Source organism: Strongylocentrotus purpuratus, unplaced genomic scaffold (genome assembly GCF_000002235.5).
Source record: "Strongylocentrotus purpuratus isolate Spur 01 unplaced genomic scaffold, Spur_5.0 spur5_scaffold_20, whole genome shotgun sequence".
NCBI lineage: Eukaryota > Metazoa > Echinodermata > Echinoidea > Camarodonta > Strongylocentrotidae > Strongylocentrotus > Strongylocentrotus purpuratus.
The window spans coordinates 35266909-35325325 of NW_022145606.1; the positions used below are offsets into that span (position 1 = coordinate 35266909).

At 37.5% G+C, this 58417-nt stretch overlaps 1 protein-coding gene and 1 non-coding gene across 3 annotated transcripts; one reads left to right on the forward strand and one right to left on the reverse strand.

Annotated features, from left to right (window-relative positions):
- Positions 1 to 7319: 7319 nt before the first annotated feature.
- LOC105445924 lies at positions 7320 to 30066 on the reverse strand. Of its 2 annotated transcripts, none has more exons than XM_011682076.2 (2): positions 29832 to 30066; positions 7320 to 11479 (listed from the first exon to the last, which is right to left on the reverse strand). In XM_011682076.2, exon 2 carries the CDS (start codon positions 11083 to 11085, stop codon positions 8317 to 8319), a length of 2769 nt encoding a protein of 922 aa, XP_011680378.2. In that variant the 5' UTR covers positions 11086 to 11479; positions 29832 to 30066; the 3' UTR covers positions 7320 to 8316. The 2 variants fall into 2 exon arrangements, with proteins under 2 accessions (XP_011680378.2, XP_011680377.2); XM_011682075.2 differs by lacking the exon at positions 29832 to 30066 and adding an exon at positions 16728 to 17111.
- On the forward strand, positions 28611 to 28729 carry LOC115927790. The gene has a single exon (XR_004065752.1). It is a non-coding gene; the product is annotated as a U5 spliceosomal RNA (small nuclear RNA).
- Positions 30067 to 58417: the final 28351 nt, after the last annotated feature.

Consider the following 58417-nt stretch of genomic DNA (forward strand, 5'->3'; position numbering starts at 1 on the left):
ATAATTCCTTGGTTGTGTGTAATTTTTGTAATTTTTTGTAATTTTTTTGTTGTTCTTCCTCTTAGCTGTTGAAGATACTGTGGGGTGTTGATTATTATTGTTGTTGTGGTGGTACAATACATGTATCAATCTTGTGTGCCATAACCTACATGTATTCTTGTGGTTGGTACATTTTTTAACCATTATTTATATAGCTGTAATATACATGTATAGTGGGTGGTACTTTTTCTAATGCCTTTATCTGATCTCTGCAAAGAGGATAGTACACCATACCTTCTAGAAGATCAATTCAATGAGTTTATGAATGAAGTTGACTCAAAGACTTCATTATCATTTATACATTTTAACTGTCGTAGCCTAAGGAAGAATTATGAAAATATATTTGATTATATAACTTCTCTGTCAGTCACATTTGACGTGATAGGTCTAACTGAAACTTGGATAAATCAGGATGAAAATTTTTCATTATTTGTTCCTCCAAATTATTCTTATGTAAACTGTGGCAGAGTTGAAGGTCGTGGAGGAGGTGTAGGAATTCTGATACACAATAATTTAAAATATTTTCATCGTTCTGATCTTACTGTGGTAAACAAACAATATGAGATGATCTTTATTGAAATTCCAAGAGAGAGTGACAAAAATATTTTAATCGGAGCTATGTATAGACCGCCTAATCAATCGGTTGGAATGTTCATCAATGATATCTATACAGTGTTATCCAACCTCCAAAAAGAAAATAAAGACTGTTATCTTATGGGCGATTACAATATTGATTTAATGAAAATGGATGTGTGCCTTTATGTAAATGACTTTGCCGAACTAATGGCATCTCATTGTTTTTTCCCAATTATTTATAATCCGACTAAGGAAAGTGCAACTCTTATCGATAATATTTTTTCAAATACAGTACATGAATTTTTAAAAATTGGTATTCTATTGACTGATATAACAGACCATTTACCTATATTTGCCACTCTCTCTTGGAATAAACCAGTGAATTCCGAAAGAGTATTTTATAAACGTAATATAACTGACTCTGGTTTTCAATTATTTAATAGAAATTTCAGTACCTTGAATTTTCAAAATATGTATAATACATGTGATGTTGATATGAAGTATAATCTATTCATGAATGCTTTTAAAAACATATATGATTCCTGTTTTCCACTTAAAAAGATTACAATTAAGGAAAGGAAAAGTGTTAAACTATGGATTACTAACGAAATTAAAAAACGGTGTAAAAAGAAGAATAGATTGTATAAAAAATATCTTTCCAAACCATCACTAGAGAGAGAACGTAATTTTAAAACATTTCGGAATAAGCTGAATAAAGATATAAGATATGTGAAAAAAGAATATTATTTAAATAAGTTTCAGTCCGTGAGAGGCAATATGCAAAAGACTTGGAAGTACATTAATGAAATAATAAGGAGGAAACCCCAGGGTGTCCGTCCCGAATTTATTTTAAATGAAGGTGACAAAATTTATGACAATATAAGAATTACAGAGTTGTTCAATGACTATTTTGTTTCTATTGGAGCCTCACTAGGCAATCAATGCTCTTCCATAAATGACTTTAATTGTTTTTTACAAGGTAATTATTCCAATTCTTTTTTCTTAAAACCTATTACTGAGGGAGAAATTGTCGAGATTGTTCGTAGTTTTAAAGCAAATAAAAGTGCCGGACATGATGATATTGAACCAGAGATTGTTAAGAAAACTATACATGTTTATGCCAAACACCTTTGTCATATTTTTAATGAGTCTTTTATTTCAGGACAACTTCCAGATCAATTAAAGTTAGCAAAAGTAATACCCCTTCATAAGAATCTCTGTAAAGAAAAAATAGAAAATTATCGACCTATTTCTATCTTGCCAATCTTTTCAAAAATATTAGAAAAATTGGTCTACAAACGTCTCATTAACTACTTGAATAAGAATGATATTTTATATGCTAAACAATTTGGATTTCGTGAAAAACACTCAACATCCATGGCTCTAATTGAATTTTTAAATCTTGTAACTCAGGCATTGGAAAATAAGCTAATTCCAGTTGGTATATTCCTTGATTTATCTAAAGCGTTCGACTGTATTAACCATTCTATTTTGTTACAAAAGCTATCATTTTATGGCATACGGGGAACTCCTCTCAAATGGTTCAAAAATTACCTTTTGAATAGGAAACAGTTTGTTAAATTTAATAATGTTTGTTCTCAATCACAGATCCTTTCAACAGGAGTACCCCAAGGCAGTGTTCTTGGTCCTTTATTGTTTTTGTTGTTTATAAATGATCTTCACTTTGTGTCTGACAAGCTTAATTTTGTTTTATTTGCTGATGACACCAATATATTATTATCAGGTAAAACTGTGCAAAATTTAAATGAGGTTTTAAACCAAGAACTGAGTAGAGTTTGCAAATGGTTCACTGCTAATAAACTTGTTGTTAATATGAAAAAAACTAATTATATTGTATTCAGGAGAAGAAAGGTTGGAGGTGATTTTAATGAATTGAATGTAAAATTTGATAATGTGTTGCTCACCAGAGTTAATTCAACTAAATTTTTAGGAGTTTACATAGATGAGTACCTTACTTGGAAAAGTCATGTCAGTTACATATCTTCAAAAATTGCCAGTGTACTGGGAGTTATTTATAGTGTAAATAAACTGCTACCCCAAAAAATATTAATGAATTTATACAATACTCTAATCTTGCCACATTTTTCATATGCTGTCTTAGCTTGGGGTGGATGTTTAATTACCTTAACGAACCGTTTGCAGATTTTACAGAAAAAGGCTGTTCGTGCAATAACAAACTCTACTTATCTTGCACATACTGCACCCTTGTATAAACGCCTGAATATTTTGAATGTGAAATCTCTATATTATATGCAACTTGCTCAATTTATGTTTCTTTTCAAGAAAAATCAGCTACCATGTATTTTTAATGAGATGTTCATTGTTAATGCTGAAATTCACTCTTATGAAACAAGAAGTTCAAATAAATTTCATTTGCCCTCTGTTAAAACAACTTTTCTTCAAAGGAACATTTATTTTAGTGGACCATCACTATGGAATTTACTTCCCAATGATATTGTCAGCTGCTCATCACTTTATTCTTTCAAGTCAAAGTTGAAACAATATTTGATCTCGTATCCAACTCTTAGGATATAGTTTGTACGGTGTTTCTTTCTATTGTTCTCAATATTTCTTTCCTGTATATCATTCATTTCCTCTTTATATTGTATTTCTTGGTACCACCAACCCACTACTACTCACCCCACGCATAGATTTGCATGTAATATCTATATATGTTTTCGTACATGTATGTGTTATTGTTTAATTAAAAAAAAAAACTATTGTATTTTTATATTGTGATTTTAAGCAGGGGATGATCCCCGATAAACCTCTGTGGTTTTTGATCACCCCCTCTGCAGGTTCATCTTTTGTTGTAATACTTTTATATTTGATTGTAATTTACATTGTCTTTTATGAATCTGTGGAAATAAATGAAATTGAAATTGAAATTGAATAACACAGTGCTTCACCATGTGTTTTACAATACAATTTGATTTCTTCATCATGCTTCACACAATACAGATTGGACCCACCCTTACCTGTTTGTTCGATGCATCCCTCTTTGGAGGCGCAGTCTTCGCAGAGCTTCTTCTTCTCCTTCACGTAGTACGTCACAGCTGCGATCGCCTCACAGTTCTCACCTTCACAGATGTCTTCTGCAGATCTGAAGTTAGCCGCCATGCTGATCAGTGAATTTTCAAAAAATAACAATAATAAACATATTAATAATAATATTTATGATTATAATAATGATAATAATAATAATGATGATAATAATAGTAATAATAAAGATAAAGGTAATAATAATAATGATAATAAAGATGATTTAAATCATATAATGATGGAATAATGATAACAATAAAACTCCTTTTACTAAATATCATGATAATAATAATAACAATAATAACAATAATAACAATAAATAATAATATTGAAAGTAGTGTGTTCTGCTGCAGAGCTCATTATTTGTTTATACACTGTCGGTCATAAAGTTGGAATATTTTTGTTTTTACCCCAATTTATGGAATTATTTTGACAATGATTTATTCCTAATAGATCTAGATAATAGTATACATTCTCAGATTGTATTGAATGATAATTTGCCAGTGTTTGTTTTGCGTGACGTCTAAAGCATGTGTATGCTACTTATCAACTATCAACAATTAAAAAAACCCATAGAAAATGCAATAAATTATCAATAATTCATTGAATTACCCCCGGCCCCCAACATAAAAACTCTTTGTACGGCCAAGGCAAAAGTTTGAGGGGAAGGTAGAGACGGAGAGAGAGAGAGAAAAAAAAAAGGAGAAAAGAGAGAGAGAGAAAAAAAAAAGAAAAGAGAGAAAGAGAGAGAGAGAGAGAGAAAGAGAGAGAGAGAGAGAGAGAGAAAGAGGAGGGGGGAGGGGTAAGCAAAAAAAGAGAAAGAATGGATATCGATATTTTGTTCCTTTGATTGAGATGTCCATATCCGTCACAGGAGAGAGAGAGAGAGAGAGAAAAAAAACATCTTTCATCATTAGCAAAATGAATTTGATTTTTAATTTTTCTCTCTCTCTCTCTCTCTCTCTCTCTCTCATGATGATAGCCATATATCACGTTTCCACGTTTTTATCTCGATCAATACTAATACTCACTCTCTCTTAATTCATTCTTTTTTCCTCCTCGTCTCATATTCGTTTTAATATGCACGTTTCATAACCGTGTTATCAATGTCCATGTTCAAGGCATATATATTTCAAAACGACCCACCTCACTTCCTACACATCTCAGTTCCTGTTCTCACCTTTGTATTTTGAATCCTAAAGAAAGTTCACCTCCTCGATTGGCTGTCAAGTGATGTTTAAAGTTCGCCTGAAGAAGAATTATTCGATAATGTACTGGTGATTTGTGCAAATCAAGATCGCGTCTAAATGAATACCATCCAAATTAAACCGGACCTGACACCGTGAATGCCTTTATAACAAAGCCAACGATAATTTTCACGCACGCCTGCATGTCGTGTTGAAATTGGCAAGTAGAGGGGGAAAAAATACGTACCATTCATTGCGACATGACGGATGTGTATTAACAAAAGACAAGCCCCGCTGCACTTTGTAAATAGATCGACATTATATGTGAATAATAGTTCACTTTTACAGATCAGGCGCTTGACTGGAGATGCGAAGGTCGAAGGTTCGCATCCCGAGATGGCACTAATATGCCTTGACAAGATATTAACTTGCACTTGCTACTCTCCACCCGGGTGTTAAATGGGTACCCGGTAGGATGCGACTGCCATTGCTGGTCAAACAGTTTTTGAGCGTCAAGTAACGACTGGCTTGAATGCCCCCTAGGGGCTGGAGATCGCGCACATGGTGTCATTTAAATGTACTTTTCATTTCATTTGTTTTGAAAAGCGCTTAGAAACTGTATTGTATACCAGCGCTATATAAATCTTTATTTTATTATTATTATTTGCGGGCAAGTATCGAATCCAATGACCGGGGTAAGAGTATATCTGTAAAGCGCTTAGAGACATTTGTATTAAAGGCCCACTGCACTACTTGTAGCTACTTGCGCCCTCTCTATTTTAAACAATGCCTAATCGGTGACCATTGGTCCCCCATGATCCTCATTTTCTTATGTTAACTGAGAGCTGAGTTGATGAGATAACCACCTGTCTATTGACCTTGCAAGGCGTTCTAATTCCTCCTGTAAGCTAGTACTAATAAGCTTTAAAGGGAGTGTATCATGAGAACTACTGGTTGACGCCATCTACGTTTTCTTTTGGACAACTGCACGTAAAAACTGCGGTCGCGTCGTCCGTAGTCGTATAATACCCGATTGGCCCCGAGTAGGGCCACACTAAAGACTCATAGTCCCGTCATGATACAATCCCTTAAGCGCTATATAAAAGCGGAATATTATTATAATTATTATTAAGGAATGTATGAGCTTCATTCACAAGGCCAGTCGAAGCAGAGGAAGATGTGTGTGTGTGTGTGTGTGTGTGTGTGGGGGGGGGGGGGGGGGTCGGGGGTTACCCCTATGACTTTTTGTGGAGGGTGTAATTTCACGGAATTTCTGACCCCCTCACACGCCCCTGCTCCAGCCAGAGAATACTATTTCATAATATTTTTGCAAAACGTCATTGATGTGTGTGTATTGAGGCCGCTACAACACTATCATAATAAGCGAAACGTCATATAATTTTCATACAAATGTTTATCTATTCAGCTGTTTGTGCTTTTTGAAGAGTTATTTTGTAATACAATGGTGCTCTTTAAACGTAATTAAAACTGATCACTTTCTTTCCCTTAAAATCACCTTAACTTCCATTATACACTGTTTTATTTATTATTATAGTCTGTTAAAAGCCAGAAGGGTGTTAACTCTGTGTTTAAGTGTATGAGTTAACGCCCTTCTGGTTCCAAACAGAGTTACCGTAAGTACACTTTCTCTGGTAATTGATCCACCTCTCTCTTTCGTTCTTTTTACACATCTTTCTCTCATCACACCGTCTCCTCTCTCTATCTATTTGCACAAATTTACCTAGTTATTGACCTCCACACACTCTCTCTCTCTCTCTATCTCTCTCTCTCTTTATCTCTATTTCTCTTTGGTTATTTGCAAACTGACCACATTCCTCTGTTTGTACATGTATTTGAAAGATAAAATCGTGGTGTCAAACAGAAACAAAGGATCACGAGGGCGTCATTAAAGATATCATTTTAATAGCAGATCCAAGTTAAATATTTACAAGTTCCGGTCACTCCATCTCTAGACATACGACAACGACGATGTGAGCTGAAGCCACCTTGGATATACTATCTGCGCATGTGCAGACAGTGGTCATTTGTACAAAACAGTGAAACCCATCGACACAACACAATCATATGTCCATGAAAGTTATGTATAAATCATTATTCATTTATGCACCGACGGTACATGCTATGATACAGGTGATACAGGTGGAAGTATTATTTTCAAAATACATAATCAAACTGTATTTAACAAGCACCTTTTTTAAAGAGGTGTCGCCATCCCGACATATCGTCTTCTTGTCCTAAAAAAGTTGATTTGCCGAGTTCTAAAAATAGGTCCTCTCGTCAGTACTTTACGCGTCTTATTTAATCGTACGGCCCAAACATTAGGCAAGGAGGAACTAAATAACCTAAAGAATACCGAAGTGTGACGTTATACCGGCCAAGTTGTCAAGGTTGCCTCTTTCCAAACAAGTTTGTGCAACACAATGGTACGGTGACTGTGAGTACACCAGCCGCAAACACTGAATTTTTCATACATTGTGTGCGGGTAAGCCTGAATCCGATGACCGGGGTAATAATATGATTGCAGGGCCCTCAGGGAGAACAGTATAAATACTGATGAGGCTACCCTGGGTAAACAAGACATATTATTATTATTATTACAATGCTAAAGTCCTAATGCGCAGGCTCTGTTGTTTTGAACCAGTAACTTGAACGACGAGCAAATAATGACGTCAACACTTCGGTATTCTATTGTGCGAAATATTAGATTCGACCATTAATTACGTCATGTTACTTTGTTAGTTATTCATAGAGCGATATATGGCGTAAAGGTGTGCATAAAGGGCAGGGGAGAGCGAGGAAAGGTAAGGATACTTTTACAACGAAGAGAGAGAGAGAGAGAGAAGGGGGGGGGGGTTAAAAGAGAGAAAATATGGAGAAAAGGAGAGCGAGAGAGCGATAGAAATATAATTAAAACAAAAGGAAGTCAGGAAGAAAGAAAGAAAGAAAGGTAGAAGAGTAGAATAATTGACAATGGAAAAACAGAAACTAATTTTGAAACGTTAGAGGCGAGAAGGATATATGAGACAGAGAGGAAGAGACAGAAAGGGAAGGAAGGAAAGAGAGGGAGAAAAGAGAGAGAGAGAGACAGAGAGAGAAGGGGTGACTAAACAAAAACCGATGAAATACAAAAATATACACATTGATACATATACACATATTACTAGGAACAATTAATCGTAACGTTAATCCACCAAAACACGAGTTACTTTCAAGAAACGTTATCAAGGTTAGTGTCATTACTCTGTTGAATATCATGTTAGGATTACGTAACTAATACCTCATTACGTTGCTTGTGTATTTCAGTAGGTGTTGGGCAAGGCTACTGAGATGGTATCAGCTTGACTTTGTCAAAAGTCTATACGATCGCGTTCAAAGCGAATTAGCATTACACTATTTCAAAATATTACAACGACCTAGGTAGAAGTATAGTCTAAACGATATCAGCAAAGTGGGTTCCTTTGTTGGTGCTTGGCTCTTTGTTCTCTTCATCAGATATATCAATTGTTTCTCCAGAGAATCCATTTCTCATTTGAACCAAAATATGGTCCAGTTTTTCTGTTATCTCCACGGTGTCGTAACCACCAATGACTCTTGGCTTATTCTTGCGAGCAGAGGGCGCTGTTCCCTCTGACATGCTCCGCAGGAGTTTCGGATTTGACTCAGATTTGTCTGTTCTGTTTCTGCGTGTATCTCCTTGACCGGTTTCCTTTTTGGTCTTCCCGCTTCCATCATGATCGAGGCTTTTTGATTTCTTTACTTTGGCGTAAATCGGCATGGTGCACGAACGCTGGAGAGGCGGCGATTGGAATTGATTAGGTCTGGATAACCGATCGTACCCGGACTCGGTCGTGGTCTCCTTGCCAATCTTAGGCTGGTTCTCCAGGAGAGCCATTGATGAGGCGTAGGCTTCGACGTCTTGGTAGTCATTTGCAGGGACCGACCGCTCTGGGATGCTGTCTAATTTCTCGCAAGCTATCGAGTGTCTTTTGCCTGGGGCAGAGTCAGTAACCTTATCGGCGCTGATGATCTCCGCATAGTCCCCACTCCCACCACTCGCCACTGACAATCGTCGGCTTTCCCATTCGCTCGACGGAACATCTGGTGTTTCTGAAGTAACTTCCGAATCGATTGAACATTCTTTTTTGTTTCTCACCGACCAGGGCCAACGATTCCCGAAAGAATTCTTTGATTTACTTTTTGCTTTGTCCTTTATGGCTTCAGAATCTGATTGCCGACGTTGACTGAAGGAATCATCGCTAGGAGGTTGATCTGGGATTGATAATGTTCGGGGAAGTGTTCGTGCAGGAAGCGGTGGAGCAGTTTGATTTCTGGTAAGCGCTCTGGACATTGTGGCCGAACGTTCTCCAGACGGGAGACGACAGACACCCATATGGGCCTCGTCGCGACCAGACATGCCTTTGAAAATGAAACGACCCTCAAGAGACACTACATCCGTTACGGCGTAAGCACTTGCTGAAGATTCTGACATGGTACGCTCATGGATCCTAGACAATCCTTGATTAAGCATGCCTTGGTGAAGCTGATCTGAAATTTCCAATGGTTTCGTTTGGGGCCTTGCGTACTCATTAGGTGTACAAGGTGGCCCAAATGCTGGTGACTTTTCAGCATCTGGACTCCCCTTACTTGCTTTCTTCGAATAATCAATATCCTCTGCAGCTTCGTTACCTTCGGGCTCCAGTGTGACGTAGAACCTATCAAGGGTACATTCAGTATCAGATCCCATGGATTGTCGCTGCGTGTTCACTGCGTTATCTCCGATTTCAACGGCGCCACGTCCCTCCGCAGTCTTCGTATTTACAACACTCATTTCCAATTGTCCACAGTTACCATTACCATGTGCAGCTTCATTTTGCTGCAGTGTTAGGATTTGCTTTCGTCTCTTGCGAATAAAAAGGAGCACGACTAATCCGATGGCACATGAGAGCATAGTCACCAAGGCTCCTGCAATGGCGGATACAACAACTAATATCGAGAGATGCTTTGAGGAATTATCCCCATCACTGATTTCTGCTAGAGGCTGGATGGACAGGAATGGTCCTGTAGGTGATGGTAACGTTGTCGTGTATTTTATAACAGATCCAGACCTACTCGGAGACGTCTCAGTCTTAGCTCGTCTTGTTGTAACGTGATCAAGAGAAGGGGATGAGGAACCCTCAGCGTCAGGGAATACGTCACTAGGGTCAAACAGTTCGATATCAACCTTCCCAATTCCCCGGAAGGATCCATCAAGTGTTGACACAACGCAGGACAACGTGGAACCATCGTCTTCACGGTGGATCATCAGATTTAGCAACGAATGGCCGGTTCCATTAAAGATAAGCTCAGAATTAAGATACCATTCAAATAACAGGTTATTTGGGTCGTACGCAACTGGAAAGCACATGAACCCTTGCCGTATCAGTGGCGGGTGCTGAAACAAAGGAGGATCTATGACTACGTCAATCCGACGTTGCAACGGCGTGTACGTGCATTCCACTCTATTCGGATGGACAGATCCGTCGACCAATTCACATACAAACGTTCTGTTGACGTCCTCAATGGACAACTGACGATTGTGAATGCACGGAGACTGAGGACAGGCTACGAGTAGAGTTCTCCTTCCCCCTTCAATAATGGTCCAAGCTAGCGTTTGCGGAGGAGAACCTGATGGCGTGGCGCATGTGAAGCGAAACAGTGAACCAATGTTAAATATTCCTGGAGGAGCAATTGCTTCAGCCAAGCAAGCTGGCTCGTGTGGAATTGGACGATTCCTCGGTCGAACTATGAGACTGGCCTTATTCGAATCAAATACGTAAGATTCGGGTGTAATGGCAGAACAAAAGTATTGCCTTTGGTCTGACATGAGGACATTTTTAATAAAGAGGTTGTATTCTCCATGATTAGGATCCCCTTTGATGGATATCCTCTCGGTAAGCTCACCGTGCAGTCCGGCATACTTGTCAGTGTTCCTGTTCACGGACAAAATTCCTATAGAACCATCCTCGTCTAGATAACGCCAGTACAGGCTTGCGTCACCAAGATCCGTCACGGTACAACTTAGCATGGCAAGCCCGCCCTCTTCGACCTCAGCATCTATTGGGTATACCTCAAAGCTAGGTGTCGCAATCGATAGAAAAATCGTGCTTGAAATTATCAGGATGATAATAAGCTGATGCATCATGCTCGATTCCATCTTCATCTGCTATCACTCACACTTTAAACCTATGCGAAGAAAAGAGTCGTCTTTCTATTATTCATTCAAAGTTTTAGGAAACAAAATTAAGAAAGAAAATTCCGCATATTTCGCCCACATCTACACTTGCTACTGTAACATATGTGTGTGCTTGTTCTTTCCTGCTATGAGCATCAATGACGTAAATGAACCATATCTCTGCCACAGAGTTGGAAAGAATTAAGGTGATCGTGAACAAAATGCAAACCGAAAGAGTTTATTTAATATTGCGTTCTTCCTGACGTTAATCCCCGGATGTATGACGGTCAGGTGATCTGTTGGTAGCAGAGAGGGCGGGAAAAGGCAGCTGTGGCGGGAAAGTGGAGGAAGATAATCCAACGGTTCGTTAGCTCCGTGTGTCCTGGAATAGGGAGGGGATATAGAGGGAGAACGTGAAAGAAAAGTAGATGGGATAAAGAGGAATTGGTAGACAGGGAAGAGAAAGATAGAAAGAACAAAAGGAGATAAAGAGAAGGGAAAAAACAATTAATTAAAAATAGATATTAAACATTATCGTGTCGACAGTGGTTCTTATTTCAATGTTATGTAATAATGAGATATTTACAACACGATTGGAAAGGTTTTCGAGAAACTCTCATGCAATATTAGCCCATAGAACTCATGCTGATGTAGAAGTATAGCAAAGAAAGGTTTACCACAACAGTAGGCCTAACTGTATACGTGTATTGTAATGGACTCCTTTCCCATCTAAAAGCATTAAAAAGTGTGTTTCATACACACACTTCTCTTTTGTTTAAAGAACAGATTCCATTTCCAAATTCAAGATGACTGGTATCAGATCTCAATAGTAAAACAAGTGGGTTCAATATACAATCACTCCTCTTTTTCTTTAAGAACAGATTCCATTTCCGTATTTAAAATGACTGGTATCAGATCTCAATAATTTAAACAAAAATGAGAAACATATACACACACTCCTCTTATTCTTAAGGACAGGTAGCACTTCCATTTCTAGAAACTACTGGTATCAGATCTCAATAGTATGAAATGAGTGGGTTCCATACATATACACTCCTCTTCAATTCTTTAAGAACAGGTGCCCTTCCCAGACATCCGTCCTTTCCCATTCTTCCTTCCTTGATTTCCTGAGTTTGTTCTCAACCAGTGACCTGAAAGGTCATCTCGATCCAAACCAGTGGCGCAGCCCCGGAAAGGGGTGCACGGGGGTAAACCCCTACTGGATTTGCGAAATAAGAGAAAAAGAAAAGGTTGAGGATATTTTAAAGAATGGTGATGGGTCCCTTATTTCAATAGCATTTGTAACATCTGCCCCCCAACCCTCAAACACATCCTCCCACACACTCACTCAGACATGCGCGCACGCACACACACTAAATACCCACATACACCCATAGCCAGTTGATTTAGAGGTATAGTTGCCACAGCGGAAGTCGCTTCTGATTTGTTAGCCATTTCATTTAATTCCCTCCATTCATGATTTAACCAATGCCCACGCTTGCGTACCAGCGCGTGTCGCAACTATCTCTCTTATTACGCTGTGCATGACCCAACAGTACCTCCCCATTATTGACTATCCCGCTACGCCACTGTTAAAGGGAAAAAACGACCAACCGTTATCTGTTTCCGGTATAGCTAGATAGTGTATCCTGCACATTTCCTGTGCATACTGAAAGAAACTTCTGATGACGATGGAGAACGCCTGCACCATGTGTATTCCATTTTTATTATTTGATTATTTCAAAATGTAACCTCCCCCAAAAGGTGAATATCCCCACTTATCTCAGATTATTATTCGACAAAGGCAAACGGTAGTCTATTCCCAACTCGTATAACAATTTAGTAACAAATTAAACATGATTATAAAAAGAACTAAGATAGCAATATGTTGTTAGATAAAGGGAAAGTTCACCCTGATATTAAATTGATTTTGATAGAAACACAAAAAAAATCCAAAGAAAGGTCAGTAAAAATTTTGAGCAAGAACCGTTCAAAAATAAGAAAGTTATGAATTTTTGAAGGTACGTTCAATCAACCACAAAATCTCCACCCACTTTTCCCGTACTACAAAATAAATATCAAAAATGTATAGTTTCCCCTTAATTTCTTTTCTTTCAAGCAGACATTTACCCGAAAAAGATTTTTTGCAAATATGTTTCGTATTAAACACAATACATCCCGTCATCAATAAATAAGAAACTGAAAGTTAATGAAATTGTCTGTAAAGAGCAAATTCCAGAGAAGAGCGCAAGATACTTCACAGTATTGCCAATTCATGTTTCACTGGTGACAACTTTAAAAATGTTAAACTTCAATTGTTGTAATGGGATGTTGCTCCAACTTGCTTTAATTTGTTTCTCTCACATTTCTGATTTTACAAGAACCAAATTAATCTCAGGGTAGACTGCCCCTTTAATTTTGGCAATAACCATGACCAAAGCATTATATGTAAATACTTTGCAAACAAGTACAAGAACAAGCAAATGATGAGGTGCCAGAAGAAGAATAAGGAGGCATAAAGGAGAGTTAGAAGGAGACGAGATGGAAAGAGAAGAAGATTGCAGCATATTGTACAGTGCGTCCCAGAAAAAACAAAACCGAGATTTATCGATGTTTTATCATAACTTAATCACATTTATAATTAATAAATGACACATATTTGGAAAGCTTATATCCTCCTCTTTTATTTGATTTAACTCATTATGATGCATATTTCACACATGAGTGATTAAAATCAATTTGAAGAGAGGAAACCGAAAGGTCGTTTGGCGGGCCGCGGCGGTATCTGAATTTCAAAGAGGAAATCCCATTTCTAGAAAGTTCCTGCCCTTTCATATGACACCTCAATCAGGAAAATGAGCGAGGAATGACAAAGTTCTGTTTGTTTAATGTAGCCCTTACATTTTCATAATTTTAACAAACGAATTCGTTTTCACTGGGTGCCTGCCGTAGCAAAAAGCAGAATTGACAAAAGACTTAACTCCGTTTCGTTGACAATTAGCCATGCATGAAGTCTTTCGTCTACGGCTGGTTGTCAACGAAACGGAGTTAAGTCTTTTGTTAATTTCGTTTGTTGGTACGGCAGGCAGCCAGTGAAAACGAATTCGCTAAAATCAAATTATGGAAATGCAAGCACTACTTTAAACAAAAAGAACTTTGTTATTCCTAGCTCATTTTTCCTAAATGAGGTGTCATATGAAACGGCAGGAACTCAACTTTCTAGAACTGTGATTTTCTCTTTGAAATTCAGTTAACGCCCGCAAAACGACTTTTCGGCTTCCTCTCTTCAAATTGATTTTAATCACTCATGCATGAAACATGCATTATCTGAGTAGCATCAACTGAAAGAGGAGACTCTAAGCTTTCCAAATATGTATTATTCATTAATTATAGTTTTTAATAAGTTATGATAGAACATCGATACTTCTCGGTTTCGTTTTTTCTGGGACGCACTGTATAGTGTATATAGTGACTAAGTCCCTCACGCCGCGGCACTCCTGACGCTCTAACATTACCCCGGTAATAGCCGCGCAGCCAAGTGTATGTAGCGCTACAGTATATCACGTATTTGTTTACACCTGGGTGGAGAGTGGCAAATGTAGATTGATGTCTTGCTAAAGGACCTTTCTGAAATTCAACTTCACAAATACAACGACACCTAGCTTACATCAAGAAGAAAGATTGTTGATCATGATGATGATGATGGCGATGATCATGGTAGTGATGTTGATGGCCGTGATGATGATGGTGGTGGTGGTGGTGGTGGTGATGGTAATGGTGGTGGTAATGATGGAGGTGATGATGACGACGATGGTGGTAGTGATGTCGATGGTGCTGCTGCTAGTGATGATGATAACCGCGATGATGATGGTAGTGATGTTGATGGCCGTGATTATGAGGATGATGATGGTGGTGGTGGTGGAGATGGTAATGGTGGAGATGATAGTAATGGAGGAGATGATGATAATGGAAGACGGGGTTGGAAGATTCAACGCTAATATGTACCGATAGGGACTTCGGGAATCACCGGCATGCATATATAGTGCGGATGAGCAGACGGCAGACCATCTCATCTACCACTGCCCTGTTCCCCAACCAACTGATAGTATGACTGATCTGCTCAAGTCAACTGGCTTACCCAGCTTCAAGAAATAGTTTGATATATATAAATACTACTACTACTACTACCTCATAAGAGAGAAGGAGGTGATGATGATGATGATGATGATGATGGAGGTGATGATGGTGGAGATGATAAAGGTGGTGGTGATGATGATGGTGATTGTTGTTTGTATTCAAATGATAAAACATGAGCTTAGACGGTACAGATGAACAATTCTTTCAAATTAATATAACAGTGGAATTTCAATAGCAAAAACATGCTGTTCTGTAATGAAGAAATTGTTCTACCCCTAGCCGACCCAAAATGCCATAATGGCCATAATCAAACCGTGGAAATTATGTTAAATTTCGCTGGCCTAATTATACAGTTATTGACTGGCAGGGGGTGTAATATAACATTCTTTGGACCTGAAGGGAGTTATATTTCCCAAGTGGTTAGTGGTTAAAATTCTTTCCCCAAAAAACTTTTTTTTGGGGAAAAAATCAAAATTAAAAAAAAAAAAAAAATTATCCAAAAAAGCATTTTGGGGAAAAAAAAGAAAGTATGGAAAAAATAATTTCAAGGTAAAAAAAAATTCAGGAATTTTTTTTTTCACCAGCCGGTAAAATATAACCAACCAGGAAAATATAACCAACCAGGAAAATATAACAATTTGGATCCTTGCAATTGATATCATGTGACAAGCTCTGGACCAATCACATCTCGGTATCTGTCTAACCTATCTAATATAAATCATTATATTACATTAAAACTTTTTTCTTTCTAATAACAATATAAAATGTTACACCAGTCTGAACCCTTAAACAATGTATTATCCTCATATTCATCATAAGATATATTCTCCCAAAGTAACACAATTATCGTCAAAACAGCGATCTCCACGAGTTAATTTTGCTTTCGTGTGAGGTTGTTTTTAGAAGCATCTTGCGTTGCGTATTTCGCGAGTTATATGAATATCGATGCTATTTTAATTACTAATTAAAAGACTCAAGAATAAAAATGTCCGGTAATATAATTAATTAAATAGTATATGCCCATAAAACAGCTGATCAACACACCTTGTGCGCTGAAATAAATGCAAGGCGAAAGACGAGATCATCTCTATAGGTTTGTTGAAAAAAAAGTTGAAATACTAAATAAACGCTTTAGATTGAGCACATGGTTTCTAACAATTTTAACAGGTTTAACTGACAACTAATAATTCAAGAATTTGAGGTTTTTGGGAAAGAGCATTCTAGGTAAAACAGATCAATGTCTTAGAGAAACAGATGTACCTAAATTTTGCCATGAAACATGTTAAAATTTCAACAACTTTTTTTTTAAATCAAAAAAGTTTTCCCCATAAAATGCTTAGCGGTGATGAATTCTGCCCATTGCTTCATATAATCATGACCATTTTAACAGATCATGATACAAGTAAACATCTAAATATCTTGAAAGCACGATCGGATAGCTTGGTCTCATTTTGTGCCTGTATACAAATGTGTTTGAGAAAAGATGAACGTACCTGTTCGCTGAAAAAGGGCAAGCCGAAAAACGAGATTGTCTACAAATGTTAGTTTTTTCCCAACAAATGGCTCACCAGTGAGTAATTCCTTGTAATCTTTCAAAAAGTTATTAAGAGATTATAACACGAGTTCGAAGAAGGGCAAAATATCTCGGCTCAAGATTTACTTGGCAGCGTCCAAAAGTATGCCTTCGGTCCTATGCGGTATGAGAAGAAGATGAAGGCACCCTTTGCTTTGTCTACCGGCTGGACGTATGGAATGATAGTCCCCAAATGTTTGTGTTCAAAGAGGTTTAACAAACTAAATGCTAAATGCTAACCTCGGATGTAGGGAAGAGGTTTGTCCTTTTTTTTTGGTATAGCGAAGTTCACACGAGAGTCCGTTAACCTTAAGTGAAGCTCGTGGTTTTAAACTACGAGGTCATCTCGTAGTTAAGGACGGTATAAACGCACTCATAGTTCTCAAAAAGCATGTTAACCCGAAGTTTTAAACCACGGGCGTCTGTTTGGTACGGGCGATAACTAGGAGTCATTAACCCTTTATCTGCTTTGTTCGACTAAAGGCGTCTCCATATATGGCGCGGTAAGCCGACGCAAACAAGCTGTGCCACCGATTTTTTTGTTACAGTTTAAAAAAAAACACGTTTATATGAATGGCAACTGCGTGCAACCAAGGACTTGCTCGTATTCATTTAAATTGGCGTTAAAAGAGAGAGTGGGCAATCTTTTTTTCGCAAGCATGTATAATTTTTGATAGATGAATTTTCTACTTACAACTGCCTTCCCAGGTTGTAGTTTAAAAATTCGAGCCCTCATTGTTTCGTGGTAAAACTTCGTCGTTGTTAGTAGGGCATTTTTTTAAAACTTGGCTAAGTTACACTCAAGTCACAATGCCACACCGACACCATACCGACTCTACACCGACTACATACCGACTGCATAAATAATGTTCATATTATATTTATTCTTGGGGGCCTACAAATAACAAACTTTGCTTTCCAGTAGATTCCTGTTTCATTTCATAATTTTAAACTTACTTTGTCAACTATGTTCTTTATTGTGGAAACATTTGATATGAAATCGAGTAAACTTCAAATCAACCCAAACCGACTACATACCGACTCCATACCGACTCCCTACCGACTACATACCGACTCCATACCGACGTTATACCGACTACATACCGACTCCATACCGACTACATATCAACTACCTACGTACTACATACCGACTCCATACCGACTCCATACCGATTCCATACCGACTACATACCGACTCCATACCGACGTTATACCGACTCCAAACTGGCTTGATTCTTTACGTTTGGGGTAGTGTACGAATTACTCGGTCTGCTGTCGGTTTGGTGTCGGTCTCGTTGGCTTGGCTGTGGTTTTAAAGTTTGATCCTACGGGAACGACGCCGTGCAAACACAATACCGACTACATACCGACTCCATACCGACTGTGGTAATAAAGTTTGATGCTTCGGGAACGACGCCGTGCAAACACAGCTTCTGTTTCATTGGTAGGTTTTGTTTATTATCAGAATGAGTCATATCTAAATGTGAAGATTCCACAGCACCGGTAAACTAGACCTTGGTGCTAGTCTTGGATAACCGGACCTCGACAATTCCGGTATTAAACAGAGAAAAACGAAAACGGTTGTACAGCTCCTGACCGGTTTAATTACTATCATATTTAAATGTATGGATGTTTATTTTCTGGGGACCTAGGGACGAGTTATTCTGTTAACCTGTAATTAATTAATGAACTACAATACTCGGAATCCAGTCTGCGTACATTATTTGTCGCTTAGTTGGGCAAGTCTCCAGCAAACTTTCAGGTTGTCAAGAACAACCTCTGTTTTAAAAGTATGCATACCAATTTAGTATGTTATGCTACGGTCACAAAGGTTCGTACGAACGGTATTTTCGTACGAATCTCCCCGTTTTTCCATTGTCTGAAAATCGTTTGTACGGCGTTCGTAGCAGTTCGTAATAGCATTTGTGACCGAGGCTTAAACCGTTCTATTGCTCCACGTCAATTTCTAGCAGCATTCGAGTTCTTAATATCAATTTTGGCCTAACCAGTAACGCTAAACCAAACCTAAAACACGATTGCAACCCTAACCCTTACCCTAATATTATACCTTTGACGAAATACCCCAAGAGCAATTTTCGCTGAAGCAAATGTCGGCGGAGTCACCTTGAAAACACCAACTTTCTGATCTTTGCAGCCAGTAGAGGCCGATCATGTGGCAGTTGTGGTAGTTGTGGTGATGGCGTGCGTGTGTATGTGGGTGTGGTGGGAGGGGGTACCTTGGCAGAATTCAAGTATTATATACGGGGTTACCTGAGGAGTATCCACTTTTAGCGGAGCCGTGCATGGTACCCCTACTACCGATGAAACTTTTTTTTTAATGTATAAAAACAGCAACAAAAATAAACAAACGAAACAAAACAAACAAAGCAAATAAACAATTGTCACTACAGCTAATCGAATTCCACAGAATGCATGTAAAACACTGCTTATGTAATGTATAAATTAACTCGTAGAGCCTGAAACGGTGAGGGTGACGGCTATACTTTGTCTGTTTTGTATAGATCGAATATATACATATCCGATAATAATTCCTCGTGTTAAATAAATATGGTGAAGGAGAGAAGATTCAGGCTTTAAATCCGACAGTTTTTATTAGGTCACGAGTTTCGACCTACGGTACGTCATCAAGTGACTCATACTGGGCTAATATATATATATATATATATATATATATATACATGTATGAAATGTGCTAACATGAATATGACGTATCACGTAATATATGGGACATACGATAGGGTTTTTAAATTGCCCCTGAGTTCAGTGAATTCTCGAAAGTAGTTGCATTTGTGTTAATCATAATTATTGTCACCACTTCAATCTGAAATATATGGGAGTAAAAAGCCTTTCTTTAAAGCTGAGCACCAATCGAATTCGCACATGTACATGTATAATATAAACATGGAGATCATGATATTATTGTCAGTATACCAGTAGAGAGGCTGATAATGTAATTAATCTGTGATAATCTCTCTTTTTGTTTGAGTGTGTTTTCCAGCGTTTCGCATCGCTGCTAGTCTGGGCATCATATGGACCTGTGAGGCTGTGACCTTCACGGGCGGGCTATCAAGTGGGAAATGAGATGACCGGACTCGCACATGATCAACCAGCTCAAGGAGCTAGCTGCTAAGCATTCATAATGTCGTGTTATCTTCAAGGTATTGTTATGAACCCTAGATGCCTCTCTTTTTCTAAAATATTATGTGTCAGAACTATACAAAATAGACTGTATTCTTAATTTTGCCTTGAGCGATTCTACTTTTTTGCCGTGAAAAGTTGGCTTGTATAATGTTAGCTAATTCCTGAGTGGTGAATTGCAGTTTGATCTACAAACCATATACATTATAGCGACGCCCATGGACCCTGATTCAAATCAATAACAAAATGCCAAATTTCTGTGACAAAGTTGCTCTCAGCCAATCAAATGCCGCGATTTCAGTAGCTTATAACAGTTATTGTAACTTGTTATTGATAACATATGTTTGATCTCTGTTTGATCTTTGTCTCGTGGTGATGATGAATTGCGCTTTATGATTGTTTCCGGTTTTTCTTTTTATGCATTATCACTCGTCTGTCTCCCATATGTCACTCTCTGTCCTTCTCCTCATCTGAGAGAGAAAATTTTAAGGTTAAAGGTATTATACCAGTTTTGGTAACGCCCCCTCTCAAAAAATGAAATGGAAGCGCTTATTACCAATAATGTGAAAGAATATGTTTTAACTAATACGTGATGATACAAAGTTTTGCCGGGAAACCGCCTACTAATTGATATATTTGGTCAATTATAATATCTATCCGGCCTGGATAGATATCGTGTAGTCTCGTATTCACCTTTCTGTGTACAGTGCGTGTAACTTTACCAAGACTGGGCCTAATTTTTTTTATCGTTTTGATGATTCCAGAACCTTGCAATACTTATATGCTAGATGATCAACCTTTTCTGATCGATTCCACAACGTTTCTTTCACAATGCAATCGCATGACAAGAACTGGTCTATACCTTTAATGATAATACTAATTACAATAATGGGTTCTTGTATAGCGCTCATGTATGGCACTCTTGACACTACTGGTGCTCCACAATTATTATTACCCCGGCTTTAGCATGGCTGCCATGTTGGCGCTATAGCATTTTAAAAGAAATTAATTCATGCCAGGTACCCATTTACCTCACCTGGGTCGAGTGTGGCAAATGTAGATAAATGTCTTGCCAATTAAAGGACGTTAGTGCTGCAGCGGGACTCGAACCGCGAACCATGTGATACAAGGTTCGGTGACTTAACCATTAGACCAATGCACCTCTAAAAACACTTCTATAAGACATATTCTTCCACTAACCGAACTCAGTTAAAGCCACATAGTAGTCAGTGTCCATGTGTAGTATAATTCGCTGACTGCATATTTGGTTAATTTAACAATCAATGTGTATGTGCGTGCTAATATCTATGAAGCAGCGAACCCGTGGTCCCACCAGAAAATAATCCAACTTGCCCTCATATTATCTCGAGGGCGCGGGAAATTCAATATGTTGATGAGAATCCTTTATGGCAGTAGACTAGGGTACAGTGCATTACACAAAACTTGTTGGTAGAACAAAAAAGTGAAATGCACTCTTGGAGTCTAATTTCCCATGAAAACTCAATACTATATGAGACTTAAACTTCGACACTCGACCAAACACTATACCTAACCCTAACCCTAAAGCTACTCAAACACCAAACCATACATTTATGTTTGACGAAACAAAGATTTTCATATACGACACATCCTCCGGCGATCAGTGAATCGCGGTCAATATCCTAACCTAATTGATCCCGGACTTTGACAAATCTTTGTAGCAACGGAAATAACTTCCACTATTTTGAACCAGGAAATAACCTGATAATTGAACTAAATATTTAGAACAAAATCTCGCCACAAATGTAAATGGTGAAGACAAACAAATAGTCTCGTTTTGCAGACACTGTTACGCCACCGCACCGACTAACGAGGGCGTGTGCCTGCAAACGAGGGGTGGAGTGCCAAACGCCTGCTGGGCCCTGTTTCATAAAACTTGATATCAATAACATGTTACAAGCTACTGTTATAAGCTACTGAAATGAGGACATCTGATTGGCTGAGAGCAAATTTGTCATAGAAATTTAGCATTTGTTAAAGATAACAAGTTTTATGAAACAGGCCCCAGTTATGTTATTTCAGCGGCCATTTCAGCCATCTGGGACCCGTTTCACAATGGCTTTTTTTCAATGACAAATGACAAAAATCAGTGACAAAGCTGCTGATAGCCAATCAGAAGCAAGGATTTCACTAGCTCATAATACAAAGCTGTCATTTGTCACTGATGACAAGTTTTGTGAAATGGGCCCTGAAATCACCTCTCATACTTTTGATCAATATGATGAATATTTGCCATAACTCCGCAAATATATAGGTTCTTAGTAAGGAGTAGGCTGGGCATTTATTCATATTATTTTACCATATTTGTCAGTTTAAGCCTTTTACTTTAGATTGGTCTTCGATCTACAATTGACAAAACAATATGTCCGATGTTTTACAGAGTGTTATCGAATCTTAAATTAGCGCGTCTGTCTGAATAGTAGTGGTGGTTAGTATTAGTAGTGGTGGTCATTTTACCTGACTGCTAAGAAAACATAAATGCTTGTAAGTAAGCAACCAGAGGACCGACGGATTTAGGCCCTCTCCGAATGACCTGGTAATGAGGATTAATGCCTTACCGAAGGGCATAGCGCGTCAACTTGGTTTCGAACCCGGGTCGCCGGATTACGAGACCACTGCTCTTCCAACTGAGCTATCGCGCCTCCTAATACAAATGCTGCTTGGCACCACCATATTTGGTGTAAAGCCTACTTTGGAAAGAAAAAAAAGAATATGCACATTGTACGGATTGTATTCACCTACTGCTATTTCATCATGATTGTTAATGGAAATTATGGTCGTCATGGGGACCGAACGTGAACTCGAACCTTCGAAATAATCTTCGCACTTTTTGGATCGAAACTAAGTCTTTAGTCCCGGATGCCATCATGGGTGTAGGCTTTTGATCTTTTTCAAGGTCAAGGCCGGACTCTGATCAGGAGTGGTCTAATAGTTTTTTCCATTTGTTTCCTTTATCTTCTGGAATTGTCGTAAATTTGACGTCATAGATTTTCTCATCTCATTGGCATACTAACTGAGGGCAAGTTACGACCCGTAGCCTTGGGCCTCAAACACTTTTCGTAAGAGTCTTATTAATAGTTATTATTACTGTTATTATTATTATCATTGTCATTACAAATCATAACATGACAAAACGATAATCATAATAAAGTAAACTGATTGCAAATCATAAGATCAAAGACTATAGCCCAGACAAGTCTTGGTTGATAGACGATAGATTTCATCGTACGCCTTCAAAACTTTTATTCAAAAAATGTGAAGTCAATCAAAGCAGTTTGTTCAGGAAGTTTATGCGACTGTTTCCGTAAATGGCTGTCTGTCAAACTGCTCAAAGGTATATTTAAAGCAAATCACTTTTGATACCAGGGGCGTGTCTATACCATTTTAAATCGGGTGTTGGGGGAGTGGGTGGGGTGGGGATATGGCGGGATCAAATCGACCCACTAGGCCTATGCCTACGGGTGTCATGCAGTTTCAAACCATGTAGGGTCCTATAGCACGGTGTGACAGAAGACAATTGTGTTCTGTGTACGTCCAACCCAAATGCCCAATAAAGCGATTTAAACTTAGATTTTCGACAACAACAAAATCTGGGTATCTCGAAAAACTCTCTATATCACGAAAAGACTCCGATTATCACGAAAAACTCTGTTAATCGGCGATAAACCGAGTTCATTTGTCGAAAGTCTGAGTTCATCTGTCGATAAACAGATTGTATCACTTTATCGGGCGTTTGACTCACCATGTCTGTAAACTATGTGGAGACTAAAACACAAATAAATAGAACCACCTCGCCACTTGCAACCAAAATAGTAGAACAATAATATAATGACCAAGGTATTACAATGGAAAACAAAGCATCCGCGGAAATGACTCAACAGAGGCCTTGTGCGAAATTGTCTACAGACCGCGTTTTCGTTATTTCTTTCTTTCAGTCAATCCTTCTTTCCTCGTCCTTCCTCACTTTTCTTTTGCTTTCTTTCTGTCATTCGTTCATCTCTTATTTTCTCTACCTCTCTGTCTGTCTTTCTTTCTTTCTTTTTCCTCACTTTTCTATTGCTTTCTTTCTGTCATTCGTTTATCTCTTATTTTCTCTACCTCTCTGTCTGTCCGTATTTTTTTCTTTCTTTTAGTTATTCATCTTTTCTTTCTTTCCTTCTCTTCCATTTTTCATTCATTCATTTGATCTTAATTTCTTTTTTTCTTACGTTCTCTCTTCCTTTGTTCTTCTTTCTTTTTCTATTGTATCACTTCCATTGTTCATTTTTGTTGGCAACATTTTTTTTCTTTTCTTCAATACAACCCCAAGACCTACTCATAACATAAAGAAAAAATAATAAATTGTTGTTACTGCTGCTGCTAATGATGAATTTTCTTTTGTTATATTGCGCTGCTAAACGCCTGTATTGGGCACTATAAACTAATAACCACGCATAGACACAACATTTTCGGAAAAATGCTCTTTTAAATTTGTTGCGATCACCTCGAAATCGCGAGGGGGAGGGGGGGGGGGGGTATGTCCGCCTTGACGACATATAGCATCGAATAAAGTTATGATATTCAAATAAATGCTGACATTACCATGATACTGGTGTCATTATGAAAGAAGTTTCAGATATCTACAGGTCTATACAAGTTTCAATAGGATTAACATTTATCAAGGCTCGTTTTTATAATACTAAAACCTTTTACTTGCGATTTTCAAAGAATTAAATGTTGTCAAACATAGTCGGTTGTTCGGAAATGACTAACTCGGTCCTTGGCTTAATCGCAGACAAGTGAGTTTCTTTCTTCTTTATTTGTTCTATGTGTCATTGCCATTGTTATTTTCATATCAGTTCACCATTTCGATGTAATCTGGGGACCGTTTCCCGAAAACGTCATAAGTCCAATAAACTGTTCAATTATGAATGTTTATGTCTGCTTTATTAAGAATGATATGTGCAATCAACTGTAACTCCTTCTCACTTCAACCCCCCCCCCTCTCTCTCTCTCTCTCTCTCTCTCTTCTCTCTCTTCTCTCTCTCTCTCTCTCTCTCTCTCTCTCTCTCGCTCTCTCTCTCTACCAGTCTTCTTTTACTGTTACATCACCAGGAGTACTCCCTGATTGATGTATTTTGCTTGTATATCTACCTAACCTCTTGACTACTGAATTGTATAGGTCCCATAGGCTTAACACAGGGACCACCAGGTTCCCGCAAGCAAAGGGTTAATTATTGTCAAGGCTCACAAGGCATCAAGCTTTGCTTATCTTGGAGCCCTGACCAGTTCTGTTTAAAATAAGTTCATATTTCTTTGTTTGTTTCAATGTCTACTGATTTTATTTTGTATTCAGAACCGAAAAATACAGATATAAGCGTAAGAGACTGCCGGGTCTGTATTAGGCTATGGAGACCTGGGCCCTGTTTCATAAAACTTGATATCAATAACATGTTACAAGCTACTGTTACAAGCTACTGAAATCATGGCATCTGATTGGCTGAGAGCAAATTTGTCATAGAAATTCAGCATTTGTTATAGATAACAAGTTTTATGAAACGGGCCCCTGACGTTGACACCGCACCCAACCGACCCTGTTTCTATATTCAGAGACTGACCAAGCTAGGCTAGGCTCCGGGCCTTACTGCATTGTGTTTTAGTGGCGAAGAAAGGTCTGTTTCTGTAGACTAGTTTGCGCCTGCTTGCAAACACACGATTGGCATGGTGAACAAATCACAGGGTCTCGACATCGAGACTACGGTAAACAGGAAACAGTGCACAGTTTGAATGTAGTATTTGTAAATGCTAATGGTGGTTAGGTTAGTAAGGAATGCCATTTATAACATATCCAGATGTATGTAGGATGTATGCTCTGAACACAGCTGCACCAGAAATATAGGACGAAGTGTCTGCCTGTGATGATATAGGTGCAAGTTCACCGGCATGCCCCATTGACTTCCATTAATAGGCCATTTTCGTAATGTAACTAAATTTATGCAGATGCCGTTGCGAAGCGCCTCAATGAGAATTATTTCTTAACAAAATAAATTTATCTCAATAGTCAGAATTCGATTGGCATACATTAATTATTGCTAGGTAGGACAAACAGTACGGCATGCCCTACCTAACAACACGTAACACACATAATTTGCATTCTGACTATTGAAATAAACTCATTCTTAAAGGCATCGTTTAACAATGTTAAATCTGAGATGCACGGCCCTACGTGTTATCAGTGTCTGTAATATGGTGTAATATTGAAGCCCTAAAAATTGCGCTTCAAAATGATCAAGAAGTGCCTCAAAAAAGTAAAAACCTTTGAGTGACCGGTTTTACTATACTCGTTTTCCCCACTAGACTCTAGTGTTGAAAAAACCGTTTGGCAAACGGTTTCCAAAATTTGTTATTCCAATCATAAATATCTTGATAATCAGACAGCCGATCGGCATGTAAAAGTCATGGGATTCCTGACTGACCTAAACGTTTATAATTATCATTGCAGCATGAGCTAAATCCAGGATTTTGTTTCAGAATCTGAGACAAAGTTACCGGATCAGGTGCTTGAATGAAATCATTCGTATCATGGCGCTTTACAAAGGCATATCTTTAAATGTTGTTTACGAAAATGGTCAATTAGTGTCTCTGTTGTGTGGTGCAAAAATATACGTGTGGTAAACGAGGAACCGTTTTAACAGGCGCAGAAAGCAAGCAAACTATTATTTTTAATTTACGCATTTTAATAGGATTTTGATCAGCGAAGCGTTACCAATGAGGGTTTCGTGATATAGTGCCCATTTTATATAGGGAAGTGTATAAGGCTTCAGTATTCTGTATTGAGGTTCTATAAATAGGTCGCTTGAATGAAAATATTATATGCCTCGTGCCGAACTTCTCCACCCTTCGCAAAGTTTGGCATGAAGCATACATTATCCTTCACATCTAACACGTAATTTGTCAATCTATACTGAATTTATCCTAGACAAAGGCCTATCATCAAGACCGATCTGGTATTTATAATGTGTGTCATCTTAATTTAATTGTCTGGCTATTTGTACGTGGTTTTTCTTCTCCGGTTTAAAACTTCTTTTTTCGTTTATTTATTTATTTATTTATTTATTTATATCTATATATTTATTTTGTTTTATTTACCTAGGGTAACCCCATCAGTAAGTAAAACACTGTTATACTCGGGGGCCCTGTTTGATGATAATTCACAATTCTAAAGATTTCATTTCAATAAATTTGATTCACTTAATTCGTTAAGATTAACGACCTATAATCAGACAGTGATAACATTTTAAAATACTGAATCTTTTTACAATTCCGAAATATAATCAGTGCCCTACCTCAAATAAATGGTGTTATCAATAACAAGTGCCGAATTAAATAATGATAACAATACAATCATAATACGACTACTTATAATAATAATACTAATAATACTACTACTAATGATAATTAAACAAATATAATAATAACATTCATATACAATGTCATAAACATATACAATAATAATTTTTTGTATAAATAATAATAGTAACATTTATATACATAATAATAATAGTATAGATGTCTTGTCTATATCCAGGGTAGCCTTATCAGTGTGAATACTATTCTCCCTAAGGGCCCTACAATCATTATCACCCCGGCTTCATTTTAGCCGAGCTACAATGAAAAGGCGCTTAAGCATTCAGGGAATTTTTTTATACCGGGTACCCATTTACCTCACCTAGGTGGAGTGAGGCAAATGCAGATTAAAATCTTGTCTAATGACCTTAAAGCCGAGGCGCTAAAGTACCGAACCGCAAACCGTGAGATGTTCAGTCTGGGGACGGACCCACTTGATCACGGCACCTCTGCAGCGATCCATGACAAATTTGCTTATAGCCAATCAAATGTAAGGATTTCAGTAGCTTGTAACAATTACCATATCTTGTCATTTATATCGAGTTTCATTAAAAAGGGGATAGGTCGTAAAACAGTGGCCTATTCATTGGGGCGCGTGCCCCGTCCCCCCCCCCCCCCCGAACAAAAAAGGGGTATGAGAAGCATGGGCTGATGAGCGTTTCCTTTTCTTGTCCAGAAATGTCGGACCAACAAGTGACCCCTCCTTCTCGAGAATGGAAAATCTGCCACTACTAACATTTTCCAAGCCTATTATAATAAAGACGTATATCAAGTGTTTATAGACAGAATTTCAATTATTTCAATGAATTGATGAAGAGGCAGAAGAAATAGAAGTAAAAGGAGAAGATGAAGAATTAAAAGAAGAATTACAATAAGATGAGTAAGAAGGAGAAGACGAAGTAGAAGAAGAAGAAAGAAAAAACTTTGAACAATTGGTTAATCGATTTATGCAGTTGTAATCGATCAATGAGGTTGATGAAAAAAATGAAGATGATAACATTTTTCAAATTTATAGATTATCCTAGCCATTATCCTTTACTAAGATTAAATTTATAAAACAAAAAGATGAACTAATTGTAAATTAATTAAAATAATTTGATAAACCTATTTTTCATTTCATTACACAAATTATGATCAGTTTTACTATGCGTATACGTAATATTTAACCGCATTAAAAAAATTTATTTTAATTATAAATATTTCAAAATTCCTATTCTTTCCACTCTGGTTTTTCTGCAATACGCATAAATCTTTCGCCTTTTACTAAAGATTTCCGTGCAGAGGAACACATTGATGAGTCTATAAAGATTTTTCTTCGGCTTGCCTATTCGGCAAGCCTTGCAACACAATGAAAAGTAAGAATCAAAAACACACACTAACTTAGATATAATACCCCAGGACCACGCCATCATTGGGTACCACCAGGCTCCCCGTTCATAAAGCGGGATGGCAGTGGTAAACTACTACGGTCTTAGTTGTAGATTTAAATTTAAATTTTAAAAACAAACTATTTACGTTTTTTGTTCGGTTAAAAAAAGATCATGAATATATATGTGTATCATACCCATACAACATTTTGAAAGTATGTGAAAATTTGATTTGTCCCAATTGATGTTTCTTCAGAATGTCTCTATCATGCGTAATTGTGTACTATGGTGTACTGCTTTTTGCCATCACATCAATTGTCTTGTGTTGTGTACTATTTATTTATTTTTAATTTGCTTTGAGAATTCTGAATAAGTTTTATTTGAAGAGAACAAAGAATATGACATATTAAAACTTACATATAAAAATATTCAACAGAGACTGTAATTCAGCCAGGCCACCTTTCATTCTTGAGTTACGGTAAGCACACAGACACATACACGCACACACACACACACATAGACTTTAACTTTTCAAGAGGGGTATAAACAATGTATTTGTTATTTCTACTGGCATGTAAACTCAATGCCTAATTTTGGGATGGAGGTTATTTCAGTATAACTTTTCCTCGGTTGAAATTATGTTCATTAAGTGTTTTGTAATGGTTTATGGTATTTAGGCAGTAGTAACGTGACACAATGTATATATCCAATTCGTGTAATTCATGTGCAATTCAGTTGTGAAACTGCCATTCATGAAAGATGCAATAAAATACCATTTATCTATCTATCTATCTATCTTTCTAACTTTCCTTCTCATACTTTCCGTTGATATTATAAGCCACACAGGTTTAAAAACGTATTTAAAATTGGATAACGAAATAAAGGCCTTTTAAACTATAATGCATATCCCTTTAAATATATCAACACAGAAACAAATATAGGATCTAAGAATATTATTCATTCATTCATTGTAAGTAATGTCCGAATCTCCATATCTGGACATTAACACGACGGATAATGAATATTTTGCATCTAAAAGTAAAGAAGTGTGAGTAAAATTCAAATTTGCTTACTATGCTCAGCATTTTGATGTTGCCTCCGACGAAGTTCATTTCTCCATCGCGCGTGTCACGTCATGTCACGGGCAGCTGTCGGCCTGGGTGACTGGCAGGTACACAATATGTTCCGAAGACGAGAGTACTTAATCTGTGTGTCTATATGACAGACTGGACAGCACACTTCTGGGCAAGATAGCAAAGAGGTTTCGTCACGCGGGTCCAGCTAACTCGGCTTAGGAAGAACTCGGCCTCACTCGGCGAAAGGGTTTGAAAGTTGAATTTCAAGATCGTCAAAATAATCGGACCTCTAAATAGTCACAAATCTCATGATTGCAGAACTCAACGTCTTTAAATTTTCTACATTACCTTCTTTGTAACAATTCTATGCAATCCTATCGAATAAATTTGAATGTGGGTGTTGAAAGACATTATTTATGCGTAAATTCACCCAAGTATTTCCGCTCTCTTGGATAACTTGGCAATATTTTTCAGCCGAGTCCGGGTTGACCCTAGAGCCGAGTTGGCTCGGATCCTGATCACTGCTTCGCCCATTGGTGCGGGGTGTGGGAGTCAGACAAGCACAGATTGGGGCGCTGACTTTGAGTAGTCTGAGAAGGCAGACCTGTGGGGCGTTTCACAAAACTTGTCATCAGTGACAAATGACATTTTTTTGTTATAATCTACTAAAATGCTTGCTTCTGATTGGTTATCAGCAGATTTTTCACTGAATTTTGGCATTTGTCATTGAAACTGAAGGCTTTGTTAAATACCCCCCCCCCCCTCCCCCTGTATTGCTAGAAGGTGCTGGGATGGGCCGTGGTCATGACGGCGGGATAGAGTGGGGGATTGGATGATGGTACCCAACCGAGTCACATGGAAACATCACCCCACCCCCCCCCCCCCCCACGAAATCAGAGCGTGATAATGACAAGTGCCTCAATAAAAGGAGATGGCGAGCGTTGGGAGATCTTATACGCATATATAGGGGGGGGGGGTCTTCTGAAGAGATGGAGTCATTGGCATATCGAGGGGTGTGTTTTGGGTGTTCCAACACCCGCCCCTGGCAAACAGGGGGTGTTTTAGGAGTTCAAACACCCCCCCCCCCCCCACCTTGGCCAAAGGGAGGTGTTTTAGAAATTTAAAGACACCTTTTATTTATGTATTATCTACATGTATGTTTCCCTGCCCCCCCCCCCCCCCCCCCGCAAAGATTCAATCAGTTTAATTTTGGCCATTACAAGAAGTGGGTTCTTGCTGTAGACAATACTAGGACATTGCTCACGTATAAATTTCACATAATTCCTGCAAAGTTCTACAGAATTTGATGTGGCCTGCAAAAGGGATATCCTACCTTTAAGTACAAGGTCTGTAATCGCAGACTAAGGTAAATACGGAAGAGTGAGGCTGAACGATTTTCAAGCTGGACGACAGATTCCCGCCTCATACCCCCCCCCCCCCCCCCTCTATATATCTCTTTCCTCCCTTGCTCTCTCTCTCTCTCTCTCTCTCTTGCTCTCACATTCTCTTTCCCCTCTCTCTCTTCTTCCTATCTTTCCCTCTCTCCTTCCCTTCTCTTTCCCCTCTCTCTGTCCCCCTCTCTCTCTCTCTCTCTCTCTCTCGCTCTCTCTCTCTCTCGCTCTCTCTCATCCCTTTCTCTCTTTCTCTCTTTCTGATCTCACCTTCTTTTCTTTCTCTCATTCTCTTCTGTGCCCTCTCTCTCTTCTTCCACGATTTTCTCTTCCTTCCTTTCTCTCTATCCTGTTGCTTTCTGTCCCTGTTTTGTTTTCATCTTACTCCCTTCTCTCTGTATCTCTCATTTCAGCTTTATGTTTACATTTATTTCTCTAGTATTATATTCTTCTCTGAGTATCAGTTTATTTCATTCTACATGTCACTCCCCCACACATTCTTCTTCTCTCACTCTCTCTCTCTCTTTATCCTGCCTCTTAAAAAAAAAACCTATTCTGTTATTTCCTTTCTCGCACATTTTGTAATTCTGATATTAATATTGACAAATACACAAATGAGATAAGTACAGTTTGATCTCAGAAAAAAAGGCTTTTATCTTTCATGGCTATACATTCGTTAATCCAAAATATAATATCACAACATAATAGCATAATAATACAAAAAAAGTGGAAGAGTTATTAAAATATCGATTTCATGTTCGGAAAGAATTGTTTTGCGAGAGAATATTGTGTTCCACTCTTACACATGCAACGCAGCTATTCACATCTTATCGTCATCTGAAGTATGTACAGGGTGTCTATGAAAAGGAAACTAATGTTTAAAGATGATCATTATTATTATTATTACTTATACCACGCTTTTCCCATAAGGCTCAAAGCGCTTACAGTAGGCCTAAATGAAAATAATTATATGAATACATGCATGTAATGAGAAAAACTTACAACTACAAACTGCAACAAAAGAGGTGATAGCAAGGCCTTACTGGAGGTAATAACTGATGAAAATTGTCTAATTATAAGTGGTAGATCATTCCAGTATGTTGGAGCAGATATAATAAAATGTCTTACCACCGGCTAATGTGTAAGTAACTGAATATATGAGACGGAGAGGATTACTGGCATGACCTCAACGCACTGGTAGGTGTATAACAATTCAAACAGGTATCTAAATATTGTAGGGCTTTATTATTGAGTAATTTGTAGACAAAAAGAGTAATTTAAAAATTATTCTTATTCTAGCAATATTCCTTAAATAAAACGTAACCATATACTACAGATGTGAGAAATATGTTGAGACATCGGCATGCAATTGTGACTGTGAGCTGAAGCAGCAAAACAAAAATCAGTCTTTAAGTCATTTAATTTTAACTTATTTAATATATTGCCTTATATCTAAATTACAACTTGGAAGTTTGATAAGTGCGTAATTTACACAATAATCCCCAAAGTACGTTTTTATTAATGTATGCATCATTGGAAAGCTTGATTTCTCATCTTTCATATGAAGCAAAGAAATATGGTCCATGAGTCACACACGACCCATTTCAGACAGTCTGAAGAGATCATGTCTGATATCAAAATTGTCCAAAATATGCGAATGACTCTTTCATTTATTATTTCATTATGTTTTTTTTTAAAAGAAAATGATTTGGGATGCACGATTTGTGTAAACACACATCATTAAACATCAAATATTCTAATCTTTCAAATGATACCATAACTATGATGGAAAGGTCGATTAATATCGACTAATAATTGATTCAGAAAAGGTTAAACAAAACCGTCAAAACCAAAAACATGACAAACATACATGTGCAATAACAAAAATATCACAAATTTGAATTTTACATTTATTGTTTTGTATCCATCCGACTGAGGTGATTATGTGTAATCTTTACAGACTAGATGCTATGCAGCATATTTCATTGGCATATTATATAGCATTTTATCCATCTTAAATACATATCCAAAGTTTTAATGTATCATATAAATTATAACAGAATGAAAGTCAACAAAATTGAATCTAACAAATTATACAGTACACTAGAGATATTTCCATGATGATATGATAGGTTACAAACACGTGCAATTCATGTCACTATTATAGCATTTTCTGTGAATCTACAGATGTACATGTAACATATGCATCTCTAATAGCAAGACAAACAATCAATATAAAATTCTCTTTTCTATATGCTTAGTATAATATAGCTATTTACAAATTATGAAAGATTAAATAACAAAACAAGCTAAAACAAATAAACAAACAAACAAATACAAAAATAACGTGCAAATTCTGTCATTGTTATAGCGTTTGTTTCGCCGAATAGGTCATACATAAACGTATCAAGTTTCTTAGCAACACTCACTCTTACAAATACTAAGTATAATGTAGCCACTTAAAAATTATCACAGATATACAACCAAAAAAAAACTAATACCAGAAATCAAACCAATAAACAAACAATGGCAAAGACGTGTAAATAATGTCGTTATAGCAATCACTTTGTCGAAACACATCAAGTATGAATTGATATAGATTAGTTCAAGTTACCATATACTTTGTAAAATTTAGCTCTTTATAAATTATCACAGATTACAACAAAAAACTGAAATAGACAAACAAATGTACAACAATGTGCACTTTACGTCATTATTATAGCATTGTTTTTTTTTCTCCTTCAAAACAGGCTCTACATAATTATAAATGGCTTAAATGTTTCTTAGCAACACGAAAAAACAATAAATATCAGTCTTAACAAATACTCCGTATGATGTGGCTATTTACAATTGTATAATATAATACAAAAACGAAAGCTAATACAAACAAATAAACAATAAACGTACAAGTTATGTCATTGTTATAGCATTGGTTTGTTCATAACAGGCCCTGCATATCAATGAATTGCATGTAAAAATACACATCATAAAACTTGTCATTAGTGATCTGATCAGGGGACCGACTCGAGCGATAAATATTGCTGTATTTGGTTCTTTTCATCTCTTTTATTATTCTTTGACGAAAGAGATACATGTTGCTAAATTTCGAATATTTCGTTCATTATCATTTTGTTTTACTTGCTTTTTATGTTTATGGTTGGAACATACTGTCTGTCATTTATGCTATTTTTGTATGATGAAGAAATAAATACAATAAGAAGAAAACAAATATTTTAATAATCTTGATTTCCTTTTCAGTACGAGTGACTTAATATTGTTTGAAGAATCTTGGAATCATTTCGCTCTCCCATTCACAACATCATGCATATATCTTTCCTGAACATAAAAGATTAAGCCCACCGCCGAACTATAGAATACTCCTGCCACCCGATTTTCAAAGATTTGTTATTGTTATAAAGATACATGAAAGAAAACAGGCAAAAACAACAGAAATAAAAGAGATGAAAACAACTAACGAAACCCCCAAAAAAGTAAAGAGAGACAAAAACAAAGCAAAACAAAAACAAAAACACAAAAACATCGGTTTACCGCGTCAATTGTGAACGAGGTTTTTTATAGGTTCAATACCTTTTTGAACACGAGAATGTTTTCCCCATCGCTAGCAATCATATTCCCTGATGACGCCATCACCACGCGAGATGCTATAAGTATATCCTTCATCCCATGCAGTGAGTCCAGTCTAGTTGATAGAGGGAATGATGCTACTCTTCTCTTCTTCATGTCACCCCCACTCATCACCTGATCAATCACATACGTCTTCATCTCATCATCTGATGTCACGACGTAGAGGTCGTTTGTCATAGGATCGATGCAGGCATGCCAGATGACACCACTGTGGGGGATTTCCCTTTGGGCACCCTGTCTGTCGATGATGAACACTCTGTGATCTCGTGGTGAGGTTTTAGCGATGATGTGACCTGATGATAGTACGCCATGCATCCTTATATTCTCCTTACATGTGATGGTATTCATTATCTTACCATCAGCTGGGTTAATGACGTATATCTTAGACTGACCCCATTCAGCAGCGAGGATCATCCCATCCTGGTCAACTGCTACATCCCCACATGTTTCATCATCCGTTATGTTTCTTGGTATTGTGATGTCATTGATATGCTTCCATTGTCTGTTATACACACTAATGCATCCAGTCAAACTACCCCTCGTACACTTGTTATACGATTTACCGCATACCACCTTGTCATCATTCAGCAATGCACAGGAGAATACCCCATATTTACCACTACTGGTTATCACTCTTTGAGTGTTTTTAGTTTTGATATCTAACATGTATGTATGTAGGTTATCAAATGGTCTATCTGAGATGATCACATTGCAGTCATCTATGCATCCTACAATGGCTGGGGATGTGATTTTATCACTGACATTGATTGTATCAATGAGCTTCCACTCCCCATCATACCAATCAATCCTCCCATCATACTTCTCTCTCCCAGCACCCTTCACAAACCTCACGCCCGATATGGTACCGGTGATCTGTTTCACATCACCCTCATTCAGTGGCTTCTTTAGTTCATCACTCACTGATGTCGTCACATGCTGCCCGTCTTTGACGACATATTTATCGTCTTTGAGTACTGCGTCAAGTGTCTGGACTGTATTCTCTGTGGTTTTCGTGTCATCTTGCCATGTTTTCTCCAATTCCACGATCTTCTTCTCTTTCTCTTCAGAGATTTTTTGAATGTCTGTTTGAAGACCATGCTGTTTGTTGACGATGGGTTCTCGTCTTTTCCCTGCATTTATACGGTTCAGATGAAGTTGCTTCTCTCTCTCCTCATCGTTCTTTCGAATCTCCTCTTGAAGTATTTTGTTCTTCTCATCAAACTCTTGGTTGATTTTTGCAGCAACATTCTTCTCCGTGTCTTTGTCTGTTATGATAGCTTCACTGATTACCGAATCAACTTCATCTGTCAAAGCTTGTAGATGGATGTCGGTGTCTTTCTTACACTGGCGAATCTGATCTCTATAATCTCGACAGAGCTTTAATTTGTCCTTTGCCTTTTCTTTCAGAATGTTTAGTTTTGTTTTACTTTCCATGATCGCTCCCTCTATATCCTGTCGCAAGCAAGACTGCTCACGATGATCTATCATTGCGCATAAATAACACAGTGCTACACCATGTGTTTTACAATACAAATCAATGTCTTTACCATGCTTCACACAGTACAGATTGGACCCACCCTTTCTTGCTTTTCCGATGCATCCCCCTTTGGAGGCGCAGTCATCGCAGAGCTTCTTCTTCTCCTTCACGTAGTACGTCACATCTGTAATTGCCTCACAGTTCTCTCCTTCACAGATGTTTTCTGGAGAGCTGAAGTTAGCCGCCATACCGATCAGAATATTTACCTATATAGAACACAGCCCAAGTAATTTATATCATTAATAATAAAGATAACAATAATAATGATAATAATACTAATAATAATACTAATAATAATAATAGTAATAATAATGATAATAATAATAATAATAGTTGGTTCTTCTGTAGAGCTCATGTCTGTCAGACTTGACAATACTGGCACTCCACAATATAATCATACAAGACATGTATAAAGAGGTACAATAATATAGAGAAGGAGGGGGGGGGGTGGTTATTGATCAAGATGGGAAGAGTGTATTATACGGGGGGGGGGGGTGAAGACTGTAAACGGGCTTCATAAATTGGGACATGCAGAAGAAACAGTTTTCGGGAAGGTAGAGAAGGAGAGAAGGAGAGAGGGAGAGACAGAGAGAAAGAGAGAGGGGATATGGATATAGTATTACATTATTGTGTTCCTTGAAAAAGTATGTCCTTCTCCATCAAAAAGAGGGATAACAAAAGAAGAAAGGCTTCCACATTGGCGAAATGAATTTTGTTAACTTCACTTCTCTCTCATGATGATAATTTCATATAACGTGCCCCAGCTCTTTGATGTTTACATTTTTCCCTCTAGATTCATACTAATACTCACTCTTGTTTCATTCTCATTCCATTTTAGTCTCATACTCGTTTTATGCTTGTTTCATCAATATTTATTTCACTTCCGTGTTTACGACATAATAATTAAAATGTTCACATTCACATTAAAACGACCCAGCTCACTTCTAAACACATCTAGTTCATGTCTCACCTTTGTATTTGAAGTTCGAATGAAAGTTCACCTTTTGGCTGTCCTTTGATGTTTTAACCTCGTCTGAAGAAGAACTTTTCGATAATGTAGTGGTGATTTGTGCAAATTAAGATGGCGTCTAAATATACAATCCAAACTAAACTGAATCTGACACTTGCCGCCTCTACAATGCCAATACTTTTCACGCTTGGGTGCAAGTCGCGCAGAAATAGGCAAGTTATAATTAGAGGGAACAAAATAAATACCATTGTGACGGGTGCAGATTTATTGACAAAAGAAGCCCCGCTGCACTTTGTGAATAGATCGACATGAAATGTGTGGATAATATTTCAACGTCACACATAAGGAATGTATTGGCTTCATCCACAAGGCCAGTAGAGGCGGAAACGGGTGTGAGTGTGTGTGTATGTGGAGGGGGGGGGGATGCCCATATGAGTTTACGGAGGGGGGGGGGGGGGCGTATTTCACAGGATTGTTGACCCCTCCCACGCCTCCACCCGAACCGGTGAATAATGTATCAACATGCACTGTCTCATAATAATTATGCAAAGCGTCATTGATATGTGTGCATTTAAATGTCGATGTATTCTACTGTTTGTGCCTTCGTTATTTGTAATACTTGGTGCTTTTAAACATAATAAGGGAGTTTACAGATAGCACATGGTACAAATGACCCCAAATATCCACAGATCTTTTAAACATGGAGAAGTTCCACTTTGAGCATCTAAAGCAGGGCTCCCACCTAGCCGAGTTGTATTAGCGAGTTAAGGCGAGTTGTGGTGAGTTGCCTCACAGAGGCACTCGCAATAACTCGCGAAAGCTCTTCTTGTAACTCGGAATAACTCGCGACAACTCGGTATGGCTTAGCCTACACTCGTAATATACTCGCATTACTCGTAACAAGCTCGCGCTGCACTCTTCATAAGGTGGCGAGTTGCTACGAGTTATGAAGAGTGCAGCGCAAGTCTGTTACGAGTAATGCGAGTATATTACGAGTGTTAAGCAAGTTCACCTCGAATTACAACGAATCGGCAAAATGTTTAAACATGTTCAAAATTTTCACTGATCCGTTGTTACTCGAGGTGAACTCGCCTACACTCACCATATACTCGCATTACTCGTAACAAGCTCGCGACGCACTCTTCATAAGGTGGCGAGTTGCTTCAAATTATATAGAGTGCAGCGGGAGCTTGTTACGAGTAATGTGAGTATATTACGAGTGTAGGCGAGTTGACCTCGATTTACAACGAATCGGCAACATTTTTGAACATGTTCAACATTTTGGAACTTCGAGGAGAGTCGTGGAATGTTGTAAAGAGTTACGCTAAGCCATACAGAGTTGTTGTGAGTTATCCCGAGTTACAAGAAGAGCTTTCGCGAGGTATTGCGAGTTCCTCTTTGAGGCGACTCACCACAACTCGCCATTACTCGCTAATATAACTCGGCTAAGTGGGAGCCCTGCTTCAGAATAATAACTGCCAAAGTCCTAGATGTGCTTCATGAATACCTTTTGTTTGCCCTCTTGAAAAGATTACTTCCACCAGCGTTTTTAAGAATGTACCGTTGGTGCATAAATGAATAATGTTACATAACTTTCATGAGCGCATATCCAGTATTCATCTCTGTGGGTTTAACCTTTTTGGTACAAATGACCTTTATCTGCTCATGCTCAGACTGCAACCGTAAACTGGCTTATTGAAACTGATCATTTTCTCTCTCTTAAAACCACCTTATCTTTCATCATACTCTCTCTCTCTCTCTCTCATTTATAGTCTGTTGAGAGCCAGAAGGGGCATTGACTCTGTGTTTTAACGCCCTTCTGGCTCCTAACCCAATTACTGTACGTACTCTTATTCTAGTAATTGACCTCTCTCTCTCTCCCTCTCTCTCTCTCTTTCCCCTCTCTTTTCTCTTTCTCCTCTCTCTCTCTGTTCCTCCTTCTCTCTTCTTCCTCTTATTTTCTCTCTCTCTCTCTCGTTATTATCTCACCTTCTCTTCTTTCTCTCATTCTCTTGTCTGTCCCCTCTCTCTTCTTTCACTATTTTCTATTCCCCCCCCTTCTCTCTATATCCTCTTTCCTTCTCCCTCTGTTTATGTTTTTCATCTTCCTCCCTTCTCTCTTTATCTCTTATTTCAACTTAATGTTTACATTTATTTTTCTATTATTATCTTTCTCTTTGATTCTCGGTTAATTTCATTTTACATCCTCTCTCTCTCTCTCTTCCTCTCTCCCGCCTCTATTTTACAATTTCTGTTATTTTCTTTCTCCATCGCATATTTTGTAATGTCGGTATGAATATTGACACATACACAAATTAGATCTGTATAATTTAATTACATGTAACGAGACGTTTCTCTTTCATGGTTACATCCGTTTACCCCCAAAATAATATCACAACATAGTAGCATAATAATAAAATACAGTGGAAGAGTTTTTTAAATATCAATTTCATAACAAACAAAAAACAAAATTAGCAAGTTTGGAAAACTATTTAAGTTATGCGAGAGATTTTAGTTTGTCACTGTTGTGAGAAATGATAAGCGATATACATGCATTTGGCGATTCAGTGCAATGTGTCCCATAATGACAAATGACATTTAACCATATTTTTCACAAATAAATTAAAAGCAAAATTGATATTTCTATGACTAATGGAAGTGATTGCAGAAAACATGAACATGTTTGCCCCTGGTGATGGTCACGACATTGTTGAGCACAAGATTGTTTTGGTACATCAACCTTGTCAACTTGGCCAGTATGACGTCACACTTCGGTACTCTATCGTTTATTTGATTTAAACGTAGTATTTGTGAAAATATTAAATCGTCAAACTTGAAACCCAACCTTCCCCAATGCTACGATTTGATTACAAAGCCGTTCTAGAAAGGCATCAATTCGGTGACAGAGAAAGATAAATCAACAAATTTGACTTCAGGTGGGTCTTATTTACCAAAGGTAGTCACATGCTCTTTCTGTGGGCCTCGCAATTATTATTACCTCAGCGTGATCAGGTGTCTATTTACTACACCTGGGTAGAGAGTGACAAATGTAGATCAATGAAGGACGTTAGTGCCGAGCTGGGATTCGAACCCTCTACCCTTGGACTGAGCTATTATAGCGAATGACGGAACCAATATCACAAGCTCTCCACATAAAGAGGTACAGGATATTTACCGGGCATGTAGGCAGAATATACAAACATAATTTTATGTGACACAATTTAACAAATATCAATCAATTTGTTTTTTACTAAGCACAGATTTGCATGAGAACACATATTGTGTTTGATATTTTGATATATCACAGCTTACAAAGCAGTGGAACTTCCTTTTTTTTTTATAGCATTTTTAAAAACCAAAAATAGAAAAGATATATAGAACAAAATATCTTATGAGGAAAAAATTAGAACGCCTAATACAATACAGCTGTTTATTCTATGGGAGTGCATATTGCATGGTATCGTGGATAATAAAAATAACACAAAATTGAATTTAAACTTATTTCAATATTAAAGAGAAGGTTGAGTTCTGGGAAGAGGTGACAAATAATTTGTGAGCGTTATCATTTTATTATGCAATTGTGGAAGAACATCAGATAAAAAATATTCCCTGAAAAGCATGGCTCTTCAAATGCCTGAATATTTTAAACATGGCATGAAACATCAAAATAATCGGGACGGATTTTTACGCCACATGTTCGTGTAGTCTCATATACATCTTTCTGTGTACAGTGCTTGTAACTTTACCAAATCTGGGCCAAATTTCGTATCATTTTGATGATTCGAGAACCTTGCAGTACACACCAATACTTATATGCTAGAAGATCAACGTTTTCTGATCGATTCAACAACGTTTCTTTCACAATGCAATCGCATGACCAGAACTCAACTTTATCTTTAAACCTTTTTTTTCAATCAAAGATTAAGATGGTTATCTGATAAGAGGAAAAATATGAATGATTCTCACAGACACTAGTACAATGCAGATATTTACGTATCTTAGATAACGAAACTTACAAAACTTAATATATTGAAACTTATTTTAATATCATACCTTTTAGTCCATGAAAAGAAAATAGATTGATATGATATTTGCCAAGGAAAACAAATATGAACGAATCTTAGAAATACTAGTATAATGCAGCGTTTTACATTTTGTGACAGTGCATATTGCATGGTATCTTGGATCAATAAAGAATTGACACTAAACTTAATTGAAACTATTTTCAATATTTTTTTTCCCTTTCATAGATAGAAAAGATTAACATTATTATAATGCAAGGAAAAATATGAACGAATCGTACCACTATTATAGTACAATGTAGCTTTTTACATTTAATGTATCATTGTGTGGATAGCAATACCGTATAAACTTTTCTATTATCAACCAGGTAAAACAAAACCGTCAAACCAAAAACATGACAAACATGTTTAAACAATACATGTACAATGCAAAAAAACATCCACGAATTTGAATTTTACATTATTTTTTATGTATCCATCCGACTGTAATATACAGACTAGCTTATGTGCAGCACATTTATATGGTGTATTATATAGCATTTGGTCCATCCAATACATATTTAAAGTTTAGATTTATCAATGAAACAGAATACAAGTTAACAAAATTCAATCTTAGAAATTATACGAACTAATTGAGCTATTTCCATGATAATATGATATACACTGTCGCTCATATACATGTAGGTTACAAAAACGTGCTATTAAAGTCATTATTGTAGCATTTTCTTTGTCAAAATACATACATACGGATTTACATGTAACACATGCATGTTGAATAGCACTGAGAAGAACAACCGATATAAAGTTCACTGTTCCATATACTTAGCTATTTACAAATTATGACAGATATAAACAAAAATAATAGGCCTACTAAAAAACAAACAAATGGCAAAGACTTGTAAATAATATCATTGTTATAGCAATCGATTTGTCACGAGACATCGAGTATTATTATGGATTTTATCTGTTTATAGTACGGCGAAAAATTGATATTAGTCTTCCATATTCTATGTAAAGTTTAGCTCTTTCTAAATGAATATAGATTTCACCAAAAACTTTATTTAAAACAAATATATTTATATATACAACAGCGTGAAATTTACGTCATTGTTATAGCTTTATTTTTTCTTCAAAACAGACCCTACATACATGAATGACTTAAATGTTTCTTAGCAACCCGAAAAATCAATCTACAAAATCGGTCTTAAAATATTACGGAAAAGAAGTATATATAGATAAGACAGACAAGGTATACAAAAAAAACAATATAAAATGTGGAGAGCATAAATAAAAAGCATTGCTTGTATGTGAATAGGCTCCCGAACTGAGTAACACAATATAGTAGGTTTGGATTTAAAAGGTATTCAAACGAAGTATAGTACGAGATTCTAGAGACGTACAAGGCCGGAGAGTGAAATAAAATTATAAAATAATATAATAATGATAAGTAGGAGAAGGTGACGAAGGAAAGAAAGAAGAAGAAGAGGAAGACGAAAAAGACGTGGAAGAAGAAGAGGCAGAAGCAGAAGAAGAGAAAGCAAATTGATGAAATCAATGGCATTGTAAAATGACATGTACAGAAATATTTTTGGCCACATTGTTTTAAAATCGTTTCAAATTACAATACGTTCATTGGCTGCATGTATCTCTTTCAACAAGACAGTGTTTGAACTAACTATAACAATACCATTTCCATTCAAATTGTATTTTAAATGTCTTGATTTGTAACTGTCCCTTATTACCTGCACATGTAGGTAATGAGAGACCTTTGGTGATGCCGTCATTAATCATTGTTATCTTATTATTAAATCAGTTACATCATGACCACAATTATGTTACCAAATAAGGAGAAGTTACTGAAGAGAACACAAAACTTTCTGTATGTGTAACATTTTTCATGTTTATATAAATTATGCAAAAGTGCTTTAAATAAGGGTCTCCAATTCCCTACACCTACCCTATACGGATTTACATGTAACATATGCATGTTTAATATCAAGACGAACAATCAATATAAAGTTCACTCCTCTATATAAAAGTATGATGTATCTATTTACAAATTATGACAGATGTTTAACAGAAAATACATGTAGCATTAGTTTTCTCAAAACAGGACCTACAAATAAAAGACTCAAATGTTTCTTAGCAACACCAAAAATCAATACAAATCCAATCTTAAAATATATCGTATGATGTGGCTAATACAAATTGTATAGTATATCACAAAAACGAAAGCAAATATGAACAATTCCAAACAAACAAACAATAACGTACAATTTATGTCATTGTTATAGCATTGGTCTTTCATAACAGGCCCTACATAACAATGAAAAAATCATCTACCTGTTGTAGGTTATATGATAATGATAAGAATGCTTACAACTGGCATATTATTGTATGTCAGCCTTTTAGTCAAAATAAAGCCTAATCGGCTTCAAGTCGTAGACAGTCACTCATGTAATCACCACTGGTCTGACGTCACTATACGATTCTGATCCGATTTTTAGCTTTTCCTTCTCGAAGAAAGCATAAAATCCCTTGAAATTTAGATATTATTAATCATATTAAATTTTGATATCAATAACTGATTCCAAACTATTCCGAAGTTGGGTCGTTGTCCGAGTTAGATCGTGATCGCGTAGTGTGATGTGGGCTTTAAAATAATCTGAATACATTTTAAATTGAGGCATTATTGATCTTTATTATGCACAGAATGTATGCGCCTATTTAATAAGCTTGAAAGAACACGAATTTCTTCATGACTCGTTCAGATATAAAGCGATAAACCGCGGCATAGGTTTAATGCCAACAAAGTTCCTGTGCGTACTACTGGGTTCTGTGTTATTACGATACATAAATGAAAAGTGCATTACATTTATGGCATAAAAGCAAACAAAAACAAAAGAAATAAAAGAGATGGAAACAAAATAAAGAAACCAACAAAAGAGTAGAAAGAGACAAAGCAACAACAGAACACACACAAATACATAATGATTTGCCGCGTCAATTGTGAACGAGGCTTTATAGGCTCAATAGCTTTTTGAATACGAGAATGTTTTCCCCATCGCTAGCAATCACATTGCCTGATGACGTCATCATAACGCGAGAGCATACAAGGTGATCCTTCCTATAGTCCAGTGAGCCCTGTCTAGTTGGTAGAGAAAATGATGCCACTCTTCTCTTCTTCATGTCACCCCCACTCATCACCTGATCAATCACGCACATCTCCCTCTCATCATCTGATGTCACGACGTAGAGGTCGTCTGTCATAGGATCGATGCAGGCATGCCAGATGACATCACTGTGGGGGATTTCCCTATGGGCACCCTGCCTGTCGATGATGAACACTCTGTGATCTCGTGGTGAGGGTTTAGCGATGATGTGACCTGATGATAGTACATTATGCATCCTTATATTCTCTTTACATGTGATGGTATTCATGATCTTACCATCAGCTGGGTTGATGACGTATATCTTAGACTGACCCCATTCAGCAGCGATGATCATCCCATCCTGGTCAACAGCAACATCCCCACATGCGAAATTATCCGTTATGTTTTTTGGTATTGTGATGTCATTGATGTGTTTCCATTGTCTGTCATACACACTGATGCAATCAGTCAAACTGTCACCTGCACACCCTTTATTGCGACAGTGTTTACTGCATACTACCTTGTCATCATTCAGCAATGCACAGGAGAAAATCCCAAATCTATCACTACTGGTTATCACTCTCTGAGTGTGTTTAGTTTTGATATCTAACATGTATGTATGTGGGTTATAAAATGGACTATCCGATATGATCACATTGCATTCATCTAGGAATCCTACAATGGCTGGGGAGGTGATGTTATCACTGACATTGATTGTATCAATGAGCTTCCACTCCCCATCATACCAATCAATCCTCCCATCATACTTCACTCTCCCAGCACCCTGCACAAACCTCACACCTGATATGGCACCGGTGATCTGTTTCACATCACCCTCATTCAGTGGCTTCTTTAGTTCATCACTCACTGATGTCATCACATGATGCCCGTCTTTGACGACATTTTTATCATCTTTGAGTACTGTGTCAAGTGTCTGGACTGTATTCTCTGTGGTTTTTGTGTCATTTTGCCATTTTTTCTCCAATTCCACAATCTTCTTCTCTTTCTCTTCAGAGATTTTTTGAATGTCTGTTTGAAGACCATGCTGTTTATTGACGATGGGTTCTCGTCTTTTCCCTGCATATACACGGTTCAGTTCAAGTTGCTTCTCCCTCTCCTCATCGTTCTTTCGAATCTCCTCTTGAAGTTTTTTATTCTTCTCATCAAACTCCTGGTTGATTTTTGCAGCATCCTCCTTCTCTATGTCTTTGTCTGTTTGGGCCGCCTTATTGATTACCGAATCAACTTCACCTTTCAAAGCTTGTAGATGGGCGTCGGTGTCTTTCCTACACTGGCGAATCTGATCTCCATAATCTCGACAGAGCTTTAATTTGTCCTTTGCCTTTTCTTTCAGAATGTTTAGTTTTGCTTTGTTTTCCATGATCGCGCCCTCTATATCCTGTTTCAAACAAGGCTGCAACTGATGATCTATCATTGCGCATAAATAACACAGTGCTACACCGTGCGTTTTACAATACAATTCAATATCTTTATCATGCTTCACACAATACAGATTGGACCCACCCTTTCTTGCTTTTCCGATGCATCCCCCTTTGGAGGCGCAGTCATCGCAGAGCTTCTTCTTCTCTTTCACGTAGTACGTCACATCTGTAATTGCCTCACAGTTCTCTCCTTCACAGATGTCTTCTGCAGAGCCGAACTTAGCCGCCATACTGATCAGAATGTTGACCTGTTTAGAAGAAAGCCAAAGTAATAAATGATAATATCATTAATAATAATGATAATAGATGTGATAAAAATAATAATAAAACCTGTCCTTCGCTTCAAGGATGTGCGCAAGAGGGATATGAAGGCCAGTAAAATCAACCCTACAAACTAAGAAGCATGTTATGCTTCAGACCGCCCTAAATGGAGACGCGTTGTGAAGACGGGTATACAGAGGAGTGATCAGAGGAGAGTAGAACACTGGGAAGAGAAAAGACAACAACAACAACAGCTAGCTACGGCGTCAACAGCACAGCCACAAATGACTTTTGTCTGCAGCAACTGCAACAGGACCTGCCTCTTTAGGATTGGACTGTTTAGTCACAGCAGGAGCTACACACTAAGAAACTAACTAATAAAACTAGCGCAATATTCTATTGACTTTCGAGACAGACAGATGCCGAGATAATGAGAGGATAATGATATGAGTAATAATGTTCACAATACTATAAATACCAATACTGCTGCTACTATTAGAATAATAATAATTATAATAATAATAATAATAGTAATACAAAATATTTGGTTATTCTGTAGAGCCCATGTCTGTCAGACTTGACAATCCTGGCACCCCACAACATGAGCTACAATATACAGATAGAGAGGGAGAGAGAGAGAGAAAGAGAGGGGGAGGTAGGCCTACTGATAAAGATGGGGGAGGGGGGGGGGGGGGGGGGGGACTGCCACTGTAAATGGGGCTTCGTAAATCGGGACAGACAAAATAACAGTTTTGGGGAAAGGTAGAGCTGGAGAGAGATAGGAGGGAATGGCGAGAAGAAGAGAGAGGGGGGATTTCGATTTTTTGTTAATTTAACAAGTAGGTCTATTTCTTTATCCATCAAAGACAGAGAGATGACAAAAGAAGAAAGGCTTCCACATCATTTAAATAGCAAAATAGTGATTTTGTTGTTTCTCCCTGTCTCATAATGATATATAACGTGCCCCAGCTCATTGTTTTGATTTTGATTTTATTGATTCATTCAAACCATCTTTTTCTCTAGATCCATACTAATATTCACTCTAGTTTCATTCTCATTTCATCCTAGTCTCATACTCGTTTTATGCTCGAATCATAGCCGTTTCATCAATATTTCTTTCACTTCCGTGTTTACGACATAATAATCATAATTTTTGTCCACATCCCCATAAAAAGGACCCAGCTCACTTCTAATACACATCTAAGTTGTTGATCTCACCTTCGTATTTTGTCCGAAAAGTCCGAAAGAAAGTTCACCTCCTCGATAGGCTGTCCTCTGATGTTTAAACTTCGCCTCAAGAAGAAATTTTCGATAATGTACTGGTGATTTGTACAAATTAAGATGGCGTCTAAACGTATACCATCCAAACTAGAACATGAGAACCTGACACTCGCGACCGCTACAATGTCAATACTTTTCACGCTTGGGTGCATGTCGCGCAGAAATAGGCAAGTTTGAGGGTAATGTATTTTCCATTGTCACATGATGCAGATTTATTGACACAAGATAAGCCCCGTTGCACTTTGTGAATAGATCGACATGTAATATGTGAATAATATTTCAACGTCACACATAAGGAATGTACTGGATTCATTCACAATACCAGTAGAAGCGGAAACGGGTGTGCGTGTGTGCGTAGTCTGCAGGCACAAACCCTTGTCAGTCGTAAAAGTGAGTCTGCACTATAAGACTACCATAGACCATGTACTGGAGCTGCTCCTGACACATATATTGACACAACCAGTAGGTAGCTGGGCTAGGCTTATCTCAAGGCACAATATTTTTGTTTGTTAAAGTGTCAAATTAGGGTCCGTGCTTGCAGACTAGTGTGTGCGTGTGTGTGTGTGGAGGAGAGGAGGGCTGTCCCAATGATTTTAAGGAGGGGGGGGGGGTTATTTTACGTAATTGTTGACCCCTCCCACGCTTCCACCCAAATCAGAGAATAATGTATCAACATGCATTGTCTCATAATAATTTTGCCAAACGTCATTGATATTGTGTGCATTTAATGTCAATGTATTCTACTGTTTGTGCTTTGTGTGGAGTTATTTTGTAATACTTGGTGCTTTTAAACGTAATTAAAACTGATCATTTTCTCTCTCTTAAAACCACCTTATCTTTCATTATACCCTCTGTTATTCATCAGTATAGTCTGTTGAGAGCCAAAAGGGCGTTAAAGATAAAGGTGAGTTCTGGTAATGCGATTGCATTGTGAAAGAAAAGGTGTGGAATAGATCAGAAAAAGTTGATCACGTAGCATCTATAGTATTGGTGTGCACTGCAAGGTTCTGGAGTCATCAAAATCATAATAAATTCGGCACAGTCTTGGTAAAGTAACAAGCACTATACATAGAAAGATGAATATGGGACTACACAAATGGTGTCGGGGCTAGCTAATCTTGTTTCCTTATCTTTCTATGCTTATTACTCAGCCAGTATAGATTTTCTTCCAACATTGTTTGGCACATGACATTTATTTGTAATCTTGAACACTTGAACATTCAATGTAAATTTCGTTTGATTCTGGGAGATCTCTTTTTTTTTTTTTTTTTTTTTTACCAGGGGGGTGTTTCACAAAGATCCTAAGTCCAACTTAACTGTAAGTTGGACTTAAATATTATGGAGAGCCATTTGTAGCCTTAAAATAAAATATATTAAAAAGCAAATATTTAAGTATTTTAGACTTCTCATTCATTCCACATCAAGAACATGTCATCTCCTTGATAATAGAACATATTTATGATTTGAATCAGTATTTTATGCCTTTTAAAATAACTTTTACAAAATATTTTCAAAGATGCTAATGGCTTTCCATAACTTTTAAGTCAAACTTAGAGTTAAGTTCTACTTAGGATCTTTGTGAAACACCCCCCAGAACTCAAGTTTATCTTTAATGCCCTTGTGGCTCCAAACTGAATTACTGTTGTATTCTTACTCTAGTAATTGACCCCTCTCTCTCTCTCTCTCTCTCTCCCTCTCTCTCTATTTCTCTTACCTCCTCTATTTCTCTTTCTCCTCTCTCTGTTCCTCCTTCTCTCTTTTTCCTCTTAATTTCTTTCTCTTTCCTTATTATCTCACCTTCTCTTCTTTCTCTCGTCAGTCCCCTCTTTCTTCTTTCACTATTTTCTATAATAATAATAATAGCTAGTTCTTATATAGCGCTTTTCAGGACCGAAGGCCCTCTCAAAGCGCTTTACAGATATATATATTATTATCACCGGTCATAGGATTCAGGCTGTCCCGCACACAATGTATGCACATTCTGTACTTTTTGGGGAGCATTCCAGCCAGGCGTCTTTTTTTACAAGCGCACACTTGCTAATCTAACCTCATTAGCTTTCGCATTCTACCGGGTACCCATTTAACACCTGGGTGGAGAGTGGCAAATGTAGATCAATGTCTTGCCAAAGGACATTAGCGCCACGGTGGGACTTGAACCGCGAATCTTGTGATCCACAGTCCGATGACATATCCACTCGTCCACGACACCTCTACTCATCCCTTTCTCTCTATGCTCTTTCTTTCTCCCTCTTTTTTTGTTCTTTATCTCCTCCCTTCTCTCTCTATTTCTTATTTCAACTTAATGTTTACATTTATTTCTCTATTATTATCTTTCTCTTTGATTCTCGGTTTATTTCATTCTACATCCCCCCTCTCTCTCTCTCTCTCTCTCTCTCTTTCTCTCTCTCCCGCCTCTATTTTACAATTTCTGTTATTTTCTTTCTCCATCGCACATTTTGTAATTTCGGTATGAATATTGACACATACACAAATTAGATCAGTATAATTTAATTACATGTAACAAGACTTTTCTCTTTCATGGTTACATCCGTTTACCCCAAAAATAATATCACAACATAATAACATAATAATACAATACAGTAGAAGAGTTATTAAAATATCAAATTTCATAACAAACAAAAAACAAATTACCAAGTTCGGAAAGAAATTAAAACTATTTAAGTTATGCGAGATAATTTTTGTTTCCCCCTGTTATGAGAAATGGAAAGCAATATTCATGCATTTGGTGATTTAGTGCAATGTGTACCATTATGACAAATGACATTTAACCATATTTTTCACGAATGAATTAAAACAAATTGATATGACTAATGGAAGTGATTGGAGAAAACACTGCTATTCAACGGTTATATGTATAGCTTCTTGATTTGGGGATGATTTACGTGAAGAATAAAAAAACATTTCTCGCATTCTGGGCACATTACACAAAATCGCCCCGTGGAGTACAAAAGTGCTAACGTCAGCAACACTCACTCTTACAAATACTAAGTATAATGTAGCCACTTAAAAAATTATCACAGATATACAACAAAAAAAAAACTAATACCAGAAATCAAACCAATAAACAAACAATGGCAAAGACGTGTAAATGATGTCATTGTTATAGCAATCGCTTTGTCACGACACATAAAGTATGAATTGATATAGATTAGTTCAAGTTACCATATTCTTTGTAAAATTTAGCTATTTATAAATTATCACAGATTACAACAAAAAACTAAAATAAACAAAAAAATATACAAATATAAAACAATGTGCAATTTAAGTCATTTTTATAGCATTTTTTTCTTCTTCAAAACAGGCTCTACATAATTATAAATGGCTTAAATGCTTCTTAGCAACACGAAAAAACAATAGATATCAGTCTTAACAAAGACTACGTATGATGTGGCTATTTGCAATTGTATAATATATTACAAAAACGAAAGCTAATACAAACAAATAAGCAATAAACGTACAAGTTATGTCATTGTTATAGCATTGGTTTGTTCATAACAGGCCCTGCATATCAATGAATTGCATGTAAAAATACACATCATAAAACTTGTCATTAGTGATCTGATCAGGGGACCGACTCGAGCGATAAATGTTGCTGTATTTGGTTCCTCTCATCTCTTTTATTATTCTTTGACGAAAGAGATGTATGTTGCTAAATTTCGAATATTTCGTTCATTATCATTTTGTTTTACTTGCTTTTTATGTTTATGGTTGGAACATACTGTCTGTCATTGATGCTATTTTTTATGATGAAGAAATAAATACAATAAGAAGAATTTTTTTTTTTAATAATCTTGATTTCCTTTTCAGTACGAGTGACTTAATATTGTCTGAATAATCTTGGAATCATTTTGCTCTCCCATTCACAAAATCTTGCATATATCTTTCCTGAACATAAGAGATTAAAGGTAAAGACCAGTAATGGTCATGCGATTGCAGTGTGAAACAAACGTTGTGGAATCGATCAGAAAAGGTTGATCATCTAGCACCTAGCATCTGCAAGGTTCTGGAATCATCAAAATGATAAGAAATTTTGCCCATTCTTCGTAAAGTTACAAGCACTATACACAGAAAGATGTATATGGGACTACCCTATATCTCTCACACGACCATGAGAGAAACAAATTTACCAAATATATGAATTAGTAGGCGGTTTCCCGGCAAATTTTGTATCATCATGTATTAGTCAAAACCAGGCGCGTACGCAGGATTTTTTCAAGGGGGGGGGGGGGGGTTTTAACATTTATAAATCGGTCCGAAAATTTCGCAACGACTCAGCCAGCCGCTGAATAAGCGGGGGGGGGGGGGGGGGGGGGGGGGGGGGGGGGGGGGGGGGGGGGGGGGGGGGGGGGGGGGGGGGGGGGGGGGGGGGGGGGGGGTTTTTTTTTTTTTTTCCCAAAAAAATCGCAACGACTCAGCCGACCGCTGAATAAGCGGGGGGGGGGGGGGTAAGAGGACACTTTTTTTTTTTTTTTTTGGTCTCGAAATTTGGAAATTTGACATTTTGCTCCGTTGGGGGGGGGGTAAGGTCACCTTTTTTAGGTCGGCCATGGGAATAACTTTTTTTTTTTTTTTTTTTTTTTTTTAATAATAAAAAAAAAAAAAAAAAAAAAAAAAAAAAAAAAAATCCAAAAGGGGGGGGGGGGGTTTTAGGTTTTTTTTAGGGGGGTTTACACACAAAAAAATTCCAAAGGGGGGGGGGTTTAACCCCCAACCCCCCCCCCCCCCCCCCCCCCCCCCCCCCCCCCCCCCCCCCCCCCCCTACGTACGCGCCTGGTCAAAACATATTCTTTCACATGATTGGTAATGAGAGCTTCCATTTCATTTTTTGAAATTGGGGCGTTACCAATACTGGTCTTTACCTTTAAGCCCACCGCCGCACTATATAGAATACTCCTGCCACCCGATTTTCAAAGATTTGTTATTGTTATAAAGATACATGAAAGAAAACAGGCAAAAACAACAGAAATAAAAGAGATGAAAACAACTAACGAAACCCCCCAAAAAGTAAAGAGAGACAAAAACAAAGCAAAACAAAAACAAAAACACAACTAGAATTTAATTCGTCACGAGGACGAATAAGGTGGTCTGTCTTAGTCTTATGATAGATTTGAGGATGGGAGAAGTTATATAGACATGTAAACAATGATGATCATGATGAACATGATGATGATCATGATATTAAAGGTGACAATGATGATAATGATAATGTTATATGATGATAAAAACGATAATGTTAATGATGATGATGACCATGAGCATGATCCTGACATCTGATTGAAAAAAATGAGGAAATATTTTAATAGCAAATAGTTTCAGCTACAACATACTAAAATTTGGGAGAAAACTGTTGAATAACAACCGAGATACTGGTCAAAACACATTGTCATGCAGATTCATGTTTTGAAAAAAGTGACCTCCCATAGACATAACACGCACATATGACAATTTATGCATTGTCGCCTTTAATCGAATATTTCACTATGATGACGTCATCCAAAAAAAAAATTAATATTTTTGATAGAAAATTATCTCAGCTACAACATATCAAAATCTGGAAGAAAATTGATCACCGATAAGTGAGATAATCTCAATTAAACAAAGACAAAAATTACGTCATCAACAAAATACATTTGTTTGAGTTTAGATGCCAATATGATGACTTTGTTTCACTTTGTACGAGTCAGGGTGGTATGAAATCATATCTCCAACTCATGCTTTCTCCAACCATGATATAAAAATTAGGGGTCAATGGACTATCTGAAGAGCTATTTCGATTTTTAAAATGACATGTTTTTGATCAAATTTGCATTATATTGCCCATAGCAGCACGCGCGGATTTTGAACTTTGACGCACGCTCACGGCCTTATAAAATATGAAGAGTGACTGAAATTAATGTAAATTGTCAATTACGTTAAGAGGAATCCAAATCATGTAAACATTTTGAATTTGACCTTTTCCGCGCGCTGTGAGCGCGCACACCGCGCGCGGGGACATGTACGGACGGAAATTTTTGAAATGCTTCAAATAACCTGATTCGTACTCTCGTTTAATAGTTAAGTGATTTTGAGCAATTTTAAATTTTGACGCGCACATACGCGCGCGTCATGACCTTTATGTGACCTTTGATGACATGACCTGTTGACCCTTGACCTGAAGTATATGTGATATGAATATGAATGAACTTTGAGTACGCATCATGAAGATATGATGGGTAATGTGATTTCACAAAATGGCGCCTGGATGACGTCACGATAACTTGATGACCTTGAAAATGTTCCTGTCACGTCTCATGATGATTACCTATGACTGTGTCCAAATTGAGGGAAATTGGGTGGATGGATATTGAGAAATCGGTTGCACAAAAAAGTGGAGAAATAAATAAAAACTAGAAATTGAAATCGTCATGGTGACGAATTAGGTGGTCTGTTTTCAATTTTATGATCATTAAAAAATGTCAAAAAAAGAAAAAAAATGAAGAAAAAAAATTGTTAGAGCGCCCGGACTCGAACCAGGGACCTCGAGGTCGGAAGTCAAGTGCGTTACCGATATACCAAAACATTTCCCATAGAGAATACACGTAAACGGAAAATGGAATTCTCAAATCCCTCTTTGCAAGGGAGATATGAGCATGATCCCGGCATCTGATCGAGAAAAAAAGGGCACACTGGTGATAGCTTATTGTCTCAGCTACAACATACTCAAAGCTCAGCGTAAACAAAGATAAAACGACGGAGATATTGCTCCCGAAAGACGAGAATGTAGAATCCAGTTTTGAGAAAAAGTCATGTCCCATAGAGAATACACGCAAAATGTGAAAAATTGACATGCCTCCTTTAATCGCAAAAATACGCCATGATGCCTTTGTCAAAATGAAATATCGTGGTATCTGCATTTGTAGAAAATATTCTCAGGTAGAACATATCCAAATTTGAAAGAAAATTGATCAACATTTGCAGAGATACAATCAATTTTCCAAAAATCTGCTGACGTCATAATATGCAAATTGATATTTTGAGTTCGGAGGCCATTATGATGACATCATGAGTTAATTGAGGGTCAAATGAGACATGAAATCATATCTCCAACTCATGCTTTTTCTAACCATGATATAAAAATTGGGGTCAATGGACTATCTGAAGAGCTATTTTGATTTTTAAAAATGTCATGTTTTTGATCAAATTTGCATTATATTGTCCATAGCAGCACGCGCGGATTTTGAACTTTGACGCGCGCTCACAGCCTTATGAAAGGTCAAGAGTGACTGAAATTAATATAAATTGTCATTTACGGTAAGAGGAATCTGAATCATGTAAAAAATTTGAATTTGACGTTTTCTGCGCGCTGTGCGCGCGCGCAACGCGCGCGGGGAACACGTACGGACGGAAAAATTTGAAATGCTTAAAATGACCTGATTCGTACTCTCGTTCAATAGTTGAGTGATTTTGAGCATTTTAAAATTTTGACGTGCGCGTACGTGCGCGTCATGACCTTTTATGTGACCTTTGATGACATGCGTTGTTGACTCTTGACCTGAAGTGTATGTGATATGAATATGAATGACCTTTGCTTATGCGTCATGAAGATATGATGGATAACGTGATTTCACAAAATGGCGCCTGGATGACGTCACGATGACCTTGAAAATTTTTCTGTCACGTCTCATGATAATGACCTATGACTGTGCCAATATTGAATGAAATTGATCAAACTGATCTTGAGTTATCTTGTCCACAAAAAAGTGAAGAAATAAATAAATAAATAAATAAATAAAGAAAATTCTGACGAAAACAATAGGTGATCTGTCGTTGACAGACCACCTAATAAATAATAAATAAATAATAAAGAAAGAAAGAAAATTCTGACGAAATCAATAGGTGGTCTGTTGACACGGACCACCTAAAAACATCGGTTTACCGCGTCAATTGTGAACGAGGTTTTTTATAGGTTCAATACCTTTTTGAACACGAGAATGTTTTCCCCATCGCTAGCAATCATATTCCCTGATGACGCCATCACCACGCGAGATGCTATAAGTATATCCTTCATCCCATGCAGTGAGTCCAGTCTAGTTGATAGAGGGAATGATGCTACTCTTCTCTTCACCATGTCACCCCCACTCATCACCTGATCAATCACATACGTCTTCATATCATCATCTGATGTCACGACGTAGAGGTCGTCTGTCATAGGATCGATGCAGGCATGCCAGATGACACCACTGTGGGGGATTTCCCTTTGGACACCCTGTCTGTCGATGATGAACACTCTGTGATCTCGTGGTGAGGTTTTAGCGATGATGTGACCTGATGATAGTACGCCATGCATCCTTATATTCTCCTTACATGTGATGGTATTCATTATCTTACCATCAGCTGGGTTAATGACGTATATCTTAGACTGACCCCATTCAGCAGCGAGGATCATCCCATCCTGGTCAACTGCTACATCCCCACATGTTTCATCATCCGTTATGTTTCTTGGTATTGTGATGTCATTGATATGCTTCCATTGTCTGTTATACACACTGATGCATCCAGTCAAACTACCCCTCGTACACTTGTTATACGATTTACCGCATACCACCTTGTCATCATTCAGCAATGCACAGGAGAATACCCCATATTTACCACTACTGGTTATCACTCTTTGAGTGTTTTTAGTTTTGATATCTAACATGTATGTATGTAGGTTATCAAATGGTCTATCTGAGATGATCACATTGCAGTCATCTATGCATCCTACAATGGCTGGGGATGTGATTTTATCACTGACATTGATTGTATCAATGAGCTTCCACTCCCCATCATACCAATCAATCCTCCCATCATACTTCTCTCTCCCAGCACCCTTCACAAACCTCACGCCCGATATGGTACCGGTGATCTGTTTCACATCACCCTCATTCAGTGGCTTCTTTAGTTCATCACTCACTGACGTCATCACATGCTGCCCGTCTTTGACGACATTTTGATCATCTTCTAGTACTGCGTCAAGTGTCTGGACTGTATTCTCTGTGGTTTTCGTGTCATCTTGCCATGTTTTCTCCAATTCCACGATCTTCTTCTCTTTCTCTTCAGAGATTTTTTGAATGTCTGTTTGAAGACCATGCTGTTTGTTGACGATGGGTTCTCGTCTTTTCCCTGCATTTATACGGTTCAGTTGAAGTTGCTTCTCTCTCTCCTCATCGTTCTTTCGAATCTCCTCTTGAAGTATTTTATTCTTCTCATCAAACTCTTGGTTGATTTTTGCAGCAACATTCTTCTCCGTGTCTTTGTCTTTTATGATAGCTTCATTGATTACCGAATCAACTTCATCTGTCAAAGCTTGTAGATGGATGTCGGTGTCTTTCTTACACTGGCGAATCTGATCTCTATAATCTCGACAGAGCTTTAATTTGTCCTTTGCCTTTTCTTTCAGAATGTTTAGTTTTGTTTTACTTTCCATGATCGCTCCCTCTATATCCTGTCGCACGCAAGGCTGCTCATGATGATCTATCATTGCGCATAAATAACACAGTGCTACACCATGTGTTTTACAATACAAATCAATGTCTTTACCATGCTTCACACAGTACAGATTGGACCCACCCTTTCTTGCTTTTCCGATGCATCCCCCTTTGGAGGCGCAGTCATCGCAGAGCTTCTTCTTCTCCTTTACGTAGTACGTCACATCTGTAATTGCCTCACAGTTCTCTCCTTCACAGATGTTTTCTGGAGAGCTGAAGTTAGCCGCCATACTGATGAGAATATTGACCTGTATAGAACACAGCCCAAGTAATATCATTAATAATAAAGACAATAATAATAATGATAATGATAATAATAATAATAGTAATGATAATAATAATAGTACTAATAATAATAGTAATAATAATGATAATAATAATAATAGTAATACTAATAGTTGGTTCTTCTGTAGAGCTCATGTCTGTCAGATTTGACAATACTGGCACCTTCCACAATATAATTATACATGCATGCATAAATATAATAATATAGATAGAGATAGAGAAAGAGGGGGGTGGTGATAATTGATAAAGATGGGAAAAGCATGGGGAACTGAGGACCGTAAACGGGCTTCATAAATTGGGACATGCAGAAGAAACAGTTTTGGGGAAGGTAGAGAAGGAGAGAAGGATAGAGGGAGAGACAGAGAGAAAGAGAGAGGGGATATCGATATAGTATTACATTATTGTGTTCCTTGAATAAGTATGTCCTTCTCCATCAAAAAGAGAGATAACAAAAGAAGAAAGGCTTCCACATTGGCGAAATGAATTTGTTTTCTTCACTTCTCTCTCATGATGATAATTTCATATAACGTGCCCCAGCTCTTTGATGTTTACATTTTCCCCTCTAGATTCATACTAATACTCACTCTTGTTTCATTCTCATTTCATTTTAGTCTCATACTCGTTTTATGCTTGTTTCATCAATATTTATTTCACTTCCGTGTTTACGACATAATAATTAAAATGTTCACATTCACATTAAAACGACCCAGCTCACTTCTAAACACATATAAGTTGATGTCTCACCTTTGTATTTGAAGTTCGAATGAAAGTTCACCTTTTGGCTGTCCTTTGATGTTTTAACCTCGTCTGAAGAAGAACTTTTCGATAATGTACTGGTGATTTGTGCAAATTAAGATGGCGTCTAAATATACAATCCACACTAAACTGAATCTGACACTTGCCGCCTCTACAATGCCAATACTTTTCACGCTTGGGTGCAAGTCGCGCAGAAATAGGCAAGTGAGGGAACAAAATAAATACCATTGTGACGGGTGCAGATTTATTGACAAAAGAAGCCCCGCTGCACTTTGTGAATAGATCGACATGAAATGTGTGGATAATATTTCAAC

Coding starts and splice junctions, on each gene's coding strand:
- LOC105445924 (XM_011682076.2), bottom strand. CDS start 11,085: ATGAAGATGGAATCGAGCATGATGCATCAGCTTATTATCATCCTGATA.